Source organism: Akebia trifoliata, chromosome 10 (genome assembly GCF_017979445.1).
Source record: "Akebia trifoliata isolate Shusen 1 chromosome 10, ASM1797944v1, whole genome shotgun sequence".
NCBI lineage: Eukaryota > Viridiplantae > Streptophyta > Magnoliopsida > Ranunculales > Lardizabalaceae > Akebia > Akebia trifoliata.
The window spans coordinates 25,850,685-25,922,773 of NC_141384.1; the positions used below are offsets into that span (position 1 = coordinate 25,850,685).

Consider the following 72,089-nt stretch of genomic DNA (forward strand, 5'->3'; position numbering starts at 1 on the left):
ATTCTTATTAGCTGCTTCGACTGCTCCATTAGTTGAGGGCGGTAAGGAGATGATTTGTGGTGTGAGATTTTGAACTTTGAACACAATTTGATAACCTCAGCTTTGAAGTGCGACCCATTATCAGAGATCAACTCCGAAGGTACCCCGTATCGACTGATGATGTTTGTTTGAATAAACTTTGCAACTCGAGACGCAGTGAGGACAACATAAGAGGCACCTTCGACCCATTTGGTAAAATAATCAATGGCAACTAAAATGTATTCATGCCCGTTCGATGCCTTAGGCGATATTTTACCAATAATGTCAATTTCCCAGACTAAGAATGGCCATGGTGAAGTCAGACCCACTAATTGATATGGTGGCACATGTATAAGATTCGCATGTATTTGGCACTTATGACAGGTTTTGACCATGTGATGACAATCTATTTCCATTGTGGGCCAGTAGTATCCTTGTCTCAGAATTTTCTTAGCTAACATTGTCCCACTCATGTGAGGGCCACATTCTCCTGAATGTAGTTCAACCATTATCTGTTCAGCTTGATCTTCATCAACACACGACAAATGAATCCCATCATAAGACCTTTTGTATAAACTTCCTACACACAGGATGAATTGAGATGCTAATCTTAGTAGGATTTGTCGTTCCTTCCTCGATGCTTCTTCCGGGAATTCTTGTTTTTCCAATACTCTCTTTATATCTGTGTACCATGACTTTCCATCGGGTAGTCGAGTAGTAATGTTGATCTGATGGTAATATGCGGGCTTGTCTTTGACTTCGACAGTGATCGGCCTCAATTCCATGCTAGGGGGCAAATGGATCATTGAAGATAAAGTTACTAAGGAGTGAGCAAATCTGTTATCCTCCCTTAACAAGTGTTGGAACAGGATAGCTTTAAACTTACTAACTAAGTTTAACAAATACTCATGATAAGGTTTCACTTTTTCATCCCTAGTCTTCCATTCTTCCAATGACTGATATATGACCAAGGCCGACTTCAATTTCTGTATTGCCCAGGTTCAAAGTAGCTTCGAGCCCCACGATGCACGCCTCATATTCAGCCATGTTATTAGTATTCGAAAAGGCCAACTTAATAGTAATAGGAATGTGGCATCCTTCCGGAGAAAACAGGACTGCCCCTAATACCCATTTTGATTGGCGGATCCATCAAAGTATAACTGCCATGTTTGATTTTGCGGTTCTTTTTTAACGTGCAGGATGTTCTCATCTGGAAATTGATCGACAGGCCTTATTTCTTCTACTACAGGGTGATTTGCCAAGTATTCTGCTACAGCTCTCCCCTTGATAGATTTCTGTGTAACATGTGTGATCTCAAACTCTGATAGCAACAATAACCATCGCTGTTCTCCCTGTAAACGTCGACTTCTCGAAAAGATAATTGAGAGGATCCATCCAAGATAACAGGATAATTGAATGAGATAGCATATAGTGCCGGAGTCTCTAAGTAGCCCATACCAATGCTAAGCAGGTTTTTTCAAGAGTCGAATATTTTCATTCATATTCTAACATCTTTTTACTAATGTAGTATATAACCCTCTCTTTGCGAGTATCTTTGTCATATTGTGCAAGTATGCATCCCATACCTTCTTCTGTGACTGATAGATAAAGAAAGAGTGGTTCACCTAGTGTAGGTGGAACCAAAATAGGTGGGTTTAAGAGATACTCCTTGACTTGGTCGAAAACCTTTTGACATTGCTTATTCCAAATTGTTGGTTCATTCTTCTTGAGAAGCTTGAAAATAGGTTCACAGACGTTGGTGAGTTGAACAATGAATCTGCTAACATACTGGATTCTGTCTAGAAAATCTCGAATCTGCTTTTCAATCTCAAACGGCGGCATATCTTGGATAGCTTTAATTTTCACAGGGTTTACTTCGATCCCTCTTTGACTGACCACAAATCCCAATAATTTTCCAGAAGTTACTCCAAATACACATTTCTGCGAGTTGAGGCGGAGTTGGTACTTCTGAATCCTTGTGAGAAACTTTTATAACGCAGTAATGTGTCCCAATCGTTCCTTGGATTTGACTATCATATCATCTACATATACTTCGACTTTCTTGTGTATCATGTCATGTAGTAAAGTCGTGGCTGCTCTTTGATAAGTGGCTCCAGTGTTCTTCAAACCAAAAGGCACGACCTTGTAGTAGAAGGTCCCCCACTGTGTAATGAACGACATTTTTTGCATATATCGAGGATCTATTTTTATCTGATTGTACCCCGAAAAACCATCCATGAAGGACAACAAAGCGTGTCCTACTATACTGTCCACTATAACATCTATGTGTGGTAAAGGGAAACTATCTTTTGGGCTTGCTTTGCTTAGGTCTCTAAAATCCACACACATCCTGACTTTTCCATCTTTTTTTGGCACCGGGATGACATTGGCAATCCACTCAGGGTATTCTACTACTTCCAAAAATCCAGTGTTAATCTGCTTCGTAACTTCTTCTTTAATTTTCAAAATCCATTCCGACTTCATACGTCGAAGTTTCTGTTTTATTGGTCGAGCATCAGGATATAACAGAATCCGATGTTGAACAATATCTGTGCTTACCCCCGGCATATCCTCGTAAGACCACGCGAACACGTCTTTGAACTTTCTGAGCAAGTCTATTATCCCTTTGCGTTCATCGGGAGATAAAGTGACCCCTATCCGAATTTCTTGAGGACTTTCTTTTGTTCCGAGGTTAATAATCTCTACTTTCTCTATTAGAGGTTGACCCCGATGTTCCTCTTCTTGTTCAAGTAATTTGATTATTTCAGGGGGAGGTTCTTCATCAGAAGATTCTCCCTCCGAAGCCAGATTATTAGTCAAATTATTATTGCGCTCGGGGTAATAAAAAATTTCTTTCATTTCATTAAGAAGAGATGGGGTAACATGACTCATTGCAAATTTGACAGACTCACTTGACTCAGCAGGAAAAACAGACTCACTAGAAATAACGAACTCAGCAAACACAACTAACTTACTCGACTTAATAGAAATACATGACTCAACTGGCATGCAAATTGAACATGACTAATGGGACCGACAGACCCAGCCTTGATATGCAACACAGGACTAATTACATGATAATTTGAGAGACACCCAACAACGGGTTTGATTATAAATTGAGGATTTGGGATCCCTTTCTCAACTGACAACACTAAGATACTATGATTTTCAATGAATAGCTGATCGATGTTGAGGGAGTCTAGATCGAGTTGTCAGTCTTCAACTTTCTTCTCTTTAACTTCTGTGCCTGCTTCCTTTTCAGGTCATTCCATGTCAAAGAAGATTTCAAATCCCGGCAGACGAGTACCCGTAATGTGATCAATGAATGACTCTAGGAACCCATAGTAACGGAAGTCCTCTCCTTCTTTCACAAAATAACCATTGAGGGTCTTTCGATAGGGCTTCATTTTAATGAGATCCGTGGTGCACCTTTGCCTTTTAGCAATGGCCTTGTCCCGTTTTGTCTTTCAATATTGGGCCCAATCTTCCTTAGTAGGCTTATATCCTAGTCCGAATGTGCCGATGACCTCTTTAATCACTGGTGCCTCTTTAATACCTTGTTGCTTGCGACCTAAGCCCATACTAGGGAAAAATCTCATTTTCTTGAATATATTGGCCATGTAGCAATTAGAGGTATTTTTCATTGGAAAATATTCTTTCATGGCTTGATCCCATTGGACTGAGCATATCTTTTCAAACTCAAACCCACTGAGCTCTACTCCCTATTGTTCTGGTTGAATCTCAAGCAACGGCTCATCCTTAGATTCAGTACTGTTTATAATCCCTACAATTTCAGTATCTCCATGGAGAGTAATAACTAGCCCATTCTTGATAAACTTGATCTTCTGGTGTAGCGTAGAAGGGATGGCTTTGATTTGGTGTAACCATGGTCTCCCTAACAGTAAATTGAAAGAAGACTGAATGTCAATAACCTGAAATTCCACAGGAAATTCAGCTATGCCTGTGGACAATCAAAAGTACAAAATTCCCAGTACATCTCTCTTGGTGTTATCATAGGCCCTAACGCCTTGATTGGTGGGTTTGAGATCTTCAGCCTTAAACCTGAGACAAGTAGTCGTTTTCAGAGGGCAGACGTTCAGTGCACTCCCGTTATCAATCAAAATCAAAGGTACCCTCATCCTGTTACAGTCAACTGTAATGTGCAACGGCTTAGTGTGTCTTGCCCCTTCTTTTGGGAGATTTGAGTTCGAGAAGGATAGGATATTCTCCACGTAAGTTGCCCCTACTATACTGGCCAGCTGATTTGGAGAAGTATCAAGGGAGACTTGGGCTGTGTTTAATGCTTTGAGCACAACCTCCCTACGAGCAGTGGAAGCCATGAGTAAACCCCATACTGAGATATTGGCCCTTGATTTTTTCAACTGCTAGATCACGGAGTTATCTTCTTCGATGTTTTCCTTGGTGGAATCTTTTCCTTCTTTTCTTGCCAGGGCTGCAGGATTATCAACACAGAGTTCTTGTGGCTTAAAAATTCTTCCCCTTCGAGTCATATGTCTAACTTCATCACAGGAAAGGGAGAAAGGCTCATCTTCTTCAGTCAACAAGTATGGATCTTCGTCTGTCGAAAGTACAGGACTTTTCAGATTCATTTGGGCCAACAGGTAACTAGTGAACGCGGGACTATCGTAACGAGGCGGGGATAAATAATAGGTATCATCCGAGGTTAAATCAAATGGTTCATAGTTTGTGGTGAAAACCTCATCAGTGAAGGCTATCCCGGCAAAGGGGTAACTAGGCGGTTTAAATTGGATTGAGTGGATGAGAGAAACATGGTCAAATAGTAATGGGATGTGAGAAACCATGTTCAGGGTTGGTGGAGGTTGATAAATAGGTAGTGGATTAGTGGTAACATTTGCTGGGCTAGGGATTGTGACATTTTTGTTGTCAATAAGGTTTTGAATGGCATGACGCAAGGTGATACATCGATCCGTGTGATGGCCAGGATTTTGATGGAACTCGCAGAACAAGTTAGCATTGTGTCCAGCTGGCAAGGGATTAGGTAAAGGTCGGTGTTGGATAGGGGTAAGAAGCCATTTTTTCATCAATTTGTGAAGTGTTACAGTGAGACTCATCCCTAGATTGGTGAACTAACGCGGAGTTCAAGGTTGACTTGGGTGAACCTGGTTATTAGTCCAGGCTGGGGGTTGAGCTAGGGTAACTGAGGTATTGACGATGTAAGTATGGTTGGGAACATATGATTTTTGAGGCTTGTTATCTGAGGGGTTAGAAAGGATCCCAGAGGTAAATGCATCCTCGAGTTGGCTTCCGGCTTGTAACAAGGATTCAAAAGTAGGGAGGTATTGGGCCATTAGGTGCTGAGCATATCCTTGAGAGAGGTTTTTTAGGATAATTACTACTTGTTCCTTCTCCGAAGGCCTATCCCACATTTGGGTATCCTTGGCCCTCCACCGACCAATCAAAATCAGTGAATGTCTCCCTATTTTTCTGTTTAGTTGCTTCTAAATCCCTTCTTGAGGTCTCAATTTAAGTACTATATTTATATTGATGCCAAAAGTTCTTTGAAACAATAATGTCATCTGTTCGTCGCTGAGCCCCATAATGCGTATGTTGGTAAAATACACCTTAAGATGTGTTTTTGCACACCCTGTCCCACTAAACTTGTCTATTTCAGGCATCACAAACTTCTCTAGCAAATGGATTCTAGGGATGTGGTTCAGAGCTTCAATGTCCGCTGCAATTTCATCAATTTCTTTTATACTCTTCATAACTGACTCCAATTGAGACATTCTATTAGATAATGCTAGATTTTCATCAACATATTCTTCATCTCCGTCGAGTTCGAAGACTTCACGTGGACGTTTCTCTTCTACCTTTTTCCCTTTTGGGTCATCTAGAGGATTACCCGTCGATTCCGAGGTTTGTTCTAACATTTCCACTTTGCCTTTTATATTGTTGATATCATTGGCAAAGGCTGCCAAGATCTTACGGATCTTTGTGAGCTCAGATTCTGAAGTCACCTCTGCTTGTTGACTTGGTATTGTGGTTCGTTCTAACCAACTAGACTTACGAATCCAACTGGGAGGTGGACGCTTGAGTTTGGATGTAATGATAATCCTATATGACCCCCATCAAATGTAGATTTAGTCAATTTCAGTATTACCCCCTTGATAACATTTTTAAAGAATCATTTTATTGAGGTTTGTGCACCAATCCATTAATTAATCCATTCACACAATGAGTATTCGAAAAGGAAATAAATATTCATTAAAAAAGAAAGATAGTTTTATTGAAAATGATTGACAAAGAATATGTTCTTATTAAAAACATCCTTCAACAAATTTGACTTGAACTATTTTTACATGGACGCTTGGCTTTGTCTTGCTGTTCATCAGGATTGCTGTCAGGTTTGACCCTCTTGGTTCTAACAACTGGCTCTTTGAATCGTACTGGTCCATCTGGATACCTTGTTCCAAGCTTTCTCGATGAGGTGCACTAACTTTTCAGTCAAAGGCTCGAGGGGAAAGAAAGCTTTGTGCTGGGGTAAAGATAACTCTATAGGTACGTCGTACTGTTCTGGGATCAGATTAGGATGGTAAAAAGATGTTTCTTCTAAACCAATCAGACAGACATAGTAGGATCCTTTGGTTCCTAGAACAGGGGGATCAGTCATCCACCAAGGGCACCTAAAACTGATATGACGGGCAAGGCGAGAGTCTAACCATTTGCTCCAAGCTTTGACTGAGTTGTGACGCACTAACAGGTTTCTCTTAGAAAAGTGTTCTGGCCCATATTCAAAGTTTGAGGGAACATCTACGATTTTGAGACGATCACAAAGCCACATATAGAGTAAGTAGGAACTTCCTTTGAAGCTTTCTCGCTCACCATTTTTTATGGCATCTAAACCTTAGAAAATTTCAGCTAGGATGAGAGGTACCGGGTTGGCTTTCCTTGAGAGTTGAGAGGCTATATCTATGAAGGACTCAAGGATAGTTTGGCCATCACTATTAGAGGTCAGTATGTATTGGGCTAGGATTCCTAAGCATAATCGGTAATCTCTAGTGGCTCGCCAGGCTTCGGGTTTTACATTGATAGGATGACTGCGGGAGCGATATGGGCCCAATAAACGTACTAAGTTCAATATCCCGTCATGGACTAATGCCTTGGCTTCTTCCTTGGAAATGTTTAGTCTTGTGGTGAGGTCACCAGAATATCCGGTCTTCAATGAGGGCCTAACTAGAGGTCCTGAAGTGGATATCCTCATGATGCCACAATAATCCTCGTGAGTAGGGTACAAATGCATATACCCCATATGGAATATGTGAAGATAGGGGTTCCATCGCTTAGCCATAGCATGTAAGAGGTTCCAGTCTATCTCAAACTCGTGGAAGTAAAGAGCACTCCTCAACATGAATCTCCCAAAATTGATCTTCTCTACAGGGTGCATTCCTATGATGGTTGTTTTGACTAACTGATCGATTGAGTTATTGTCGGCGGCTAACATCCTGGTTTGACATAAAAGGGTATTTTAGTACTCTTCCAAGGTCCATGTAAAAGATTAATTTTTTATTTTCTTTTGGAAAATCTTGTTCTTATGGAAAATATTTTTTCTTGAAAAATATTTTTTCTAGAGAACACTTTTTTTTTGAAAAACTTTCTTTTTTGGAAAATATTTTCTTTTTCTTCTTTGAAAATTCGATTTCCATTTTGATTTAAATGGCCCGGTCCACCATGATTATTGGATCGGGATGGACTGGGTCATTATTGTAAAAGAATGGACTCTTTATTGGGTCGGTGCACCCATTTTAATTTTCAAAAGTAACATATTTGATCCTTGAGGACAATCATACACTCTGATCTCATCATTCACATCATTCACATACATTCATCAATCAAAAGGTTCCATTCAATAAACAACCGGGAACACCCACGATAAGTTCAAGTCGTGACCTACTGGGAAGGTTTTTAGACTCTAAGCTTAGTACATGCAATGCATTTTTATCTGGCCACCCTTGCCCAAGCACACCTATATACCTCTCGATACGTGGTGACTTGGTTTGATATACTGTATAGGTGATAGTCTAAAACTTCAATTCACTTCTCTGAAGCTAAAAACAGCCAGTTTGATCTCCAGTTGAGAGGTGGCGTATAATGCTGAGCAAGGGCCCACTTAAATACTTCTTGTCTAGAATAGACGTAGTCTATCCCCCTCGTACGGTAGGATACAACGGGGCAAGATCTTGCTTAGGTACCGGTTTTGACCAAGAAGTGCAATTGATATACTTAGATTATCTTTTACATACCTATGGGTACGAGTCAAGAGTTGTAGCTTTCGTAAATGGTTTGGCATCCCACGAGGGGACCGACCACGTACTAGTACTACGTTGGCAATCGGGACATGTGACTGTGTGGTTTACAATAGGTCAAAGGCTCAGGTCGCTCCAGCCTGGGTGCATCAATATATCTCTCAGAATTATCTGATCAGACGATATTGATGCCCCAATTTGATATACCCTAAGGTACGTGACTGGAGTTGTGATTTTCATGAATGACGTCGCATCTTCGAGGAGACCGGGTCACACACTAGTGCCACGTTGGCTATATGGGACGTGTAAGTGTGCAAAACAGTAAACGTGCATGTGGTGTGTGCAAAGCAGGGTGGGGTGTGCCCGGGGCCTTATCCAAACACATGGGCCCATGGTCCAATCAAGCTAATCATTATAACATAAATTACATGAATATCGAAATAAAACACTATCCCAATCACATGAATACCTAATCAAGATCAAAACCATTTAAATCACATGATTAAAGATAAGCATATTAAGCATATATCCATGTTAGAAGCAAACATTTAATCCAACATTATTTCTTTATGTGTTCCCATCGAGGGTTATTTTGGGGTGACCTTAGACAAATTGGGATTTCAAAAAGGTATTGAATTGAGAATGAAATGATAATTATCGGGATGAGAAATTGTGATCATCATTTTATTTTTATTTTTATTTAAAAAAAAAACTAGTTAAATTTTCAAAGAAATTAAAAAAAAAAAACTTTTGCTAATTATCACTAAAATGCCTAAGAGCCTAATTTGAAAAGAAAAATAAAAAAAATCCACCACCACATCAGCTTGTACGTTCATGACCAAAGAAATTATTGATCAGTATCATAATGGGGATATGTTCCAAATATGAATTGGTGTGACCATAGCGATTTGAGGAGAAAAAAAAAATGAGTAACCCAATCTGCTTACTAATGAAATAAATAATCCAAATAAATCACCCTAATTCAATTTTATCCCATTCGATAGTTTTGGTCCCAAAAATCCCAACAGCAAATTCCGAATCTCATTAGAATAACGTGCTCCCCAACTGGAGTTAACTTTCATTGTATTACGAATCCGAATCAAGGAATGATTCTTTTGCCAAGAATAATGAACGGCAATCTGGCCTCAAATGAATGTCATTGTCTACTTTAACATAGAATTTCAAATCGAACAATCCATAGGCAGCTTTGAGGACAGCTAACGTTTTATATGGGAGTTTGTTATACTGCTCTTATGAAGTCGTCATATTCTGCAACCTCTTGTCTGAGTTCCTCCATCATAGATTTATCATTGGTCCTTCCGATCACAAACATGGACACCAAACCAGTTGGTTCTTCCAACAATGAATTTTAAAATTGAGTTTTTGTCACAAAATCGGATTTTCAAAAAACACAACATCAATTATTCTCTCTTTTTTTTTTTTGAAAAAAAAAAAATTCCCTTCGATTAAGATTTTGCTTTTTTTTTTTTTCTAACTTGAGTTTTCACCATCGATCGAAGTATCAATCTTGAACCCTTTCTTCAAGAGATGAAAGAAAGGTCGATGAACATCATTCCAGATTGAAGTGATTTCGACGGGAACTGGCAACTATCAATCCCTGATCTTTACACCAAGAGATTGGAGCATCTGTCAAGAACTTTCAACCGATCGGGCTGGTTTAGGATCATGAGGACATAGAGCAGAATCAGTCTTTGCTGTTTGAGAACGATGGAGCAGACTGAAAGAACACCGATTGTTTTTTCAAGAAAATTGATTCGATTTGAGGGATCTACACCTATTGTGTTGATTTTGCATTGAGAGGACCAAGAGATGGAATCGGTCTAGGTTGGAAGATCGATGGAATTGGGTAAAACAAATAATGAAGAAGACGATGTGCGGATTTTAAAGAAGGAATTTTATTTTCGGCACACCACACACAGCCTCATGTATTGGTGGTGTAAACGAAGAAAAAACATCACTTTATTTATGGCACACCACACGCACCAGCACCCATTGACAGAACCTAGAAATTATATTTTTTCTTACTATTTGCTTCTTGCTTGCTGTCAATGGACAGCACAATTATCTTTACTAAAGCAAACTAATCATCAAAAAATAAAAAAAATTAACAAAAAAAACTGTTAACCAAAGGATCGACCACACACCTACAAATAAAAATAAATCAAAAGCTTTTCTCCCTTTTAAAAAAAAATGTCCAAGGATAGATCAAAGTATGCCTAAAAGAAAAAATTTTAAAAATCAGCAATCTCTCTGCTCCAATAACCATTAATTCATTCTTGATAACACCAACTTTTAAAATTTTGTATTATTTCAGGTCACCCTAAACGACCCTCAATTGAACCACAAAGATAATGCTTGATTGATCCACAAAAATAATATGCCAAAATATCAAACATTCAAAGTTCAAACACATAGACAATAATCGAACCAAAAATAATAACAAATAAATAAAATAAACAACTAAAAAAAAATAAAAATTCTAGGTCGCTTTAGCAATGCTAAGTACATAGGGTTTCCCCAACGGAGTCGCCACTGAAAGCGCCCTCGATCCGCGTGGTGCGCGGATCCGCTTTTGACCCTTGAGGTTTGGGAGTCGCCACCTAGTTATTACGGTCTAGGAATCGATCAATGACTCTAAACAGATAAAGGACTAATCTAGAACAAAAAAAAAATTGAATTCGGGGATCATGTTACGGGGTTGGAAGGTGTTAAGCACCAATCCTGCCCGGCCAAAGCCGGTCTCTACTAGTTTTCCAAATAAGTTACATTGCTAAAAAACCTAAATAATAATAAATAAAAAAATAAGAAGTTATACCTTTCCGATAGCAAAGACTTTGTTCCCTCAGATCCAACAAAAATTGCTCTTTGTGTCGTACTCCTTGCTTCATTCTGTCTCAGGATTTGATTTCTGATCTCCGAGGCAAGGTATCTCCCTTTTTTTATCTGGATTCTTCAAGTTTGTTATGGATTTTGGGGTGTTTTTGATGGACTTTTAGGTATTTTTTAGGCTAAAATCGAAGAAGGGATGTTAGGTAAGGAGTTGCGGCTCCAAAACTAGGATTTATGGGAGGTTAGGGGGCTTTTAGACCTATTTCTCTTAGGATTTATGATTTGATACGAAAATAGGGTGTGAGGACCTCTATTTATAGATTTTTTTAAGGGTTGATTTAGATAGAGTTAGTATTTAATTAGAGTTCTTTGAGTTAGAGTTGTGTTTTAGTTAGAATTGTTTTAGGTAGAATTGTGTTTTAATTAGAATTGTTTTAGGTAGAGTTGTGTTTTAGTTAGAACTCTATTAGATAGAGTTATTATTTAATTAGAACTCTATTAGGATTTTGACTTTTGTCTTATTTGATTGACTTTTAATATTTTGACTTTAGTCTTAATTGATTGACTTTAAATATCTTGACTTTATCTTGCTTAATTGACTTTAATTTTGACTTTAGTCTTACTCGATTGACTTTAAATATCTTGAATTTAGTCTTTCTTGATTGACTTTAATTTTTTTGGAGAACCCCCCTCTATTATATTTTTAATTCTTTAGACCCCCAAATGGAGGGGTCCTTAAAGAAATATCTTACGAACCCTCAACAATTTTACTTAAGAGCCCGATTAATCGATTTTTTTAATTCAAAATTTTAAATTAATTTTATTAATGTTTCACTTTAATTATTTAATATTTTATTTATTAATTTTAAAATTTTTAATTATGAAAATTGTGAAATTATCGTTTTGCCACCGAAGAGGATTTTTCACATTTTCGTAAGGAATTCAATGTGAATGTTAGTTTTTGTCATTTATGATGTTTTTTTGTGTGAAATGGTTGTGAACTTTATGAGGGGCATTTTTGTAATTTTGTTAAATTATATTAAAATTGGTGAAATGATTTATTTGGTTTCGATTTATTGTTTTATGTGTTCAAAAGGGTTTTCCTAAGCGTAATGTACGCTCTAGGATTGTTTTAAATTTAGGGGTATTTTGGTAATTTGATCATTTTTTAGTGATTTTTATCGTGAAGCTTCTTTTTGGTCTGCAAGATGATGATTTCTAAGCTTCTGGGGTTATATTTTCATAGCGTATCGTGATTTCTACGATTTTGTCAGTTCGAGATACCTCATCCGGATTTCTGAAACATTTTTGATAACAAAATAAAGTAATGGAATAAACATCCATCATTGGGAACCGTTGCGATCAGGTTGACGAGTTGATTAATCAGGCGGATGCAAAAATGAGGTGTCTACAATCTCACATTTCTACCTTCTTCATGTTAGATCTCCACAAAACCCTAATCCATTTTTCCTTTCTTCTTCATCAACAAACCATTATCGACCTCCTCTTCTTTTTGTTGAGCCGAATCATTAGGGTTGATTCAAGTATGATGCAGAAGGAAATCAGAAGAAACCCTTAATTAGTGTAAATTGCGAAATCTTCAGGTCAAGAAATCCTTAATCGTTGCAAATTCTATCAATCCCTCCTTCAATTCTCCAATTCGAAGGTTGGTTTTATATGAGGAAGATCGATGGATCGAGTTCACAATAGTGTTTGGATCCATAGGGTTTTTGGAGCTTTGATTTTCTTGTACGATATTGATATTTTGGTATTCTTGTTTCATAGTTCTCTTTTATCTCATCTATTTCTACATTTCTCTTCTTCAATATGTATAGATATTGTTCTCGTTGTCTCACAATCTGTCTCTGTTAGGTTTTATTCAAATTTGTTTTTTTTTATTATCTCATTATAGGGTCTTTGTTTTTGCATGTTTATGGTTTTGTAATATTTCAATCATTTACATTTGCTTTCTCTCTTCATTTTTTAATTTTCTCATTCTAGGGTTTCTTTTTGTTTGATTTTTTGTTGATTTATGTGGAGATACATGAAAAAACTTCAGCTATAATATTTTTTTCAATCCTTATTCCATTGCATTTATTGAGAGTTACAACATCAGTGATACAGCCTTGTGGGCACTGGCTTGATACTCAACTATAATATGCCTTATTGATTTATGTATCTGATGAATTTACACATTCATAACACCAATGTTGCTTTAATGCTGTAAACAAACATGACTTGTATTTTTAATATCATTCTTTTTATATTCCCTTAATATTTTTATGCAATAGAATAGTGGGAAAACTTTATGATTGCTCTTTTGTTACACAGATCCTCTGACAGTCAAGTGAATCATTTTGTTTCAAGAATGGGAGGTATTTTTGTTTCCTTTAGTGGGTCAAACTCATGTTATGTTTTTTTTTTCTCTTTATAGAATTACTTAAATTCTAAGTTCTTAAACCATTATGTGGTATGATTTTTGTTGTTGGTTGAGGGCTAGGGGATTGGGGGTGAAGTACATTGGGGTTGAAGCTCTTAACAAAATGCATTGGGTCCATGCATAAGATAAGAGGGGTTGGCGGCATGTTGGATAAAGCATTGTTGAAGTAATGTGCTTTACCAAGCTTAAAACAAAGCTTTAGCAGTGCTTTTTAGTCTAAAATTGCTTCCTCTTGGTTGCATACATCTTATAGGCTATATTGAAAGCCTCATAGTAAGACAAATCATGTTCCTAACTTTTTCTCTTTGTAATCTATTTTGTTCTACAATTACTTAATTTTCATCTTCAGGTTTATATTGGGTGATTTAGACCCATTTGCATCAACTAAGTTATATTAACATCTTTTGAGCCTGGCCTTTAGGCTACTTTTCCAGTCTTGTGAGTTTTTAGCAATAAGTTGCCACCAAAGATGTACCTACTCAAAAACCTACCTGGACTAAAATATGGACTTGCGGAAGATACGGATGATTACTGTTTTCCTTGAAGTTTTGAATTAATTACCCATTAATGGATATTAGTAAATCAGATTTCTTATAAAATCTTATTACTCCTTGTTCAGCCGACCCCAAATATTTTGGGACAAGGCTTTGGTGGTGATGACGATGCATTTTATTACTTTTTGTTTTCTTAAATGTAGAATAACTATATATGCTATTCACTCGCAGTGAAACTGTTCATTACTCAACCTTGTGATTTAATTTTGTTCGATCTTTTCACAATCTGATTATACTGTTTTATTTATTTATTATTGAGTCTGTACATTCAGGCACAAGCACTAGTTGTGAAAAATCAGCGTGACCTTCAAACTCAGAGGGATTAGGCAGAGAGAGATGTAAGTCATGTGAATCATGCAGTGTTATACTGGCATTGTGTGGTATGGGAGTTAATTTAGCACTGGCTTTCTCTAGTATGTATTGGTACTTTCCATCCTTATCCTATTTGTGAGTGTTGGGTTTAAGTTTGATTTTTGGTTACTCCTGGCTACATGATACCTCCTTCAGTGCACTTGAATTAATTGTCACTTCTCTAATTTTGTCCCATACTAATTTCAGAGAATTGCAAAGACGGTAGATGTTGAGATAAGATGGTGAGCCGTTGGAAAAAAGAAGGGAATTTGCGTGCTCAATTATCAATTTTGCAATATGTGGATTTTTTTTTTATCTTTTACCTTTTGTTTATTGCATCCTATCTTATAGCATTTCCTTTGGTTGAAAATCCTTTTGTTTTGTGTCTTATAGATGACTGTTCTTCTAACGATATATATGTAAAGAGATGATCTAATCTCAGGGTGGCATCACATGATTTGAAATAAGGAGAATAGATGGGGCACAATTTCTCTAATATAAGGGCAAATGATACCTCTTTCAATAGCTTTCTCTATGGTGAGGATGTTCATGAGGGATTCTATCCAAATAAAGAATGATATTTCCCAATATAAAGAAGAGATCAAACTTCATCGGGTTTCTTAATGTCTATTTCCCATTGTTGACTTTGAAGTCAATCCATTAACAAGATTGGTTTTAGATACACTACAAGAAAATAGTGAATTTGGAACAACATTGTGAAACGGGTTTGAATCGTTTCTCTGTGATGGACCGTTTCTCAATATCCAATTTTAGATCCATAACCTCCAAAGATGCCTTCCAAATTTCAAATTCGAACAGGAACGAGAGTAAGGGAACTCAATCTTCGTTTTCGATCAACTATTCTTTGATTTCACCATGTTTCTATTACTCTAACGAAGTTCTATCTTCGATTTTCCTATTGTTCTTCAATTTTTCACATCTGATATGTCCTTCTCAGACCCTAACGAAGCTCCTTCTTTGTTTCTTAGATCTAATAAAGCTCCATCTTCTTTTTCGATCAAGTGTTCTTCGATTTGTCAAATCCTCAAATCCTATGAAGCTTTATCTTCATCTCGACCAGTCTCAGACTTTTAATGCATGGGTGAAAAGAGAAAATTTTCTAGGGTTTTGCTTTCTCTTTGAGATTTCAAGTTCTATTTGAGGATTTCTAACAATCTTCAAGGTACGGCTCTTTATTTGTGAAAATATTTTATAGACATTTTGATTTTTTTTTTAATTTTCAATGTTTTTTTATTGAATATCAAGTTCCAGGCTTGTTCATTGGCAAGGAAATGCCAAATCTGAGCAAAATCCAATAAGTTTTTTTAAAAATTCAAGATCTGAGAAGGATTCCTATCGATTTTCGATGTATGATCCTAATTTCAATCATTTTACCCTTTATTCTCTATTTTCTGTGGTTTATGTATAAAAATTTACCAAACTATTTTTTTGGCCTTACTTGCTTTGAGATAAATTTTTCTAAATCTAGGTGTTCTAGCTTCTGATGACTTCTAAAGTTTTGGCATTTGGGTTTTGTGAGTTAGGGTTTTTTCATTTATTAGGTCTGTTTGTGTATATATTTTTTCTTTGGTTTATTAATGGCTTTGAAGTTCTTTACTCTGTTTTATTTTATAAAGATTAAAGCAAGTTACATTTATGTGGGCTTTTAGGTACATAAAGTTAACCTTGAGTTATGGAAAAGTCTGGTTTAGTTGTATTTAACAAAAATTTCTTTGAAAACATACTGAATCAATTAGTTGTTAGTTCACATAAAGAATCCAACAAGGGAGGCTTTTTTTTTTAACAATGGATACTGTAATTGCTTTTCGTTTCAAAAGATAATTGTAAAAGTTTGGTTGTTCTGCCTTCCCATTATCTCACTTGTTCTCATTTTCTTGTTAAGCTTATAGAATAGTTCCAATTATGAATGGGAAACTCTTAAACTATAATTATCTTTGGAATATTGTGAACTAAGAAAACCTATAACAGCTGTTCTAGTATTTTCTTATACAAAAATGTTTAAAAAGAGGATCCTAGGTGTTTGATGTGTGATCTGAGTTGAACACAGGTGCCATTGTGAAATATTCACAGATCACGATCTTTGGTAGTTCAATTTGTTTTTGTTTATTTAGTTTCTGTTGAATTTTTGAGTTTGTTCTTGCGTAACTAATTTGCTCATCGAGTCCTGAACCATACATTGGTATGTTGTTTAAGTACTCGAATCAAATATAATGGTCAGATATTTCAACTCAGTAATCCAGTTTTCATAACGTTAATCAAATTCATATGAGCTTATTCTTTTAGTAGATCATGTTTATGTTGAGAATATAATATCCAACAAAGCCTTCAACTTGTCTCCGTAAATGACATGTATTCAATTTGTACATGTGACATTTTTTTCAGAACACCATTGCTCACTAATCTTTCTATTTCTTTCATTTTAAGTGTGGTTCCACCTTTTATTATATCAGTTGGCATAGACGGTGAATCCCATGTGAATGGGATTGAATGTCAAATTTATTTACACGCAAACTTGTTCATAACTTTTTTGAAAATTTTCCATGTTGTCTCGTTCCCAGGAATCAAGCACATGCCAAGACTCATATTCAAACCAATCTTGATTCATGTATATATTTTCCCTGCATCAATCATTTTATACATTGTTTTTATAGTTTTGACGAATATTAGATAATATAAATTCATCATGGAAGCCTAATCATAATTACAAAAACTTGGGTTTGGCTATTAGATACTATTAACTAAATTCCTAATACATTGCCCATCTCTACTTTGAGGATGTGGGATTTTCTGTGGTAGACTATCAAAAGTTGTAATTTATTTTCTTCTCTTTGTTCTATCAAAAGTTGGAATACAGTTAGATTATCCAAAAAATTGACACACCTGACACTTTTGCTCTATCAGGATGATGTGGAATAGAGGGTTAGGCTCGAGGTTTATAATAATGTCTCAATTTTTGACAAGTTGGATGATGGTAGCTTGGTCCTCGCCTCTCATATTTTTAATACATTTTGTTTATTACTAATAAAGAAATGGTGCTCAAATATGGATGCATACATGGAGACAAGTAAGCATTTCTTGATACGTAGATTGCTCTAGTCCTACCTTGTAACTCTCAAGGTTGAACTTCTTAAAAATAGAGAAACATTTTTTGCATCTTAAGTTCAACCTTAGATCTCACTCTCATGAACCTATGACATGTCTTTATATATAGAGGAGAATTATAGACTATTTTGTTCGACATGGCACTATAATATTTCAATCCTATGTATGATAAACACGCACATTTTAGGGAGATTAAGAGATCAAATTTATAATAATAACATAAACATGAAAGTAAGTAAAAAAGGAGAGTTAGGGAGACAAATAAGGCATTAATTTGATAGTGGTGCCACTCAATGGGTCCACAAGGGCATGATAGAAAACTAGCTTTTGCTCCACAAATTCTCTGCTGTACCCATTATAGCCAATCCTATTGCGTGTGGAAGAGGAGAGAGATCAAAAAGTCCTTTCTTGCCTCTCTTCAAATAGAAAAGTGCCACCTTAACCTTCTCTCAATCGATGGCATGATGGACTTTTTATCAACGTGAATTGTGGGTCAACAATTACGTAACTCACCCCCAACCAACTTTAAGTTGACCAAAGGGACCTAATTGGAAATTTATCAATCCTTGGATAAGTAGGTCCGTCAATTAATGGGTTTTTTTTTTTCAAAAAGATTATAGGGATTAAGATGGATCCAAACTAGCGACAACTTTGTACCAATCTGATAAGCAATTGAATTCTGAAAAGTTGTTACATTTCAAATTCATCAAACAATAATCCCAATCAGGATCTAAGTTATTGAGTCCAAATAAATTGGAATTTCGATTTAATCTCTTTTTACTTACTCTCATGCTAAGTTAGCATTTAGCATTTAGTGGAAGTCATGTTATCAAGTTATTTGTTCATTTGCTACTCTTGATATCTCTTATTGGAAGAACATTAGGAATGTTTCTTGAGGTTGAAAAACTCCAACCCAATTGATGGCTTGAAAATTTCAGTCTAACATTCTTCTTGTTATATAATATTTTGTAAAAAGAAAATTTCAAGTATATACATCTTGTGATCAAACAGACCATCATCAACCACCCAAGGAGCTGATGAGAAGAGAAAAAGTTATCCAAAAATCTACAAGTATTAATGCTTAGGCATAACTAAGTTACAAGTATTGAGGTTTCTATATTAAGAATATGTTAGTTTATGGCTCTTGCCTATTGGACATGTTCTTTTACTTGTTGGCTTGCTGTTGCTGCTAGGTAGGTACATGAATATGGAGAATCTATCAGCTGAAGATGGTAAAGCTGTGGTCTCTTACATCCACGTTGCAAAGATAAAATTGGTTATCTTGTTATGGTAAACTACATCATGTTAACTCTTTATTGGGTTATATGTATTTCTTGATTCAATTGCTATCTTAATTAATTTGCTATTGAAAGTTAAGCGGTGTGGTAGATGCCTTGAATTTAGTTGCTAATTGATCACAAGGGTATCATGTTGATGGCCCAGCCTAACTGCATAAATCTTGATGTGTGTCTAAAATCCCCTTATTCTCCCACGAACAACACCGTGGAAGAAAGGTTTCTTACCTTATAGATATGCAGGCAAGCATAACAGCCCAAGGCCTCCCACATTTATTTTGTTAAGGATTCGTTTGATTTTAGAAAATCATTAATGTTATAGGCTTCAATTTCCTCAACGTCTGGCTTACAATTTTTGTTGTGTCTGTTTTAATGCTCTATTGTAAGAACATTAGCTTGACGACCACCTAATATCATTGGGGCATGGTAAGGAGTCATTGATACGTTATTCTTTCAGAAAGTGATTTTGAAATGACAACTTTTATCATTTTCTTTGGTTAAATTAATTTCTGCTTATTTTTTCATGTTCTGTAATTTTATCTAGCAGGAACACTCTATTGGAGGTATCCCCACAAATTACCATGGAGTGGTAAGACTGAAATGACATCCTATTGGAGGTGATACTAAGGCTTTGTTTCTATTGTTTTGATCCTATTTCGATTTTCAATTGTTGTTATGTCAGCTACACCTTAGGTCGTTCATATCCAAGGGAATGGTCCAGATGCAATTGTTAGATTTATAGGGTTGATCCATCTATGACAAGTAATATATACAATATTTACAGGTTTCTTGAAGGTGATTTCGACACATACGTTACACAGATCAGACATCCTCACATCTGGGGTGGAGAATCTGAGCTGCTGATGTCCTCACATGTACTTCAGTAAGTCTTCATTTTCTAAAGATCTTCAGCCTCAAATACCTACTTGCTAATTCTTATAAAATGCTAGACCTTGGTGTCCATGTCAGACATGGAATATTAGTTGGCATCCTTTCTATAAAAGAAAAGGTGTCTACATTTCATTTTGTACATCTCACCTACCTAGAATTCCAATATGGATGTTTAGTTGGTGAGTAGTTTAAAATTATCATGTAGCAGGAATCATGTAACTGTTTGGTAGCATTCTTGTGATTTTTATTATAACGATAGCATAATGTTTTGGTTTATATGAAATAGGTGTTCAATTTTTTGATGGCTTGGTTCATAGTGTTTAGTTCTTTGGTCGATTAGGAGTACTTGCTTCTCAGACATTCCTTTAAAGGTGTGGAAGTTCATCGTGAGAGTATGCAATGTGCTGACAAGAAATGCTGCTCGATTGGCAGTTGCGGACATTATGGGGATCTTAAAGAAGATAGGGAGGGATGGGAGTGATGGCATTGCTTCCTTGTAAGCACCTGTGCTTGTGTAACGATTGCGAAGGGTTTATCGATGCATTATAATTTTGGATTTGTAAATTATGACTCATTGTTACTTTTTTTTATGTATAAATTAATGTGATAAAAAACCTCGATGTTCTCCATTTAGGTCTATTTTTACCGTGGGTAATAGGTGCGTGGAAAAAAAAATTCAATTTTTAGATATCGGTTTATAAACGATTTCTAAAGTCCGAGACATAGGACATCAGTTTTATAAAATCCAATGTCTAAGATATTTTTTTGCGGTAGTGTGTACAATTATATAAAAGCATATTTGGAACCGTTTTTAGTCGTTCCAAATTCTGATTTCTGGAATGGTTTATAACCGTTCCAAATCCTGAGATCTAAAACATCAGCCGTTTAAATTCATTAACGACGCCTTGATTAGAGACTGTTCATAAACCGTTTTATACTGGATTAGGAACGGTTATAAACCGTTCCTAATTTACACATTTGTTGTAGGGATAAAATTAATTGGGGACCAATTTATAATGACTTTGAAGTCAATCCACTAATTCATTTAAAAAAAATATATATTTTCATAAATAATAAATAATTATTTTTATAAAAAGTAAGGATATTATTATAAATCAAAAATTTCATGTCAAATTTGCTAAGAGTGTCGGATTAAGCTGGTTTTTGGTGAAATTTTCCCACAAAACACAAGGATTTACATGGTGTGCCTACGTCTACGGAATAGAACAAGAACAACCATTGTTTTCTCTATTTACCGTCCTAGAGATCTCTTTTTATATAACTGAGAGTTACCAAAACAAGTAAAACTCCCCAAAATAGAAACTCCTTAAAAAATTTTGAGTACAAAAATACTAGACATTTGCACAACACCATAAGTGTGTTTGAATGTTTTTATTGCATTGCATCTATGCAATTCATAAATCATAAGTACATGAATTATTCATGAATAATATTCTAGTATTGGGGACAAGGTGTAGATCATGATGATGATGAGGAACAAAGAGGATGTAATCTCTATGATTCGTATTCGTTCGAAAGAAAGTTCAATTATAACAAATTATAATAGAACCTGTATTACAAATACAAGTCTTATTACCCAAGTCTTGTACATAACAACATTACCAAGCATCCAGAATACTTAACATCTCAAGTGTGCCTTGAAGGGATCTTTAGAGCCTCTCCTACACCTATTACGTTTATGAAATACAACCCATTCATAGCTACCATATCTACAAACCAACAAAAGAAACTAAGCATTCGGAGACTGAAATTGCAACTGTCTAAGCTTTTAGGTAGAAAACAAGAATGGAATCACCTTTAACATATATAGATGTACTAGTGCACCATTTTTATGATGACTTGAAACTCACCAAAGAGGAAGTATTTTCGGCCGAAGAAGCAGTTGGAACCCTACTCTGTGCTTGGGAACTTTCTTCCCCAGAAGCCTCCTCAGGAACTTCATTCACCACCAGCTTGTCCATGATTGCTTGGAAAAATTCCGGGATGGGAGGAATTCCCACCTCTAAGATTCCCTCCAGAATCTGAACTATGTGTCCCATTGTTGGCCTATCCTTCTCATCTTTTTGAATGCACCAACATGCCACTCTGCAAGCTCTAGTAAGTTCATCAATGTCGGCATTGCCCTCCAACCTAGAATCCAGCAAGTTAATAACTTCTTCTCCATTGTGTACTTTACTCACAACCTGGGCAGGGAAGTAATCGAACATCCCATCCCCAGATATGTCCAGGTTTCTCCGGCCTGATATAAGTTCGAAAAGGGTCATTCCATAGCTGTAAACATCAGCTTTTGGTGTGACAGCTACACCCATAATCCACTCTGGCGCAAGATAGCCTCTTGTTCCTTTCATGCTAGTCAAGACACGGCTGAACTCCCTGCCAAAGAGCTTAGCTACCCCAAAGTCAGCAACCTTAGGAGTAAACCCAGCATCCAATAGTATGTTTTCCGGTTTGATATCACAGTGTATGATGCAATCTCTGCATTTCTCATGGAGATAAACCAATCCTCTAGCCGTCTCGAGTGCAATCTGGTATCTTGTTTTCCAGTCTAAGATGTTTGAATCCTTTTGAAACAACCAAAAATTTAGTGAACCATTTGGCATATAATCATAAACTAGCAACCTTTTACTACCTTCAGCACAAAACCCCCGAAGACGAACCAGATTGGCATGTTGGATAATACCAAGGGTGCTCACTTCCATTCGGAATTGCTTCTCTCCTTTTCCAAGGCATTCAAGTTTTTTCACAGCTATGTCAATTGAGTTGGGCAGTTTTCCTCTGAAAACAGAACCGAAACCTCCTTTCCCCAACTTCTCCGAGAAGTTCTTTGTAGCACTTTTAAGATTCTTGTATGTAAACATCACCAATGCATCCTCAGTGGTGTTCAGTGTACCATTGAATTCTCTTCTATAATTCCAAAAGAGTGCCAGGACAATAGCGAAGAAACTTACAACCCCGGTAATTCCACCAACAACGATCCACATTGTGCTTTTCTTGCTCTTACCTCTAGAGCCTGAATCTGCAATTCTTATGTGGAGAACTGTTCCATTGCCATCACCCATTGATAATTCTTGCAAATCCAACAGATCTTCATGCCAAACTAAACATCCATTTTCATAAGAGTACGCCATACAAGAACAGTTTCTCCAGCAAGCTAATTCACATTCTTTCATGTTCCCAACTTTTAAAGACTCTGAACTTGCCGGCAGTTTCATGTTGGGCATCGTAAAAAATGTGTCTTTTCCTCCAGACCCGCATCGTAATGGGGTTTTCCTCACACAACCACCCCACCAAACACTCAGATTGTTCCAATCTTTCGACGAACGTGGTTCAAAGCCTTGCAAACATGAACAATATGGCAAAGCTTTCTGATTACAGCTACCATAGGACCCACAATAACCGTAGACATCACAGGGCTGTTTTGGTTGAGTATAAATTAAAAGCCATTCTCGAGTATCCTCTGCCCAGACAAAATTCTTCAACTGACCTGAGTAATCTAACACCAATCGAGACAAAATAGAGGTGTTATAAAGAAACACTGTAAAATAGCTTTCCCTCTCGTTTGTAACATAGCTGTAATTGTAGATATAGGTTTTTCTCATTTCAGGAACTGAGCTGAAAGTTTGTCCGTTCCAAGTCCCAGTAGAGTGGTACCTTTTAGATCCTTTCCACTCTAGAAAAAATTGACTACTTCCACTCGGGTCTATCTCGAGAGAGAATATTCCACTCCCGGGATCTTCTGAACTTATCCATGAAGTGATGACTTGTGTTCTGTTAGTGAGTTTATTCAAACCAAGCTTTGCACCAGGCATCCATGTATCGGTTTGGTGATCAAAGCTCTGCCAAATTATATTGGAGGAGTTTAACCCATCTTTCAAAACAAGATTCCCACTGTCAAGAAGCACTGCTATGGTAGGATTATGAAGTTCCGATGTTAAATTTGTCGACCAGATTGGGATTTTTGACTTGTTATTAAAGAGGACTAGATTACCATTTTCTAAGAGTTTTAATTCTGAAGAAGATGAGTCAGGGAGGGGTGTATCTCTGTTTGCCACCCAAACTATAGTTTGAGGTGAAATTTTTTTGTACCAGATGCCTATGTAGTACTTCTTAGAACTGTTACCTGGTGTGAAGAAACCAAGTTCAAAGATGCTACCTTTGGAGAAAATGGTCTGGTTTCCAGAGAGAGATTGGCCAACAGAGATGATGTCAGCTCCAATGGAGAAATGGGTTTTGAAAGAGAAGAAGAAAATCAGTACATGAATGAAGAACCATGGATTGCTTCTGATACCCATCTCTGTAAAAATTTGCACCATAATGCACTCAAGAAAAACTGAAGAAATGAAACAAATTTCTTATGAAGAAAGAATAAAAAAGCAAATCCATGTACTACTGCAGGGAGTTGGGTAGCTAATTAGGTCCAGGTTTCTTGAGTTCACTGATCATAAATGTACAGACCCATATATTTAAACTCATGTGTAGGTCTATGAAAGAGTGGTCTAAACTTAACATTCATGACAGTAGACCAAAAATATTGTATCATGTGGCATGTAATAAAAACCTGGAGTGGGATAGGGATCTAACTACCTAGAGTAGAGGATTGAAGGATGCATTAAGGAATAACTTACCTTGCTTTCCTGACTTTGAGCAAAACATCACCCAAGTCAAGGTCTCTCTTTTGACTTTGTGCCAAACATCACCTGTCACCCAAGTTTGGTTATTTTTTCCTTAGGGTGTGACTCACGGTAGTTAGACCCCTCTCCTAGTGGGAAATAGACTAGGGGTGCAACTCGGTTCGGGTTTGAGCAAAATTAGAACCGAACCAATCAAGGTCGGTTCCATTACATGTGAATCCACTACAAGAAAGCAACAAATTAGGAACAGTAGTATGAGACAGATTTTAGCCATTCATGATTCTAAACAATTTTAAACCGTTTCTCTGTTGAAAGTCATTTCGCCATATACATTAAATCTCTAGATAAACCTCTTAGGTCAATCATTCCACCACCAAGCACGAACAGACGGAACGCACTCATATTCATTTATAAATCGACTTCTGTTGGATTTCTCCAGATGTTCGATTGCAAATTAGCTAGTAAATCAGATCTGTAACGAAACTTCATCCTCATCTCTGTTTTGATTTCTAAAACCCTAACTATATTCTCAATCTCTCAAACCCTAACAAAGCTTGATCTTCATCTCGATTTCGAGAAGGAACTTCTTTTGGGATTTCGTTGCAGAGGTTTTGAGCTTTTCTCGGATCGTAAATCATCTCTAATCTTCGATTTCCCCAAATGTTCAACTATTAATTAATCTCTCATCTTCAATTCCTTCAATTCTTCGATTTTAAACCGAATTTTCCCATCTTCGATTTTAAAGTGCAAGATTTTCTTTTATCGTTGGAGCTTGATGAAGACGAAGAAGGGTTTATAGATTTCTTCAGCTCTTGTTCTTTTTTGGAAGGCAAACCTATTGGTAGTAGAACATTACATAGTGCAATTGCAGGCCTTTTCTTCTACCAATTCGATTTTCAATGACACCAATAAATCCAGTAAGTTTCATCTTTGTCTCTAGTTTCGATTCTTTAAAATCTCTTTCTTTCAATTCTATTTCGTGTTCTTAATTGCTAAAAATCATTTTTCTAAATGATTTGATGTTCTATTTGAAAGTTATTTTCATAGATTTTTGATAATTTCACTTGTTTACAGAGAAATAAGAACCACTAAAAAAGTTACCCAAGATTTTGATTAGAAAGTTATTAATTTGAAGTGAGATGTTTAATTAGGGGCATAGATCAGGAAGACGATTGGAAGAACAAAAAAGAAGGAAAAAAAATTTTAAAAATATCATGTTTTGATGGTTTATTCTGTGCTTATGAAGTAATTTGGAATTTTTTTTTTTTTTTAAATCCAATTAAAAATATCATGTTTTGATCCTCTAGTTGGATCAATTTCGGATGAAATTGCATTTATTGACAATTCGGTACAATGCATTCTATAATCTGTTTCTTGCAATTTGTGCTTTGATCATTGAAAATGGAATTTTTTTTGCCTTTGTTTCACCCCCCATCCTTTGGGTATTCAGGAAGCCTGTTGATGCTGGTGTTTTTTTATGGAAATTAATGAGCTTTAATAGGATAACACATTTGCATTGTACATTCTCTCAATTTATAGATATATTGCTTTGCACTGTCACAATTATTCTGATTTGTTCTTCGGCTCTCTTCATTATGGTGGTAGGCAAGCCTATGGTTGTAACTTTTCAAGCTTACTCTAAAGATCAGATCCTTAGGATTCTTCAACAAAGGCTTATGGTAGGTCCTAGTGCCTTATCTTTTTTGTCTTTAAGCTATTTTTGTATTCCTCTTTAATTTGAACTATAAATTTTCATTTATATTTCATGATTTGTAGGCTTTTACCACTTTCAACAGCACATCAGTGACTGTTATAGGATAATTGTTTTCATCAAGTAATTACATCACCTAGTGTTGTCAAAACAATAAAACGCCTAGGTTAACTCAGGATTTTGACCTTGGTGGGTGAAGTATTGACTTCGATGCCAACAAAACATTACTGTTATAATGGTCCCCTTAAGCCTTAGTTTAAAGTCTACATTTTTAGGTTCTATAACTTTGGAGTCTATCAATAAATATATATTTTTATAGTATTACTTTATTTTATTCTTTTTACTATTTCCAACTCTGCCTATGTAGTTTATTATACGCTATATGGTCGGTCTCAAGCTCAGATATAGCAAACGGGTCAGTTCTATTGTACAACTAAGCACCAGAAGTTCGTGAGGCAACTTATTGTTAATCAGGTTGGATTTCACTTGCCGTTTGATGTTTCATAGATACCTTACCTTTATAAGGACGTTGAAAGTCATGGTTTAACCATTCTATTGTTCTCTTATGCAATGGTTTGATATAATCAGCTCAAGTCTCACTCAGAGAGTTATGAGGGATATGTTCCTATGGGTTATGGTGATTATTTGAAGACGTCCAAGTATTTTTATACTCATTTATCTTCTTCTTTTTTCCTTTTATCATTTTAATCTCTAATGTTTTTGCCCAATATCATGTTAGGTTTTATCTTACCTTAAATGTAAATGAAAACAGGGTGGGTGAATGGGGCGACCATATCACACTACAAGTTGCTGCAGATTCGATATGAAGTAGCAACTACCTTGTCATTTTATTCATGAAATTTGAGTAGATCTTTAGTTTGTTGAGGTTTTGTTTCATATTTTAATGTGATTTTGGTAATAATGGAGATTTTTAACATGCAAGCTAATTTTATGGTGGAAAACATCTGTTATTAAATGGTCTTGTTAGTTATACTTACCGATCTTGATAAGTGGCATTGGCTTCATAGTTACTACAATTTCATGGTGTTTTAGGTTTTCTTCTAACATTGTTGCCGTATTTTCTTTTCTTAAGGTTTCCAAGCCTAAACGTTTCCCAATGAGTAGATCTGGTTATGGGCGTAAGGGACATGCAATTCCATTGCTAACCAATGGTGAAGTACTTAGGAATGGCAGCCCTAGTGGTAGTGGATCTCCAAATGAGGGACAATTGCGATTTGTTTGTAGTATTATGCGACATTTTGTAATTTTGATGGTGAAGTACTTGGCAATTTTGTAAATTATCATTAATTGTAACTCTTTTTGTGTATAAATGAATGTGATAGAGAACCTCAATCTTCTCTATTTGTGTCTATTTTGACTGCGGGTAATAGGTGTGTAACAAAAAAAAATTAAAAATTAATTTTTTTAAAAAAGTTTAGATATCAATTTTTGACCACTTTAATTATCGGTTTGTAATCGATGTCTAAAGTCTCAGACTTAGGGCATCAGTCTTATAGACATCGGATTTTAAATTAATGTCTAAGGTGTTATTATTTTTTTTCTTAGTGCTTTTAGATTTGGAACTGTTTTAAGCTGTTCCAAATTCTGAGTTTTGGAATAGGAGAAGAAGATAAGTATCAGTAATAGCTACTGCTAGGCAGAACTTGGTAAAATCACTTTAGTGTTTGAGAGAAGGGTCAAATGATATAGCAATGGGTCGATTCCTTGAGGAGGTCGAACCTCTTTTAGATAAAAATAGTAAGGAGTCAACTCCTTGAGGAGTCCAAACCTCGTTCGGATGAGAATAGCAAAAGGTTGGTTCCTAGAGAGGTCAAACACTTTCAGATGTAAATACCCAGAGGTTGACTCTTTGAAGATGCAGAACCATCTTATAGTGAAGTGGTTAAAGGGATTGACTCCAATAGATAAGGCGAACCTCTTTGGGGTTGGACGGTTTGAAGGGGTCGATTCCAATAGGGAAGCCTAACCTCTTCGTGGTTTGGATAAGTAAAAAAGGTTGGCTCCAATAAGGAAGCCGAATCTCATTGATGTTCAAAAGAGTGAAAGGGTCAACTCCAATAGGGAGGTCGAACCTCCATGGGATTTAGAAGAGTGAAGGGGTCGGCCAATATACCTCCTTGAGGTTGAGAGGAGGTGAAGGGGTCGATCGACTCTAATTGCGCTACAATTTTAAAAGATTGGACCCCTTTTAACCGAATCAACTGGAGTATGGGTTGGACCTAGTGTATGTTTGTTTAAGTTGAAATGGGTTAAATCGGGTCCGAATGCCTACATTTGGCAATTTTACTAATCCCAACGAGTATGATTTTTTTGGTTCCTACAAGGTTCATCTTGCCGCCTTCAGGTGTTGATAAGGCTTTGCACTGTTTGATATCTTTTTTTCAAATTAAACCAAATATGGCAAAATACAATGTGTCCTAATTAGTACTTTTGTTCATTAACTTTTTTTCTATGAACAAAATGGCAAGTATAAAGTTATATAAAATTTCCCTACATTTTCTATTAAGATGTAGAGTTAATGCATGGGTAAAATTGAAAAATGCTTGAATTTTCTTAAGGAAAAAATAATTAAAAGATGGCTTAAGAAGTAATTTCCTTAACAAATCTAGAGCACTCATTCCAAACTTAAGTGCCTATCGATTGGACCTTATCTGAGTGAAGGCCAGAGTAAATTTGAGTAGGACCTTAAGTGAGTGAAGTTTAAGGCAAATTTTATACCTTGACATTAGGTACGTAAAGGCCAAAGCAATTTTTACCCTGACATTACGTAACCAACGACCAAAGTAAATTTAAGCTTAGTCGTTGGTTACGAAAAGTCAAGCTTAAATAATAAAAAAATAAAAAAGATCTTAGTTCTTTTGAAATGGATCCCATTGGTGAATTTAAAGTCTTTCGATTTGCATCCTTTCTCGCTAGATTTTGATGAGCTATTGGGCTTGGTTAAGGTAAATTGGGGTGTCTACAAAAGGTTTTATATTCCTTTCAATCATATCACAAATTGAGTGGGGGGGATGGTGGTTGGCAATAAGTAATGACTCCAATAATTAGCTAGGGTAAGACGAAGCCTAGGCTATTGTAGTCATTGTAGATTTTCATGTCATTGGGAGCAGTTTGGTCCACTCTATGACAATCTTGAGTACCATAAGGCCAAGTTTCCATGAGGGCTATCCCAAAATATTTGTTCTCTTCCTCCAAATTTAGAACTCTGAAAGATAATAATTAATTTTGAATTTAATCTTTTCTATCTAGGATGATTTCTCCAATTTGAAAATATTTCAGTTAAAAAATATTTATTTTAATAAATTAATTGTAAAAGGCAAGGAATCAATTTCTATCGCTACATTCCGACTGAATAAATTGGCTTTTCATTCAATCACTTAAGCTAAAGGGGTTAGCCCACTAACCTAGGAAACCCCACAAAAGAAAATAAATAAATTGGGTTTGTTCATTTCATATAAATAAAATAAAATAAGTATTTTCACTTCAACTCTTTAAAAATTTTAAATCTAAAATTTTATCCACTTCTCTTATTTAAGTATCCAATTCCAAAAAAAATCTGAATTTTCTTACTAAATTATTATTTTATACTCAGTAAAATATTTTATTCATGAAATCCAAATCCAGGTCTTTACATATTATGATTCCAATTTCAATTCCATTTCTAGCTCTTGTGAACAATCAAATGTTCAAGTTTATTTTAGGAGTTGTTACCAACTAACAATTACTTCAGCTCCTATTCACTCCACCTTTAAACTCGATATTAAAGGTCCAAATTAATACCTCCAAAAGTCTTCTAATTTTCCGTCTACATAGAGAAGAATTTGGGGTGGGAGAGAGTAATAATTCGACCATTTAAGAAGATCTTAGTTACTGGGAGTGTCAATGGGCCGGGTCCCACTCCATTCATGTCATTTAATTCAAATTTAAGCCTGTTGGGGCCCACATTGACACTCCTAAGTAGTTGGTCGAATGGGCTCTTCAATCAAATTAACTGCCACTAATGAGGGCAACAATGTTGATCAATGTTCCAAGAGTGAAATACGTGTCTACCTATAATATTTTATAAAGGAACAACAAATAAATTTTTTCTTTATTTTAACATATTAAGAACTACTAGGACGTGGGACATGGAAAGGCAAATTTATCAAAAAGATTTATTTATAATTTAAAATATTGATTAAAGGGTTTTTGAAGATTACAAAATTAAAAAAGAATACTCTTATAATTTTGAAAATTAATGAAGGGGATTGGAATTTTCTTTTTATTTATTTATTACTAAAATGACCCTTCATTCTTCGATCTCCTCCACCTTTTCCGTGATTTCTAATTTGCCTCTCATTATTAAAAAGAACTACATTGAGGACCTTATGAGTCTGCCTTCAGTTTGAATTGTACACTAAGGGTATGTTTGATTGCATGGAAAGTCACTTTCCATGGAATTTGAAATCCATGAAAAATTAGTTGTGGAAAATAGGTAGGGTTGGAAAATCAAATTTCATTGTTTGATTTCACTTGGATAAAATCATGGAAAAATATATGAGAAAAAAAAAAAAGAAGAGGAGAAGGAGGAAGAAGATGAGAGAGGGAAAGGAATAAAAAGATGACGAGGAAGAGGGAGGGGGGAGGATGTGGCGACGGCGACGGTGGCGACGACGGAGGTAAGTGAGGAAGATGGGGGGAGAACGTGGTAGTGGTGGTGGCGGAGGAGGTGAGGGATGGAGAAGAAGAAAAAGAAGAAGAAAGAGAGAGAAGGTGGTCGGAGACGGAGCCGACGGCGACGGTGATGGTGATGACGACGATGACGACGACGGCAAGGTTAGTGTAATGGTGGTGGTGGTGGTGGTGGTAGGGAAGAATTGATGATGGAAAATATGGGTGGATTTCATTTTCTCACCCATATGGGTGGGAAAGTGAAATCCATGATTTAGTGGACTTTTTGAATGGGGTGGAAAATGAATTTCCATTTCCATGTGCAATCAAACACTTGAAAAATGTCATTTTCCATGAAAATTGATTTTCCACCCTATTTTCCATGTGCAATCAAACATACCCTAAGGGTTCTCCCCTGCTTGTTTCTAGATACAATATTTGCTCATTCAGCGAAAATAAATGAGTCATGTTAGAGTGATCTCAAGGTTGATCTCATTACACACTTTTCTGATGTGGAGGTGTGCATAGAACCATAGACGCTTTTCACTCGTGCCTTGGTGAAAAGCATTTATGGTTCGTACACACCTCCATTTCAACAAAGTGCGAAATGAAGTTAATCTTTGAGGTCATTTTAGCATTATTCAAAATTAAATATAAAAGTGGGGACATTTATCAGTATCCAAAATTTGGTGTTGAAGCACTTCTACTCCACCTTCACACTTTTTTTTTTCCTTAAAAAAGAGTCTCCTTGTTCTTTCTCTCCTATTAAGACTTCTACAACTTAAAATCACAGCCAACAAAGGAATTAAGAGTGATAAAAAAAAAAACAAAAACTAGGGGTGTCACACTACGTGAAAATTGGAAAATTTTACAGAAAAAATTGACGGGCCAAGGCCCATGAATTTTATAAACCGAATTTTGATGGTCTAGGACCGTTGAAATTCTTGATGTTCCCAGATTTGACAGCTTTGAGCTGTTGAATTTCTCTCATCCTTCATTAATTTGACACATCCGACCTGTCAAAAAAAAAAAAACAAAAAAATGACATCAATTCGACCTCTTGATCCATAGAATTTATGAAATTTGACAGCCCAAAGCCGTAAAATTTGGGCTTTTTTCAGATTGTATCAATGGTTCGGTTATTAAGGAACTTAAAACCATAACAATTATATTTTTTTAGTTTCATTCTCGGCTCTAAAATAAGTAGAATTGGAATTGGAACTACCAAAAAATACAAATACCCATCAGATCCAATTCTTAAGAACGAATAAAAAAAATAAATAATTTAAATCATTATAATTATTTTTTCTTTTAAAAATATCAACATATATGTTATGTACAAAGTATCAATTTAATTATAATTTGTTCCGTTAAAGATAAGAGTTAATGTTTTTTTTTTTTTTTTTTTCAAATATTAAAATTCATCTTCTCTACAAGTAATAATCTTTTAAAAAAGATGATACATTTTAAGCTCCACTGCATAGTTTGTATGAAAAATTGAAGAAATCTATATAATACACATAAATGTTTAAATATAAGAAAAGCTTAAATCATGTATAATATATAAAAGGACAAAATAAATCGATTCTGGTACTTGCAGGTATCCATTGGATAAAACCTCACAATTATTATTTTTATGCGTTTGGTTCCATTTTAGACCAAATTCTTATGGGTTCCAATAAAAAGAGAATCAGAACTGGAGTACATTGTCAACAGGCTAGGTAGGACTACAAATGACCCACTATTGAATAAGTGTTTTTGCTTTTGAATTTTTGAATATTTTCTGTTGAATCTGATTTTTTCCATGAAATCTAAAAGTTTGTGTTGTTGGATTGCTAATTTGATAATCCATGTGGGCCAACAAACCTTAGTAAGGTTTTAATTCTTATTAAGTTAGTCATGATAATCTAATTCATGAAGTAAGGTTTATTAGTATCAAACTTGATAAAATAAGGGAGTTTTTGTAATAAAATTGCAACAGATAGGTCTGCCGGTACATTTGATAAAATTTCAGTTTGGATTTGATTCAATCTAGAATTGGATCCAAACATTAACAATGGATTAGGATCCAACCAAAAAAGATCCAGTGGTCCAATAAGCATTGGATTGGTTTTGGATCTTATCCAATCTTTACTGCGTGGGTTCCGAGTTATCCCGATCCATTAAATCAAATAATGGCCTTGTTTCTTTAATGTAGACCTCTTCTTCAACCGAAATCAAAATTAAACCTACAACAACCAGACAGACTACAACATATCGCCTTGCCATCCTAATTCCTGACAACGACAGTTGAAAGAATGATTTTCAAAGTCGATTTGACTCAATGACTCAAGTTAAACAGAGCCCTTTTAACTCAGTTGGTTGATGAGCCAAGTACCACAGCCGTAGAGACCACGGCGCTGATTCAAACGAGAACTATTTGACTTTTCCAAGACACGAGTCGACCCTTTTAGTCAATCCATGATCCGAATCCCGATCTGTCTCGGGACCGAGTCTTGTCGTGCGGTCGCTCCAAGCCGACACAATAACAAAAACCCAAAAAATCTATGGATGGGGACCACACAATGTCATGGGCTTGGGCGGCCCATTTCCACGTCCCAACTACATCTTTGTCTGTTGCACATGGGCTTTGAACCACGTGGCACTCATTCCGCCACGGACGGTAAAGGCCAAACCTCATGTTCCTTGGCTAAGGTCCAAACCTGCAAAGGAGGGAGATTGGCCATGCATCCCTGCCTTCCCTACTCACGTTTGTGTCCCCACTCCCACAAAACTCTATGGGCCCCATATTAGTATAATTAGAATTTTCTTAAATATTTAACGTACCCTTTGTTTTCAAACTCACGATGATACATCCACCCCCTTGACATTCTTGTTTTATGAGACATTAATAAAATGATTAAAATACCATCTTCTTTCAACTTGTTGCCCCATTCCAAGAACTGTCTTCAACCTCTCAATCTTTTAAGGGTAAAATTTCAATTTTTTTGAGAATCTTTGTTCTTTTAAACCCTTCACTTATTCGAAAATAATGTAGAAAATTTAAAGAAGTACAAAACAGTAGAGATAATCAAACAGAGATCAAGCTAGTAATGAACTTAATTATCATCAAAAGCAAAGGTTTAGACTTTAGTGATGATTAATTATATATATATATATATATATATAGATTAGGATCCGTATACACATAAAGCTACAATGTGTTTTGTCTTATATGGGCAAAAATGTTTGGAATGGGCTGATTTTTTGTGAGAATGATATTTATGGTGAGAAGATCATCCTTGCCAAAAACCAGCCCATTATGAAACTTCTAGCCCCATGTTTACAAGTTGAAAAATTTTAGACCGTCCAATTTTTGTAAATCAATTTTGATGGGGTTAGAAGTTTTGGAATGGAATGATTTTTTGCAAGGATGATCCCCTCACCACAGAGATCATATTTACAAAAAATCAGCCCATTCCGAACCTTTTTAACCATATGAAGCAAAAATATTGTAACTTTATGTGTCTACGGAACCCCATCCTATATGTATATAAATTATTTTTTGAGGGTTGGGTAGCAATGGTTATTTGGAAAGAGCCAGGTTGAAGAGTTGAGTATTTCCATTGTTTTCTGTTAGTTTTTCCTAGAAGACCATAATCAAGGAATAAATTATCATTTAGAAATGCAAGGGTATCTTAGATATTCATTACAATCCCGAGGGGTATGCCTAAATTACTCACAAAAATATCCTTTCCTGCACGTGCATAAATGAAAAAGAAGTGAAGCTTGAATCCTACAATCTACATTCTCCAATTAAACATAGGAAAAGGCCTTATTACTAAGGTTGATGGTTTGGATATATATGGCCAATGAAGCCCAAATTTTTTTTTAATTAAAAGGTATATTCAAACTGAAAGTTCTAAAAGAAAATCTCAAATATTCGATATAATATGGATGGAGATAATAAAAATAGGTATGAATGTTATTATTTATCTTAGAAATTACCTGTTATCTTGTGCGTGTGAGAGGAGAGGACTATACATGTCTCAAGGATTAGTTGAGTGCTCTAAGAGACTCTAATACCATGGGTAAAAAAACATTATTGTTATATTTTATTTTATTTTTTGAAAGGTGAACACTAAATATTCAATAAAAAGTCCTAGATATTGATGAAAGAGAATGGAGGAACATGATTCTTTGGCTAACCCCAAATGTTTGGGATAGTTAAGGCTTTCGGGACAAGGATAATCATGTATTTGTATCAAATATTAATCGAGTCAATAACATAAATCAGCTACTTTTCTTAAATTCTTCATATCTATATCTTTAGTTAGGTCACATGCCATCACGATATATATCACTTGACACTACATATATGCCATTTTCATCCTTATATTGTTACTTTTCATAATCTTTGACTTTCGCTAGTGTCCTCAACAAATTCCTCTCCATGAAAAACAAAATGGACTGACTTAACAACTCTAGCTAAAATTACTAACTATTAACCAATTACTAATTTATAGCCACATTTTATTAGAGCATTAATATGATCCATTGTAATAAGGTGTACTTACATAGACCATATGATTAGATAGGCTTGTGATTCTTATGTTCTCTATTTAGACCCATTAGGATTTTGTAATCATCAATTGAAAATGAATATATATATTCATTTTCAATTGATGCTATTACATTACCTCCAAATATAATAAATAGAAGCAAAAAATTATATAAAAAAAAAGGATGCCTCATATAAAGCATTTTTAAACTGCTTTCCTAAAGTAAGAATTCTAGAAACAATTGGGAACACCATTGTACATTGGTTTTTCTCGACTTAGTGAAGAAGAAAGCTTTGTTGTGATGCCCCATGGATGTAAGCTATTTTTGGAGGTGATATCACTCTTTTCAATCATTGTAATGCTTCCAAAGACAAGTTGTAAGGAGGCATACCCCCATTGTTACAATAATCTTACCAATGGGAGGCCCATCCCATCACCCTTGAAAGCTAAGTGAATTGGATTCTTTCATAACCTTTTTGCCCGATGAAGAATCAAATTAAGCTAAACCCTGATTAAAGTACCTATTATGGTACGTGGAGTCTGATGGTACTATTTAAGAAGGAGTATTATTCATCATTTAACACAGTGGAAATGATGATCAAGCTCGATGCTAAGCTTGCTGGGGGGGGGGGGGGTCCAAGGGTGGAGCACCTGGAAGAAATTTTCCAATGGTATGTTTCTAGTTTCACTAATATTATGTCAAACCTAGTTAGGTTTTTTTTTTTTTTTGTTGTTTGGAGGGGGGAGGGGGGGGGGGTGGTTATATATATATATATATAGGGGGGGGGGGTGGTTATATATATATATATATATATAATTTCGGTGAAAGGGTGTAATATGCAACTTTGAATTTTCTCTTCATAGTGGAATATGTGTGATCCGTGGACTTACCTAGGAACCGCGTAAAAATCTCTGTGTTTTGTGTATATGATTACATCTTGCCTTACTTTTATTTGTTTATTGTCCTTAGATTGATTTCTCTATAGTGCCTTGAATTCTATCACATAGTTTAAGGCATCCGGTTATACACACTGCTTGATGGACTACAAATCTTGTTGTTAGAGAAAGAAATTTGATTGTGGGTGCATTAGCAAAGAAAGTGCATCAATACAAACTTCGTCGTCTTTTAGCAATTCATCCCAGTTACCTCTTCTGTAAGGAAGGCTTTATTTGGTGATCTTGAAGGCCTTTCTTTGTTTTGTTACTTGTAATTGAGGGGAAGTTTTAGTTGATTTGAGATATTTAAATTAAGTTGTAATAATTTTACATCTTGCTTCATTTGAAAAAACTAACAATAAAATTCTGTGGTAATTTTCTTTATCAAATGTCTTATTTAGATGTAAGTCCATATTTTTGAGTTCCTTCCAAGGGCAAAGGACTTGTGAGTCATTTACCTCAATTACAAGGGCAACTAGATCTTTACATCATCCATGAGTGTTTCCAATTTTCTAGATTTCTACGATTCTACCAAATTACAATAATCTATACTAAAGAATGTTCTTAAAAAAACTAAGGCGGTGGCAAGAGCAACAAACAAGGAACTACAAGCCATGCAGTAGTAATTATCTAACACAAAGACAAGAAAGTTCGGATCCTCGATAGAAACAAATGGGTCCCCCTTCATTGTTTTTCTATGTTAAACCTCTCTCTTGGCATATCTTAATTTCTTCCTTCTTATATTCACTAACAGTGTCTCCGTTGTTATTCTCTTTACATTGTGGCGTGTCTATGTTTTGGGTGCCAATTTGATTGAAAAAGTTGGAGAGAGAAAAGAGAGAGAGGAGACAAGAGAGAGCTTTAAGGGTACCCATATCTACGTTTTCTTTCTTACATACCTCATTACCCACACATCTGCATGTTCTCTTGGAGAACCTCTTGCTTCTCATACAAAACCAGCATTTAATGCTCTTTATTTCTTCTAGTAGAAATACTACTAGTACTACCCCTATATAACCTACACACATACAAACCTCGCTAGTTCCATATATCTTTACCTCTAGTATCCTTAAGATCCCTCTCTTCTCTCTCTCTAACAATGTCAACTGTGTCTTCCCTTCTTCTTCTTCTCCTTATATGTCTTTCTATGCATGCCTGCAACAGTCGCCATCTGCGCGTCATGGGTAAGGTGTCAAGTAGACAAGGTCACCTTCGTAGAAAGGTTGGTGGAAAATGTTAAATTACTTAATATTTGTAAGGGATATTTACGAAAAAGTGATCAACTTATGATGAATTTATGATTCTGGTTCACTGTTCATTTTAATTACCAAAACATGAACAAAACGAATTCCGAGGTTTAAAGTAATTAACTGGAAATAGTCACTTTAAACCTGTGAAATTGTCACTTTAAAACTACTGAATTCGTTGCCCTTCTGAAATGTTTTTTTAACTAAAATGTGATCATTCACGTTTTGGTAATTAAAATGAACAGTAAGCCGGATTAGTAAATAACTCATTTTCAGCTCACAAAATGGTAATTCACCCTATTTTTAACATAATTTCAAAAAAAAAAAACATTTGATATATATATATATATATATAAACAGAACCAATTTAATCTTCTGGAATCTGGTGCAGGATGTAGAGAAGGCGATAATCGCAAAGGGTAATGTTCCATCAAAGGTGAAGGCTTCCTTAGTGTCAAATGAACTCCCAACAAGAACAAAACAAGCAGAAAAAAAGGAAAGCGAGATCAATGGAAGTCAGGGTGGTCCAAGTGCAAGTACTCAAAAGCCTATTAATTCTCATGCTCTCCAGAATGAAGTTGAAGAAAAGAAAAGAGATATTTCGGTTTCTTGGCATTTATCTCACAAGAAACATGATGAACATCCTGTGTTTAACTTAGATTATGCTCCACCCAAGACACACCCTCCCTCTCACAACTGAACCACCATTCTTCTTCTTCCTCTCTCTTTCTCTCATCTAGAGACTCTAAAACATGCACAAGAATGAAGAACTAGTAGAGCCTTAAACTCATATTTAAAGTTACCAAAATAGATAGCTATAAAAATCTTCAACTAACCTTATAACATGGGCTGTTGTACCCTATATGTTGCCATGCTTTGGCTGTTCTGTTTACCGTACATCAGATAATGTTTTGACCCTAGAAATATCACCACTTTGGCTATCAAATTTTGATTATATTATCATTCTTATTGCATTTTCTTCTTCTATCATATTTAAGTTTTTTTTTTGATAAGTAGCAATATATTCATAAGAAAAGAAAATAATACTAGGCCAGTCGAGGTGACCAACCTAGCAAGACCTTACAAACAGACGCTACTCACCAGAAATACAAAGCATCCCATCCCAGTTATAAATAAAATCCTCGAAGAATATCCCCCTAAATTCTCTAAAAATTTTGGACCAACAAAACAAAAGGCCCAAAATGGAGATAATTGTTTCTGTGCCATCTTTTTTATTCCCCTAAAAGATACGGCCATTTCTCTCCCGCCACACCCCCCAACAAATTGCGAATGGTGTAATACTCCAAAGTAACCTCTATCATATTTGAAGTTAATATGTAAATATGGTATATACATAATATAATATATTTATTATCTTTGATAGTACGAGACGTGAAGGAAGTGAAATTATATTGAAACTAAATTTGTTTCAAAATTGAGGTAAATTACAACATGCTTTTCTATCATACAATGGCGTGGGGTAGAGCAGTAATTAGGGAGTTAATGTGTAGGGAGTAATGGTATGTATCCAATATTCATTGCCCATCTTCTCCAGCACGTTATCAGTAAGAGAAACAAAGTGCAAAAGGTATGTATGCATGCATGCAAGCATGTGCAAGTATAAGTCATTATCTGAACCATGTGCTTTTACATGTGAGTGATAAAAGAGAATTTTAATGATACAATAGTGTAATGGGTATCATATGGTACTTGTGTAGGAATCGGCCAGTGCCGAATTTATTAGGATCTGTATCCCATGTTTCCGAAGGAATTATAGATTTTACGGAAAATATGATGTCGTCGAAGATGTAGTAGTTCTGGATTATGAGGAACCCCACTGAAACCACGTGTCCATCCACGATTCAATTTTCCTTCTCAACAGTTCATACTATCTTCTATTATTTATTTATTTAATTTATCAAAATTATAAATTCATACAACAGTTGTGGCTTGTTAGAACATGGTGAGTTGAAGGATAAATGGTTATGGTCCCTTATGTTGCTTTTGTCTCTTCTATCCTCTCATTAATATAAGTGTGGGCTTTGTTGCCTGACATATATGTGGGGTTGGTTTTCTTTCTTAAATGAGAAAAGCAGTTATGAGTTAGTTTCTACACTTTCAGTTGTAGTTCACAGTTCTTCCCTACCTGGGGTCTGTGTTTGAGTGACTTATCATCGATATTAAGCTCTACTGACTTTTTGGTTGCAACAAATTCTTTTTTCAGTTGTGAGAATCTTATTTCTTAGGAAGCTCTACTTTTAAGTCATATTAAGGCCTAAAGGCCTCTGTATTATCGGTAATTAAACTTGTTTAACTAAGTATTACTAGGAAGTTTATGGTCATAACTTTGAAAATTTATCAAGATTTCGTTATATAGAAGTTCATAATAGAGTCAATAATACATACTGATTTGAATAAATCCATCCAACGAGTTTAAAGTTTGTAGCTTTAACTGATCTTCCATCAAGAGAACTACTTTGGTAGGGTCAATAGTTTAAGCTTGGTTAGCTAGTTGGTTGTAAGGAGGTTCTATTTTTGTAGTTTTTCCATAGAATCACTCTAAGGCCAAATGACCATATTATTATCATAATTAAGTAAGCTTAGTTTTCTATTCACCTTCCCTTCTCGAAATCATAACATTACGTTTCCCATACAACCAATAAAGACTTAGAACAAGAAACAAATAGAAAAAATGGTGTGCGGGCACATAGAGGTCATGGTACTCAGGTAGTACCACTATCCTTATATGTTGTCTCTCCAACTCTTTAATCATAACCGTGCAGTTGGTGGACTGCCTAATCGATTGATGTGCATCATAATCACAATGTTGATCATGATCCTATTCTCAAAAATATAAACTTTGACCCTCCCTGTTAACAATATTTCTATTTCTCCACTTCCAATCTGAACATCCCATAATTTTTCAAGTAGTTTATAAATTCCTGTTTGTATAAGACTTGCATTGAATCTATTATAAGGACACATGGTATGTTTTTTTTTCTTGGGAATTTTATTAATACCCTCATATGAAATTGGCGATATTAGGTTTACCCCTTTGAAAATGCAATATTCGACTCATCCTTGGACTGAAATTCAACCACCCAAGTTTTTTTTTCAAATCAAAATTCCACTCTTAATTCATACCAAAAAAAAAAACTAATAATAAATAACCAAATGTTGACTTTTGATCAAGGGATGTAAACCTAATCTTGCATTTTATACGGCTAAACCTAATATGACCAATTTCACAGGGGGCTTACGAAAATCCCATTAATTTTTTCTTCCTATGGAATCAACATTAGGTACTTCTACCTTGAGTAGGTTGTATGTTGACCTTAACAAGATAAATAATGAACCCTTGTTTTTTTTTTTTTAATCAATTTTCTTATGCGAGGGACTACACATTGTACTCGGCCACTCATTAATCTTGTATTTAAATATTGTTCTTATAGATTCAATTTATTTATTTTTTAAATCACATGAGCTGAACAGATGCAAAACCAATGGACTTGACTACAAAGGTATCTTAAGCTCCAGATACAAAACCTAACCATAGACAGTGGTTGCAACCATTTCGAGAATGTCTCCCAAATAAATTGAAAACATTATATCTTAAGCAAATTTCAACATCATCATAAACAACAATTGAACTTCGAAAGACCAAAATGCCTGCTCTAATGAAACATATATACCAATCCCGAATCCCCAACATAATCGATAACCCCGTAAAACGAAAATTCCCCACTAAACAGTTTGGTTAAATTTTGCTTACTTATAAGTTGACTCCATACTTACGAGTTTTTAAGGTAATCAAGTTGAAGAATTTTGAGGTCCTGATCCCCAAGCAACATATGATCAGATCTTTCTGCACCTTCCAACCAAAGTTAACCTGAAATGGAACCACTTTTAGATCAAATTAACTATACCATAATCCCCAAAGTATTTGTAGGTAATCATCCATCCGGGCTTCTGCATTTTGAAAAATGAGATTGTTTCCTTTTATTATTTTCAGTTGTAATTTATTCTGGATTTTGCAAGAATTTGTGCTTGAGATTGTCATGCACTATGTTCTCTGTTGCTCCTTAACATGGCCATCTTAAGCACTATTTTCTATTTAAACTCATGCATACTTTGATTTAATCATTTAATGTTTTTAATTTTATTCAAAATACCTTTCAAAAACTAAATCAAATTAATTCATATGCATTGCCTTTTGTAAGGGGTAAACCTAGTAATGCCAATTTCTCAGAGGGTATTACTACAATTTCAAAATAAATTTTGAAGGCCAAACTTAAAGGACTGACTATCACAAAGAACATTAAATGATTAAATCAAAGTATGCATGAGTTTAAATAGAAAATAGTGCTTAAGATGGCCATGTTAAGGGGTAACTGAGAACATAGTACATGACAACCTCAACCACAAATTTCTGCAAAATCCAAAATAAATAGAAATATATGTAGATGGTTTTGATTTTAAACCCATTTGGATATCAAAATACCCATTACCAAAACCTCAATAATATTATGATCATGATGATGAAAACACGACAAAACAACCTTGAATAATGGCACTTTTTACATTATATGAAAGTTGGGTGGTAAGGGAATCATGAAAGTATACATCAACTTATTGGATTGGTTTTCTTTCTTAAATGAGGAAGGCAGCTGTGAGTTAGTTTCTACCCTTTCAGATGTGGTTTCAGAGTTCTTCCCTACCTGGGGTCATAGTGTTTGTTGAAGTAGATACTAAACTCGACTGACCAGTTTGTTTTTCCAAGGAAATTTTCTGGTTCAAATTTTGCAGTTTTCCATCCTAGAAGTTCATTACACAAACAACAATGCAAAATGATTCGGATACCTCGTCGGTTGCAAGGCAGTTTAATATGTAGCTTTAACTAACTATATATGGTGTTCAATAAGAAAATAAAAGTAATATGAAATCACAATATTAGGTTTCCCATACAACCAATTAAGACTTAAAAAAAGAACAAATAGAAAAAATGGTGTGTGGGTACATAGAGGTCAGGGTACTCAGATAGTACCACTATCCTTATATGTGATCCCTCCAACTCTTTATTCACAACTGTCCAGTCGGTGGACGATGCTAATAGACTGTTTGATTCAATTCTCAACATCCCATATATATTTGATGGATGTCATGGTGCGAAAAACCTAATACATCAAACAACCCTTGATCCATGAACCGTACAATGAACATTGCTCAAGCATTTTATACTTTTATTTTTATTTTTTATGGGTATTAATAGTTTATACATTATTGCATTAGGGTCATATATGATATTCTTTTCTTGGGAATTTTAGTGACACCCCATATGATATCGAGGATAGTAGGTTTACCCCCTCTGCAAAAAATATGAGATTCGATTATCCTTTAACCGAAAGTCAACATCCTCATTTTTTGATGATTAAAACTGAAAATTTGATTTAATTAAAAATAACCTTCAAAAACCTCAATTTCAATATTAAAATTTGAATAAAATCAGAATTTTGGCTATTAAATCTTCAATAAAAAGGATAGTTGTCTTTCGATCAAGCGGTTATTTTATAGGGTGTCATACTAATATCACCAATTTCACAGGTGGCATTATTAAAATTCCCTCTCTTTTTTTTCCCCTAGAGTATCAACATTAAGCACTTCTACCTTGAGGAGGTGGTTGACCTTAACAAGATAAATAATGAACCCTTAAGTTTTATCAATTCTTCCTGTGTGAGGGACGAGGGGCTAGGCAACGTTCTCGGCCGCCACGCATTATTGTATTTAAATATTGTACCTATAAATTCATTTTATTTTATTTTAGAGTTGTGATACAAAGCCTTCGTAGGACACTATTTTCAACACTACGCTGACATGGAAGTGTACAAATAATCATTAATTTCTTTCCTTGAGATACAAGTTAAAAAAATCAACGGTTCTCTGTACACTACCACATCAGCACAGTGTTGAACACAATGTCCAGCTAAGGCAGTCCATTATTTTTCTTTTATTTCTTATTTTTTACATCACATGGGCTGAGCAGATGCACATAGACTCAACTATGATGGTTTGTTAAGCACCAAATTCAAAGCCTAACCAGAGACAGTGGTAGCAGCACTTTCGAGAATGTCTCCCAAATATCACAAAAACAATTGAACTTTGGAATATCAAAATGCCTGCTCTAGTGAAAATATATAATATATACGTACCAAACTCGAATCCCCAACATAATTGATAAGCCCTAAATGAAAAATGAAATTGTTTCCTTTTTATATTTTCATATATAATTTATTATATATGCATGCTTTAAGAATTTGTGGTTGAGCAAATAAAAATTTAGAACTTTCAAGAAACTTTTTTGGGCATGCCATATGACCCTTGAATCCTAGTATATTCTTTGTTCCTCCTTAACATGACCATATTAAGCACTATTTCTATTTAAATGTATGCATACTTAACATTTAGCGTTCTTTGTCATAGATTTTCTTCGGCCATTCAAAATTTGTTGGGAATTTTTGTAATATCCTCCCTACAAAATGGGATCGATGGCCCCCCCAAAGAATGTTACATTGTATAATATTTGAGCCACAATGCAATGGCTCAAATATTGTTCATTGATTGAGCCTCAAATCAAACAAAAGAATTAAATTAATTCTCAAAACATTGTAATGTATAAGGGCAAACTTGACGTGCACTTTATTATAATTAAGAGTACCAAATTACATATAATCACTTTATTAAATTTTAGATCAGTACCACATTACGTAGAACGGAGATTATAAGTTGCGATAGAGATAGATCAAGGCACTCTATTATAATTGGAGGAGCTCTTAATTATAATTTAGATTAGAGTGCTACATTACGTAGAACAAAATTTATCATCACTTGCAATAAAGATAGATCCAGGAACTTTATTATAATTTAGAGTACCACCTTAAGTAGAATAGACCTTATTGAATTTTTGAACAGTACCACATTACATAGAGAGAAACGTTTAAGTTGTGATAGAGATAAATCGAGACACCACCCACCATAGTAATTTCCTGCTTATGGAGTTAAAGAAGAAGAATGATGAGGACACACGCTATCGCAAACTGCTTTGTCAAGCCAACAGGGATTACCACTCAAGGTAAAACAACACCAACAATCATCATCACAATCTCCGCGGTAGCATGGATCTATATGCAGCTTTTCACCTGAGACATCAATTTTGCTTGATTTCGCAAGATTCGCTTCCGTGTTCAGAACATCTCTCCCTATTCAAAGTAAATTAAGATGTAATTAATTGTGTTACTTAAAAAGAATGATAGTTTATCGACTTTGAAACTATATGTATATCATGCATGTTTACAAATGGCTCCAACTCCACATTCCTAACTATATAATAACTTTTTTATATGTGTGTAGGTGTGGTTGTATCATAAGAAAATGTGGATGGTGTGCAAATTTTACACCAATTTGTGGTCAACAAGAAATTTTGATGATTTTCGTTAGTTAGGGAAACCAAGAACAAGAAAACAACTATTTCATTAATTTATTATGACTTGTATCCTATATTGCCTTAATATTCGATGCCTATAGCATGTTTTCAAACTAGGCTTGATATAGAGTCTCGTACATGGATGAGACTGAGTTGTCTCAGACGAGTCAACTCATCTAGGACTAGATAAATATTTAACTGAGTTTATACTTATTTATTCATAATATATTTATATGAAAGTAATTATATATTTTTTTAGAAAATGAGGTGGATTAGAGGATGTTTAATCATAAAATCAAATTTTATATTAGACAATAAATATTTAAAATTTAAAAAAATTAATCATTTTAATTAAAATATACAAAATTCCAATTGACTTGAACAAGTTTTACAAAATCACTAAGATTTTCAAAATATCATCCGACTCATCTCGTTTGTCTCGTGAGATTTTGCACATGTGAGATGCCTTGTCTATCCATCTCGTTGATGCATGATATCAAGGCATTTAGATCTTGGACAAGATTTAAAACCATGATCTATAGTGAATAAGGGTCTGTTCTATTTGGAAGTAGTGGTTTTTTATTATTTATTTATTTATTTTTGCAGGGTTTCCACACCCATTTTGGGATGGGAGTAGTCCTTACGGTGGCACACCCCGACCCTGCATAAACTCAACTATAATCTCTGCTAAGTATCTTTTATTCCTCAAATAATAATTAATTGGAGAAATTAGAATAATGGACCATTGATCTGCACCAATTAATCTAGTGGGTCATAAAAACCTAATGAACAAGGTATATATATTTGAAGTTCTTACAAGTTTAGGAAGAATTCTCCCAAACAACCAATTTACTTTTAATTTTAAAAAATTGAAATTCAGAGAGTTGAACTTCAAACATCCAACTATCAAGAGAATTTTAGTGTATAGGTGTACCTTGATGAAGCGCGAAGAGAGTTGCAAGGATAGAGAGGAGAAGAACTAAGCGAATGGGGTTGAATCTGGCCATGGATTGATCAAGTTTGTCGATATTTGTTGCCAGTGATATTGTGTATGAAACGTCGTATGACCTCTTTTTATAATAAAATTTTAAAGAATATATTAAGAAAGAAAAATAATGAAAATCTTTCTAATTAAAATTTTCTAAATTTGATAGTCTTACTAACATTACCGTATATAAATTTTCTTTTTTGGAAGGAATATATGGGAGTTCAAATCACCCGGGACGGATTTAAGTGACAAATATTAAGAAAGAAATAAAATCAAAATCTCACTAATTAAAATTTTCTAAACTTGATAGATAATCATATCTATACATATATTTTGGGAGGTATACATGGCAGTTCATATCACTCGGGACAGATTTAAGTGACAAACTTTCTTAATAAAATGCAGCGTCAAAAGATCAAATAAAATAGAAATATATGCTTCTTAATTGTTATTGTGGTTTCTGGTATTTTTGTTTTATAAATTCAAAATTTGCATCGTTGGCTTCTAATTTGGGCCTGATCCAATAGGTATATATAGATGGTTTTGATTTTAAACCCATTCCGATGTCAAAATATGCATTACCAAAACCCACAATCACTACCTCAAAAAAGCTAAAATTCGCTACTAATATAGCTTTAAATTCGGCGGCCCAAGTCTCACGTCAATTTTTCGTGGCCCAAAATCCACGTTTAAGCCCAACAAAATAATTCGACGGGCTAAGCCCAACGAACCACCTAAATTTTCTTTTTAACAAAAAAGAAAAAAAAAAAAAAAAAACCTTAAAACTCATTCTTCTTTCTCACGACTCTTCCATCGAAAACTCACAACTCTTCTTCCCAATCTCTCGTTTCGATCGAAAACTCACAAAACCAGCTAAAAAGTAAAAACTATATTTGTCTTCTCTCCCTTACCTTTCTCATCTCTTTCAATCCCGAATTTTTTTCTAGAGGAATCAAAAATAGTTTTTTCTTTCTCCCTTATCTCTTTCAAACCCTGATATTCTCAATCTCTTTTTCATCTCCCTTGTCGAGATTGGAGATCAAATCGAAGAACTAAGCTCAAATCCTTGGATTGAAGAAGACCACAATAAGTTCCTCGAAGCTTGCAACTGTAAGTTCTTTCAATCTCTCACAAGAAATTTCCTATTTTGTTGAATTATGATCTTCAATAGTTAACATTTGAGTGTTGTTTTTATCATTGTTTATTGAAATATCCAAGAATCTTGATTAGTCACTTTGCATTGTTGTTTGCTTTCTTAAATGGAGTCGAAGATCTATTTTTGGGTTAGATGCTGAAATGGAGAGATTTTAAGATCTCATCTACCATTAATATGATTTCAATTCAGATGCTCTAGGACGGATTTGCATTTTTATGATATATGCATTTTTATGATTTATATATCCGATGTTAAATGAGACTTCTCTTGCGTGGAATTCATACCTGAATCTGGAACTTAGCATCTTGTTCTAACGTAGGTTTGATCGTGATTGGAAGAAAATTGAGGATTATGTTTTTTAGATTTTTTATTTTTTCCCCTGATTTGTCTATCTCAAATCTTACAGTTGGTTGCCCCACCCTACCTCTATTGAATTAATTTTTTTAATAGCTTTTGTTGTAATTTCTCTCTCTAATGTGTACAATCTCCCCTCAGACATTCTTTGAGCTCCAAGCAGCACATACAGAGGAGTTTGGATCTTGATTTGATTTGGTGAGTTTCAACTTTATCTCCCATTATTTAGATTTATCTCATTGTGTTGAGTGTCATAGATTCAACTGGATTTGAATTGGATTCATCAATTTAACTGGAAAATGGGGATTGCATCTATATTTTGAATATGGAAGAGAGGGAGAGAGTTCTCTTGATTTTTAAGAGAGTTGCACTTGTTCTGTGACATTAGGAGTTGCACTACTTGTTTAAGAAATAAATATTTTTAACCTTCACTATCTGAATCTCAGACTGCAATTGCCAGACCTGCACTGACTTCACAAAGAACGCCGAAACTTAGTCCCTTGACCCCCGCCCCCCCAACATCCATCCCTTGAACAAGGTATTTCCTTGTTCTTTTACTTGGTAATTCCCATTTTTTCGCCTTTTAGGCCACCAACCCCATTTACAGAAAAGCTTTAAGCATTTTCTTTTCAATGTCAACTTGAAAATTCACCACAATTAGTAAATAATGAGAGAGGATTGATGTTATTCTTTCTTATAAGATGTATATATAATAAAGAATACGTGGAAGGTATATCCATTCGAGAGCCAATAAGGTTTTATGGTCATCCTTAGCTTTCACTAACCTGCATAATTTAATGGAAATGTCCAGAAAATATCATTAATAATTGCATCTGGATTTGAATAATCTTATTGTTCTCTATTTTATCACTTAAAACAAGTATGCTATCAATGCATGGTTTTGTTTGGTTTAGCTAGTTTAACATTAGAGAGCTGGTTTTGGATTGGAAAACCTACAATTAGATAAGTTAAGGTTCTAATTTTTAAAAATTAACTTAAACAATATTTTTAAGTTTTTTAAATTGCAAAAGTAAAAAATGTTGCTTTTTTAAGTGTATCCATGAAATGTTTTATCTTTGTTATGTCGAGTGATTAGAAGTGGGGGACTGTACTTAAGTTGAAATATTGGCCTTACACACAAGTGTATTGTTTTGTCTTCTAAGCAGAAACCAGATTTCTATATACGCAAAGAAGATTCTTCGCCCTGTGTTTTCAATCCAATAGCTAAACAGAGGTGGTCTTATGCCTGTGCAAACCAACTGATTGAAAGGCTAATATTTGGTAAGCTAGTTCTCATAAAATATGTACTTCTATTATAATAAGGTTATTCCAATGAGATGTTTGATCTTAAATGCCTTAAAAAAACCTGCTTAGGAGAGGTTGCTGAGAGTGGCCTTGAGTTCACTATTGTAAGACCATTCAACTGGATTGGCCCAAACATGGTTCTCATTCCTTGAGTTCACTATTGTAAGACCGTTCATCTGGATTTGATTTATTGATTTCATTTTTAATATTATTGCTTTCTATTGAATTGCATAAGAGAGTTTGGGCTTGGGGGATGAGTGGTTTATTTTCAATCTACTCTCTATTGAATTGCATCTTTCAACTTCTCAAGCCTTTTTTGCAAGGCTGCATGATTTTTGCTGTTCCAAAACTTCCACTAAGGTGCCTTTTTTCCCTGTTGTGAAAGTGTTACTAGAGGCTTTGTGTGGGGTTCCAAAATTTGCACTAAGGCGCATCTTTGACCATATACGTGGCATTCCCCTGCAAGAGGAGATTGCTGTGTGCGACTATCTCTAGCTCTAAATAAAAAATCAAATTAAACGTAAATAATACATGAACGATGTTCCATGACAGCACCACACTTCGTTATTAGATTACACTTGGCTATTTGATCTTGTGAAGGTTCTCTATATTCTTTTATTTTGATGCACGACCATGTCAGAAGCTTTAATCATCATCACTGTTTAGAACATATTTTCCTATTATCCATTAATGTTTATGCTAGTTTAGATCAATCACAATCTTTGCTTCTGCTATAGGATCTATTGAAATGGATTATTATTCTAAGATGTTGATTTATTATCAACTGCTAAATTCTTTTAGCCCAATTTAGGTGTCTTGATTTTATGAGATTGAAAGTTTGACTTCATAATTCAGGGATTTTATTGTTAATGTGTTGATAGTTTCAAGCTTACTTTATGACTTTGCTTTGTTTATATTGGTGAGAAAAAGATGGAAGATCATTCATCTTTTGTGCTTAAAGGTTTTAAATTTTACTTCTTGGCTATGTTTTAGTCTTATTGTGGTTGGTTCAGTCATACCCAATTCTGATATGAATGTTATCAGCAAACTTTGTATGAGCTCTTCTAACATTAGCTAGAAATCTCCATAATCTGTTGGTATAACCTCAAAAGGAAAGCAACCTTTCTGATTTTGGATTCTTAGATACTATTTAAGCACCTTAGGCTCACACGCATCTTCAAGATGTTGTTCTACACTATCTCTAGCGATAAGTCTTCCCTTTGAGGGACAAGTGATAAATGAACCCACTTGGGTTTTGGTCTTTAATGATAATTCTTTTTTAATTAACTTTTTTATAATTTTTTCCTTTTATGCCAAGAATTCAGTCATGACTCCATGGCCCAATGGATAAGGCGCTGGTCTACGAAACCAGAGATTCTGGGTTCGATCCCCAGTGGAGTCGGTGATTTGTTATAGAGGGAAATTATTTACATGTTTTTAACATATTTCTAAAAAAATATTTAGGCTGATTGTTACTATTTATCAAAATATTCTGCCGCAAACTTGCATTTTATGCTGTCCATGAAGCACAAGGACCAGCCTTAGCAGTGCACAATTGAAGTTCTTGTGTGGTTGATTATCTTCCCCTTTTCTCCTTTATTGCTGCCATTGTTATTAATAATGTGGATATACCTATAGTACTTTGTTATTGTTCTGCTGCATAGGTACTCTGTACCAACAACTTGCATTTTAGTAACTAAGTTGGGTATTAGAAGTCCAACACCATTAGATTAAGTACATTCAAAGTTTTCTATCTAAATGTTGATCACCACTCATTAGATTAAGCACAAGGACTCTATTAGAAGTCAACAGAGTTTCCCACACAAGTGGAAGTGGAGAGTGGATTGGGGATTCAGGAATGGATGCCCAGAAAAGTCTAAATTTCACAGTTGTAAATTATCTTGTGTCTTCACTCCTCAGCAGCAGCAACAGAAGAAGAAAAGCACCAATCAACAAATTATATTTCTTTTGGATTCTCATAATGTTTCCAAATATTTCAGTTGAGTAGTTTTGAAGAATTAAAGATAAATTATTCTTCTACATCCTAACAACTTTTAGGCCAACTAATCTTTCAGGATTATTTATATATATTGCAGAAAAGAGGCTTCGATGACAAATTGCTTCTATTTATGTAAATTATTAAATACCATTTACATCACTCACAATCAATTATGGGGAGCTGATAATCGACCAATCGATCTCATAATGGAGTATGAGATTTATTACAAGATGGTCCCCAAATATTTGATAGTTAAGACATAGAAATGTTTCTATTACAAGATGGCAATAAAAGTTCTTTTAATTGTTAAAGCTGTATGGTGTATATTTTTTTATTATTGGGAGACTTGTGATGCACTTGTTCTAAGAAAGTGGTGTGTTCTTGCTATTCTCAACTTAGAAGTTCGGATTTAAAGCTTAAGGTGATACCTATTTGTTTTTAATCTTGTATTGCAGGCATGTATTTGTTTGTAAGTTCGTGGTGAGACGGGACTATAAAGAAGATTGTGGGAGAGGAACCGATTAGGAAAAAGAACATCGAGACTATAAAGATCAATCCTTGGGGTGGCAAAGCATGTAAGCATTCACATATGTATTCTTTTTTACATGCAATCAATATGTTCTCTGCATGTTTGGGTGAACTGCTGTAACTGGTCTTTAAAAGCCAAGGTCAAGGTTAGGTTCGTGAAGGATATTGAAACCCTTGATGTGGATGTTAGATTATATGATTTTATCATAAAATTAAATACCATTATTGTTCATTATCCTCTTGAAATGAAAATTACTTTGAATTGTTTTACAATTTCCTTTAGTGTCCTCTTAACCGATTTAATACTCTCTTTTTGATTAATCTACAATGGCATATTTGTCACAGAACATATTATATTTTTTCCGTTAAAATTTATGTTCATTGAAGTGCCAACTTAGCCAAGTTGGTAGAGACATGTGGAGTGTTGTTCAGCAAAGAGAAACAATCTAGAGTGAAACTAGGCAAGAGGAATCTGCAATCAGGCAGAAATCTAGAGTGCTCTGGCTTGAATCTTCTGTAATAGTGAGCTTTTTATTTATCAAATGTGTTCATCAACGATGAAAAATGTTTCTTTTTTTAGAATTTTATGCTTTTACATCCACGTGGCACCTTATCATTTTGTAGAGTTCTCAGAATTTTGTGATCCACATATCAATGAGGCCCCCGATTATGTTTTTAGGTTCCTTGTGAGCGTGTGGTGCGGTCCATCAGATTGGTGTTCCTTTGGTCCATGCCAACCCAATCTCGTTGTTTCACTAGTGATTGATAGAATCAATTTTTAATTTTGTTGATTGCTAAAAACATGTTCACATTAACCCATTTATGTCATCAAACAAACATAAGTATTTCATGGAAAATCATTGTTTTTATACAGGTATAATATATAGGGATTTGAAACGTGAAAATATATTTCTCCAACGAGTTCCAGATTGGGCGAGTTCTAGTTGGGGACCTAATAAATTTTTTTTTAAATAATACCCTATAGCGACGGTCGGAGACCGTAGCTAAAGGCTACAGAGGCTGTCGCTATAAGTCCATATCCATGGCTGTTGCAACGGGATTTTCCTCTATAGCGACGGTCTCCAACCGTCGCTATATCTCTAAATTCTATGGTTTTTAACTGCCGAATAATTTTTCGACAAGACCAAATTCGACGGCCCAATTCGACGGTCGAGACTGTCGAATTGTCCCATAATTCGACGGTTTTGGACCGTCGAATTTTGAAAATTTTCACGTAGTGAATAATGATGATAAACGATGAACGAACAAAACAATTTTTTTTTCCATTACATGAAAGTTGGGTAGTAAGGGTATCATGAAATAAGAATACATCTCCTTCTTATTGCCTTCAAATCGTAGAGAATTCTCGAATATAAATTTTCCTATCTATTTAATAAATGTCGTATTTAGTAGTTCGATTAAAAAATTCGTCAGATTGTGCAAATCACTCAATCACAAAATGACAAGTGTAGGATCCTGATTCATGAAAGAGAATTTGCTAGGCCAAGAATGCAAGGAATTCGGGACATCACATTGCACATGGATTGTGAGTTTGTGATCTAGTTGCCTAAGAGCTTCAATGGCACTACAATCGAGCAAGAAGACTAGGAGATGGAGACTAGTGATATAGCTTGGTTCTAATCTTCATGAGATGGCTTTTAACAAAGCTGTGAAAACAGCCCAATGTCTTTGAACTCCAATAAAAATGTGCTACACACGTGTTGTTATAGGAACGAGACTGTTTTGGATTGTAACACTACTCTCCTTTTTTTATGACGGGAGTATCCGAACTTAAGTTTGACTAGTGGGACAGAAAAAACAAGAGCCAGAGGCTGGGCCAAGACGTGTGGGTCCCATCCCCTAGGCGGTCCACACATTGTTGGGCACATGCAACACCCGCACATCACACACACTGGATAAGTGAGGGTGCGCCCTCGTGGGTGGCCTCGAGGAATTATTGCTCATACTGGGTATCGAACTCACAACCTACCTTGGTGTTATAGCGACTCTACTCTTAATAGTCTAACCTGGCCCATTAACAACCTTAAATCCTAACATACGGGTGTCAACAAGTGATTATCCGACCTGGCCCTAAACATTAACCAAGCCTAGAACTTAGTCTGACTTAATAACTAAATGGGCCTACTAACACTACCTAAATCCAATCCTGGACAAGCCAGGTTAGGCTGAAGCTCAGTCGGTTGACAACCCCACCTTAGGCTTGTACAAGTCTTAGTTACATATATAATCTCAAATATCTTATCCAAATAGCAAGGAAAGGTCATGGAATCAAGCTGAAAATTATACTTAATTTCAAAATTACACCAACAAAACATCATTCACATGCCTTTTATTTTTCTTTTTTATCCAGAAGAATGCCAATATCTTTATGTTTATAGGTCTGTTGATAATAAATTTCACAAATCTACCTCAATATTCGTGAAATAAGATCGCAAATAATTTTATATTGATTTAATAAAAAGAATATATAGATCTCAATGTTTTCCTCTGATTAATAGTCAAATACAAAAACAAAAATGGTGATGTGTGTGTAGCTTTCTTTTCTCTAGGCTTCACCTGTGATCGACTAAGAAGGTTGCCATGATGATGGATTTATTTGTGCTTGATCTTCTGTAGATGCTTCTATAGATTTTCTTCCCTTTGACTTCGTGCTTTATCGATCGAGAAAGATTTATTGACATTAGAAGAAGGGCTTTAGGTTCGATCTTCTCTTTAATCAGAGTCTGAATCTCTTGAAAAACTTTACTTCGTCTTTCTGGATGAGGACTTGAGAGCTTCTTTTTCTTTAGATGGAGGGCTTTTGTCTTCTGAGAGAAAGTGATCCCAGTTCCCTCCAATTGAAGGAGGCTTTGGTATTTATAGACTTAAAGATAATTTAGTTTTCCAATTATGCTCCAACTTCAAGAGCTTTGATTGGTTTGTTTAAAGGTTAAATTTGTTCAAATCCAATTTCAAGGATTCTATGGATTGTTATTGGGTCAAATTCATTTTTTGTGTGTAAGGCCTAATACTTAATATGTGGATTATTTGATTTTGTTTAGATCACATCTTTATCTACGAAAGTCCAAATTCAAATCATATGAGGTCCGTCTCGATCAATGGGTCCTAATTGAAATATGTAGGCCCAAATTAGATTTTAGAGATTTTTTGATAATTTAGAGAGTTGCAATGTCTTTTTAAATTTTGATGCCTAAAGATGCCCCCTCAAGGATCTAATGTCAAAAGGTAGCTGGAGATAGTGCGCCCTTGACCATGTTGATAGGTTTATAAAAGCTTTTTCCCTTCAAAAGTTAAACCTAAAAGAGCATAGAGTAATTATACCACATGTTGGAGATATCAAGTACCCGAAGCAACGAAGAGTTTCAGTTCGTCCCAAACACAATTATGAGTTCAAGGACTCTTCCCTTTTTTCCTTATAAATACAACACATGACTATGTAAGCTTTGTTTTCTTTTTCTGGAGAGGAATTGCAGTTGCACATCAATCCCTGGGAAGGAGTAGTTGCAGATCGCAAGTGAGTTCTTTTGTTCTTTTTCTTCTTATGTAGCTCTTCTTCCCCACTTTTATGTTATTTGATCTTCTCTTCATTTTTTTCTCTTTGTTAGAGACTTTAGAAGTTGTGCATAAGGTTGTTAAATCATTGAGAAGTTGTTGCTCAAACTTTCTTCTTCTTTTAGCACAAACTCAGAACATCCTTGTTGTAGGTATGTCTTATGTCCTTTGTTCTTTTTTTTTTCTTAAGTATAAACATATGTTATTGTTATAGATAAAAGAATAACTGAATAATGAGAACATTCATTAAGTTAGCATAACTTATCTATTATTCATGAACTTGCTAAAAATCTTAATAACACATATCCCTACAATTTTGAAGAATTATTTGCATGGCATGGAAGCTTGTACTTCCCACTTTCATGGTGTCTTGGTCTTTGGTAGGGAAGGAAGCAAGCAATTGATAACAAGAGATCAATGAGTTGACTAACCCAAAGCCTCATGTTACACAGGGAATGACTTTCTTAGGTGCTAGTTGAAGCAACCCAATTGCAACGACCAAATCTATACCAACTTTTACAAGAGTCAAGGTCCTATCATTTGATTTTTTGAGATTATTGCAGTATTGCTCATTTTGATATTTATCAGTGTTCTTGTGATCCTTCTCCAAGTTCTTCATTGATGTTGAAAGCCTTCCAAGTTTCGCAATCTCAACCAAGGTGGTACAAGTCAAGGAGCCCATCCAACAAAAAAGAGATATCCTACCAATTAGCTCTACATGTTCTTTGTTCTTATAGATGCCAGTTCTCCCAAATCGGACGATTTGATCCAAAAATAAGAAAGTTGATAGTAATGCATTTTTGAATTTTCCAAGTAAAATGATTAGAAGAGGAGTTCCTTGAGGAGTTGGACTGATAAGAGCATGCAAATCATTAACAAACTGAAAGAGACAAAATAGTTTTCGAGCCAAGCTAGTTGATTTATCAACATTTTGAGTTATACCAGGTTCTCCATTACATAATAATTTTGAGTCATATTGTATTGCTTTGCATATCTTATCCCTAGCTTTAGCTTTGTTAAAAAACAAGACCACAAGATCAAGCTCTGCTCTAGTTGCTTCTAACATACTTCTTGTAGGCTGAATGTACCAACGTTTCTCATCTCTCCTAGAAGTAACAAACACCACGATTTCAGAATTCAGATAAAACCAACTATGACATTAACTTAAAACGATCTCCTTTAATAAACAAATAAAAACCAATGCATGTGCTTTTGTTGAACTTTTTTTCTTTGGTGGCTCGATTCTCTATGATCAGATCAGATCAACACTAGTTGCAAATCACATAATCAGGCCCACTTACAAGTTTAGTGGGCCCACAATTGGAGGTCTACAAATCAAAAAGGAAATGTAGCAATCTAAATCAATTAGATATTGTGTAATTGCAGCACATTCAACAGAGAACTTCCATTCTTTCCCCATTTTTTTTTAAATTTTGTAGATATTTTGCTCTGCCTCTGTAAATTTCACCACACTGCATGGTTTAATTATTATTTTTACATTATCTGATAAGCTCTTTGATACTTTGGTACTCAAGAAGTGTAGCAACTTTGATTTTGGCAATTAATAACTTTGGTCTTCTTTATCGCATCTCAACAACTAACATTTTCGATCCTTGCTATTACAAAAACAAAAGGTACTTTCTCAAACTTGATCCTCCTAGTTCATTTCTTTTAATCCATGACAAATTATGGCAAGAAGAATAGATGGAGTATTTAAAACCTTATATTGTTAACCAGTCTCTAGAGCAATTATTTGTTAGTCGTGTTCAGGGGCAGACAACGCTAACTTGTTTAAAGATATTGTGAGACGAGAGATGTATATCTACACACCAATTGGCCAGTCTCCAAAACATTTGTATACTAGTGATTCTCATGGGCGGACAATGCCAACTGGCTAGAGGAGACACGTAACGAGAGATATATATAAGTCGATTGGCCAATCTTCAAAGTAGTTGTTTATTAGTGGTATTTGGGGTTGGACATTGCCAACTGACTAGAGATGTTATGTGACTAAAGATATGTACACGTCGGTTGGTTAGTCTTCAAAATTAGTTATTTATCAGTGGTGTTCGGGGCCGGACAATGCCAACTAGCTAGAGAAACTATACAATGAGAGATATGTACACACCGTTTAGCCAGTCTTCAAAGTAATTGTTTATCAGTGATGCTCAGGGGTAGATAACAGCAATTGGTGTTGAAGCACTATTGAACATGATGCCTTTTGATTCATACTTGCATATCATATTTGCATGTACATTTAGCCAATATGACACTAATAAGTACTTGGTGAGACATGACATATTGTTGTAAATAAATATGTTGACCTTTATTTTTTTTATATTCCACAAGAATGACTAATGATACTCTTCCCAAGAGTTCGAGGAATAAGAATTGTTCTTAAAAGGGTGAGTATATGACCTTGTAGATCCCTCTCAAAAGGAAAAGTGGTTTTGTTTTCCTAATGTTATGATAACTGGTCATTCAAGAGGAGGACACAGTCTGTTTGTAGAATTGAAGATTGTTGTGCATGAATCAATGACTAATTCTTTGAAGGCATATAATATAGAAAGGGACACATCACTAGATATATAGTTTTAAGTGAATATCCTTCAACAATTGACGTGTTTCAAAGAGACGAGATTGATATAGAATGTCAACCATATTTATGTCATCCGCCTCACCTAACCATGATCAAGTTTGAAACTGTCCATAGCCTGTTTTTATGTAGAAAATTATGCAATGTTTTACTTGGTAGGGTTTAGATATAAAATCTTGAGGCGACATTCGATATCTCAACGATTTTTTATATTGGAACTTAGACGTGAATCGTAAGTTGTAGAGCAAAAAGACGATATATTTTCTTGGTGAGGTTGTATTTATAGCCAACAAAGAATATATGTATCAAGTTTTATGCGAGATTTGGTATCTTGAGACCAATACTTTTGTGACGGGTAATGGGAAAGTTGGTATTTCTTTATGAAAAATGCAGAAAATTTTTTAGACTTTCTACCATATGTGAGTATTATGAAGAAGTGGTTCTCAGTTTTGATAAACTTATCAGTTGAAACGGTATTTCAGGGCTTCTTATTTCTTGTCAATAGCTATTCAAAGCATATGCTTTATTGGCTTTTGATAGGGGAAGTGATTAAGTTAGGCATAGTGAGTAGCTTTATTTTTAATACACCATAGTTGAACAGATTTCTAATTTTCATTTAACAATGAAGTACAAAGAAAGGACAAAATCATTTTACTTCTATTGTAATGACAATCAACATCCTAGAACAAAATTATGAAGACCACTTTTCTTCTCGAATCACTTTGACTACAAAGAGTCGTAAAGAGGGGAAAAATTTATTTATCAAACATGGCTTTCCTACAAATCAGAATGTTGAAGATGAGGTTATGATGACTATATATCTTGCCTTGTGGTTATGTTGCTTTGTTTCCTTATGAAGGTGGTGATGTTCTTCGTTCAGGCACCTTTAAAGTAGAAGTATTGATGGCCTGAGATAATGCATTCAGCTTGGTACCTCTCCTTCTGTATTGTTTGTATAAATGTATAACTTATACCTATTGGAGTATGACAATGCATATAGTTGTGAGTGCTTCATCGACTTATTGCCCCCTTCATTATTTATTTCGATGGATTGGATTTTATTTTCTTTAAAAAGTATTTGGTAACCTTAATGTTAATTATGGACCTCTATATTTGGTCCAACTCGTATTTTAATTAGGAAGAAAATGCTAAGTATGCGAGAGATTTAGTTCTCAACATGGGTTCCAATGATTTTAAATGGTATCTTAAAGAGGTTTGACTACCAAAAGGTGATAAAAGAATACGAACTGATAATGATGATGACCCTTCTAAGATTCAACCTTTCATGATAACTTGTTGCCCTAGGTTTGTTGTAATTTGTAGTGGAAATATTTGTGAGGTGGAAATGTATAATCATCATAGGTTTGCTTGTCAACAAGGCTTCCATCAACGTAATTTTGGAACTCTGATTCCTTTTGTAAGACTCATAAATATGTTAGAGTTATACAGTTTGTGACTATTTTTTACCCAAATAAAGAGTTGGGTCAAACTTTTTATTCCTTAGAAAATTAAAAACATGATTCGACAATTTGATAAGAGTTATAGAGATTGCTAAGCTCAAGACGTAGTATCCTACTTGGATGCACTTGACTTTCATCTTTTTGAAGATAACGTCTTTATTCCAAACTTTAATTTTGATGGAAAAAAAGGGTTGAAGACTGAGCAATCGTAATACACGTCGTGCATTCTTTACCGTGTAAAAACCTTCTTAGAAGTAAAGGATTGAGCAGGCGTATATTGAAGAAATGCAAAAGGTTGTTACTAAGCCTAGATTGAAATTATGTTTTGAAAAATACTATCACTTTCAACAACTAATTGAATAGAACAAGATGATCATCTTGAGCAGGATCCTATAGAACAAATTGTTCATGAATCAAACCTTGCATGTCCATTGAAGTCTATTGTTTAGACTAAGTCTAATAATACAAAACAACTTTGGGTAGGCAAGAAATTGAAGATGAAAATGATGTGTCTCCTAGGAGAGAAAACTTTGCATACTTTCATTTTGTCGAATAATTTCACACTTGTTGAAATGTTTTTATCCATTCTTGTAATTTGATCATTCTTACAGGATCATCAATTGATTTGTATTGCGTCGTCGATTTGTTTTACCCGAAAACTTTTATGGCAATCTTGACTTTTTTAGGTATGGGAGATGTTTGAAATGTTAGTCCTTTTAGTAGAGGGATTTTGAATTTTACAGATGGTATTGACAACCTTTTAAGGAGTGATAGGCATGAGGTTTCTTTCTACTCTCACCAAAATTCACATGGTACTCCACCAATCATTCACATGGATCATGTTCAACTAACATTGCTTACTTCCAATGAGTCAGTTGGTTACATAAAGTTTCCTCAAAGTCACGTGGGATGTTGATTGTTACTACCCAGACTTGACAAACTTTCTTATATGGTAGTGATATAGACTTGTGTGTATGACAAGCACTTCAGAGAGCTCGTGATAAATTTATTTGATTTAGGGTTGAATTGATGCTTAATATTGAATTTACCAATATGAGAGAATAACAATCTCTCCATATTCCTACGATCATCTCTTTTCTTAAGGATGCTTTCAAGACTGATCCCATACCCTTTGTGAATTTCTTCTAGTCATTTATACTTGAAGTAAATACATATATTTCGAGATGAGGAAATATTTTATCATCTTTGTCAACAAATGATAGGGATCTTCAATTATCTATTATTGATAAGGAAGCTCAACTAAAACGACAGTTACTATAGAGCTTACGCACATAACTGACTGAAACTAAAGAAAAGCTAAGTCAACTCAAGTCAAAGAAATGTTATTACAAGCCATTACTTCAGAAGAGTTGCTTGTCGCCCAAGTTCAAGAAGAGGGGGATGCTCTACTTACTATTGAGACTGAGTGTATTCACCTATTTAGTGCTCAAATCCTTAATAATGACAAAGTAGTGCTTGCAAAGGGAATAAAGTCATTGAAAAAGAAGTTTTAAACATTTGCTTATTTGTATTGAGTTTAGTATTTCATTTTTATTATTGTATAGGACATAAGAAATTATGACATTGTTTATTTCGTTTGAAATTAACAAAATTCTCTTCATTCCTTATACATTTTTTTTATTAACGTTGTTAAACCTGAAGGAATTGTATATGATGTCTATGTACCCAAAATAAGATCAAATCATAACGTAGTTCAAATGGATAACGCTATAAATTTTGCCTAGATCGCCCTATCAGGTTTTCAATCTGGTGAATTCTTTTTTTTTTTTTTTTTTTGAACCATTCACATTTTTAACTCATGGTTTAGACTTGTGTGATTAGGAAATTTGTTGAACAGTTTAAGCTCGTGCTAAGGAGCATCGCCAACAATTTAAGCTCGTATCAAGGAACATCAACAATAATTAGGTTCGTATCAACGAGTGTTCTTCTTTTAAGCATAATATCATTTGAGGAACTTTCCATTGATTGGACCAAAACATAATCCTTCTAGTGTTATGAGAAGGTATGTGTCATTGGTGTATACATTATTTACTATATGAGGCCTATATTACTTTGGATCAAACTTTTTTCTAGAACAATATGAGAGAATGATTGGTCACTGCACAATGAACATTAAATCACTAATTTGGAAGGAGCGTGGTTGAACTTTCTTTCTTATTGAAAGCCTGTGACAAACGGGCTTGGTAACATTCTAATTGTTGTTGTACTTCCAATCTCTTCTCATCTAGCACTTCAAGCTTGGCTAAATGCAACTTGGCATTTTCATCATTGGTTAATCATTTTTGGATTGTGATCCTCAATGATGATATCTAACGTTCTAGAGGAATGAGGATTTCAACATCTTAGACTAAGGAGTAAGACATTGGTTGCGTAGGGGTACAGTATGAGGTTTTGTATGCCCATAATACTTCTCCAAGGGATCTCCCTAGTCTACTCTTTCCAAGGTCTCCCCTGCAGGGAGCTCAGCTAGAAGTGGAGGGATCACATGCCCTCACAGGAAAAGAAAGAAGAAGAACAAAAATAACCCTAATGCAAATAGATTTCAGATCTTAGGTGATGCCAATTCTAAAGATGAGATAGATAGTGTCCAACTTTCTGAGCTAACTGGAAGCTATAGGGCCAAGGGGAAATCCAACCACTCTACTTCGAAGCATTTCACCAACAAAACATTCCCTTGCCACAAGGAAGATTTTATCTTTGTTGGACAGGAAAGGATTGCAGGTGTGCTATCATCAATCTTCTTGTTGGAATTAGTACAGAGAGTGCTTGTGGGGGAAAGGGGGACACTTTACCTGGTTCCCAATGATCTTAGCAACTTATAATGTAAGGGGTCTCAATGACCCGGCAAAACATTGTGAGGTTATGAACCTCATTAGGGAGAACAAGTTGGCTATCATTGGTCTTATTGAAACTAAAGTTAGTACCCATAATGTTGAGAAGATTATGAGGAAGATCTACCCCTCTTGGTATAGGATCAACAACTATGATAAGGCATTTAATGGTAGGATTTGGATCTGTTGGGACCCAACCATTGTTAATATTCTACTAATGTCTAATCAGGGGATCCATATCGTTGTCAACTATATGGATAGCAAGGACTTCTTCTTATTAGTTATCTATGGAGATAATAAAAGGATTGGGAGGAAAAAGGCTTTGGAAGGAAATCTATGCTACTTGTTAAGTTATGCGAATGCCATAGATTCTAATAAGAGATTTCAATTGTGTTTTGAACCAATCGGAGAAGGTGGGAGGGAGGAAGATTAACTTGACAACTTCGGGTGAGTTTGTTGAATGCCTCAATAATAGTTGCATCATGGAAATCAAATCCCTTGGAGCTAAGCTTACTTGGAACAACAAGTAAGAATTTGGATGAATTTGGTCTAAACTAAATAGGATTTGGTCAATACTGAATGGGTAGATTAACTTAATGAGTTTGACGACGTGTTTTTCCCTAGTGACTTCTCTGACCATAGCCATTGCGTTGTGAATACTTCCAAACTTATGGCTAGGGGCAAGAAGCCTTTCAGGTTCTTCAATTACAGAGCTAAATACAGAGATTTTCTCAAGATAGTCAATGTTGGGACATGAAAGTATTGGGAAATCATCTTTACAAGTTCATTATCAAGCTTAAAGTAGTCAAAGATCATTTGAAAGCTTGGAACAAGGATAAGAGTAAAGATAGACACAAAGATAAAAAAAAAAGCTTGTTCGAGCTGTAGATGATGATAAAAAAGGAAAAACCTTGGCAAGCAAGAGTTGAACCATAGAAACAACACTAATCTATAAATCTTTCTACTTTAAATCCAATCAAAGTTTAACAAATGATTTAAAAACAGATTTCGAGATGGAATTATCTAAAATAAACTATTAAAGGAAAAATGGTTTAAAATACTATGAAGATGTATATATCAGCTAGATCCACCTTCACAAGTTTTATCAATAATTTTATAGTGTTTTATTTATCTTGATCTACTAAACAAAGCTAATGTTGTGGATCAGAAAATCAAACAGTTATAATATAAACAAGATTGAAAGTATACGATAAATTAAGTCATGATTATGGGATAAGTATTAATTGTTCTTTGTAAAGCATGGTTCATCTTGAATTTATCAAAGAATGAACCGTCAAAACTTTGAGAAACAATCAATACTTAATCCGATAATACCTACTTAACAATTATCACAATAAAATTATGAAGCAATTATCATGAGAACAATGAAACATTGATAAATGTTGTTCCGACTTCCTTAACCGATCTAACGGAGAAGTTAGCCAATAGTCATTACAAAAAAAATAAAGTAGAAATAAAATAAAAAAATATGAAAGAGAGAGTAGAGATGAGAGAAAATTAATTCTTTACTACTTGATTCTGAAATCGATAGAGTTTCATTACAAACTTCAAACTAAGAAAGAAACCCAAAGCAGGTTATCTGTAGTGCAAGTTACTTCGCAAGCCAACCTTTTATGACCACTCTTGTTCAAGAAGAAAGAAGACTTTCGAGAGCTTATGCACATGCTCTTATGGTCCATAAATCTGAGTTGTAGCAGAAATCTAGAGTTAACTAGTTAAAGCTTGGTGACTCCAATAGCGTCTTCTTTCATTAGTCTTTAAAAGTCAGGATAGCTAAAAATAAAATCTCTACTATTGTTGGTAGGGATGACAATCTTATCACTGAGGAGGATGAGCTTGAAGTGGAAGTTGTCAACCACTTTAAATCATTCATGGAGCTACCAATTTGATTAGTAGCCATGCTCTTAGGGAGAGCCTTGCTTTCCTAAATCTTTTCTACCAAGATGACCAAGATTTTCTAACAGCTAAGGTTCAAGACACAAAGATTCATAGGGCCCTCTTCAACATGGATGGCTTCAAGGCTCTTGGTCCTGATGGATTTAATGCTTGCTTTTACCAAAAAGCTTGGTACATCATTAAATCCCACCTATTTAAGACAATCAAGAGTTTCTTCAAAAGTAGGAACATGCTTAAGGAGACTTATGTAACTTCCATATCCTTAATTCCTAAAATTGATTCGCCTAGATTACTTTTCGATTATAGATATATTTTCTTGTTGAAATGTCTTGTATAAAATTATTTTGATATGTGCCATTTACATGCTATTATTGAGTCTGCTATTGAGTGGCATAGTGGGTGGTTGAGTCAGTTATTGAGTCTGCTTTTGAGTGGCATAGTGGGTGGTTGAGTCAGTTATTGAGTAAGCATGAGTGGTATAGTGGGTGGTTGAGTCTGCTTTGAGTGGCATAGTGGGTGCCATTCTTTTTCCTATTCTTCAGCATTTCCTGTTCCTTGTTGTTACTAGTGTATGGCTATATATAGCCTAAATGAGTTCACTAAATTTATTTTGTTTATTCATCAATCAATCCTCTCTTTCTCCTATTCCCTTTCTTTATTTAAAATTCCTTCTTAGCAGGTTCGATCATGGACACTTGTGGCAAAACGAATGCAGAATTCCGCAACGATGTCAATCAAATCTTGGCACAACACGAGAGCAGTTTCGATCAGGTGAACACAGCCTTACAAGCGGTGTTAACTGAGCTTCAAGCTCTTCGAGCCTCCCGTAGCCAAAACAATAGCCCTCTCGAAACCAACCCATTTGCACGTGACGAATCCTCACACCCACATACTTCTCGTTCTAACACTATCAATGACCAACCCCATCAACACCTCAAGTTGTCCTTCTCAAAGTTTAACGGAAACGACCCAACTGGATGGATTTACAAGGCAGAACAATACTTTGAGTTCAAGAACATTGCATCAGACCAACAACTTCAGTTGGCCTCCTTCCATTTAGAAGGCATCACCCTACAATGGCATAGGTGGTTGACGAAATTTCGCAGACCACTCACATGGGATGAGTTCACCAAGGCTGTACAACTTCGATTTGGTCCAACCGACTACGAGGACCCGTCAGAAGCTCTAACTCGTCTTAAACAAACCACAACTGTAGCAGCCTATCAAGAAGCTTTTGAAAAGCTTTCCCACCGAGTTGATGGCCTGCCCGAAAATTTCCTAATTGGTTGTTTTATTGCAGAACTCCGAGACGACATTCGCATAGACGTAAAAATTAAACAACCTAGAACCCTGGCAGATACAATAGGAGTGGCTCGGCTAATCGAGGAACACAACCAACTGCAAAGGAGACCAAACCAGCAACTCCGTTCCCAACCAGCCTTTTTGACACCAAAGGCCTCACCCAACCCAATAGCTGGTGTGTTAGGACCTCCACCAACCCAGCACATGAACCAAAGTTCTAATACTCAACCAGCAACCTTCCGTTGAATTACCAATCAAGAGGCACGAGAACGTCGAGAGAAGGGGTTATGTTATTATTGTGATGAGAAGTGCCGAACACCCACAAACCATACGCGTCTTTGGCAAGTTGAAAAACAAGAATGTAATAGTGCTAATAGACGGTGGTAGCACTCACAACTTCATTGATCAGGCTATCATCTCTAAGTTCGGGTTACCAGTAATCCATGATAAGAAATTATAAGTTATGGTTGCTAATCGGGAGAAGATAGAATGTGCTGGACAATGTCGGGCGCTCACCCTCACCATTCAAGGACTTTCCGTCACCGCCGACTACTACATTCTTCCTGTCGCAGCATGCCAGTTTGTATTGGGAGTGCAATGGCTTGCAACTCTCGGACCCATCGAGATTGACTACAAGCAGCTAACCATGAACTTCAACGTGGCAGGAACTTCCCACACCTTCCAGGGATTGGGACGAACTGGCATCGAAGCCTTAACCGACAAAGAATTCAAAGGAATACAAGGCACTAGGTTATTTTTTCAAATAATTCCTACCAACAGCAACAGCCAACCAAATTCCTACCCACCTGAGATGGGCCAATTCCTAGCTAAATTCTTTCAAGTATTTGAATCAACTACCTGCTTGCCTCCGAGACGGTCACATGACCATCGCATTCCATTGCAGCCAACCGTGGAACCAGTAAGTGTGAGGCCATACAGATACCTTTATTACCAAAAAACTAAGATAGAGAAAATGGTAAAAGTGCTTTTGCAATCTAGTTTGATACGGCCAAGCCACAGCGCGTTCTCGTCTCCAGTTCTGTTAGTAAAGAAGGCAGATGGAGCTTGGTGATTTTGTGTGGATTACCGAGCTCTAAATGACATCACAGTTAAAGATAAGTATCCAATTCCTATTATCGATGAACTATTAAATGAACTCCACGACGCCAAATTTTACTCCAAATTGGATTTACGGCCTGGATACCATCAAATCCGCGTGCAAGAAGATGACATTCCTAAAACCGCATTCCGGACGCACGAAGGGCATTACGAGTTTATTGTGATGCCATTTGGCCTCACTAAGGCACCAGCAACTTTCCAAAGTCTCATGAACGATCTCTTCCGTCCCTATCTTCAAAAATTTATTTTGATTTTTTTTTATGACATTCTAGTGTATTCAAAATCATGGCAAGACCATCTCACACATTTGCAAATTGTTCTACAAATCCTATCAACTAACAGTTTATTTGCAAAAGAGTCGAAATGTCGATTCGGCGTTTCACAGGTTGACTACTTGGGTCACATAATTTCGGAGCAAGGGGTATCGGTTGATCCAACAAAAATACAAGCTGTTATCGAGTGGCCAACACCAACATCAGCAAAAGGGGTTCGTGGGTTCCTCGATTTAGCAGGCTACTACCGAAAATTTATCTGTCATTTCAGATGTATAGTAGCTCCTCTGACCCGTTTCTTGAGCAAGGATGGATTTTAATGGAATGAGGCAGTAGAGATGGCCTTCAAACAATTAAAAGAGGCATTGACATCACCACCAATTTTATGCCTTCCCGATTTTACTCAACGATTTGTGATTGAATGCGATGCTAGCGGAATCGGACTCGGTGCAATTCTTACCCAACAAAATCGACCAGTGGCGTATTTTAGCGAAGCATTGAAAGGTTCGGCCTTGGCATTGTCCACCTATGAGAAAGAAATGTTGGCTATCGTCAAAGCAATCAAGAAATGGCGTCCTTACTTGCTTGGGAAACCATTTATAGTTCGCACTGATCAAAAAAGTCTCAAGTACCTACTGGAGCAATGAATTACTACACCAGCACAAACACGATGGCTACCAAAAATACTTGGTTATGATTATGAAATAGAGTATAAGCGTGGGCCTGAAAATCAAGGTGCAGTCTCTTTATCACGTGTAGTTGAATTCCAATTTTTATCCATCTCTCAACCACGTGCAGATTGGTGGCCAATGCTTCAAAGGGAAGTCCAACAAGACTCATTTTATGAAGAATTATTACAAAAAAAATCCCTCTCAAGCCGCCCACAAGCTGCTCCAACGTGATGGAGTATGGTTCAAAAGAGACAGTTTATTTGAGCCCCGCCTCACCCTTGATTCTGAAAATAATGGCTGACTGCCATTTGTCGCCAATAGGTGGGTACTTTGGATTTCATAAACCCACTCCCGTATCAAACAGAGTTTTTTTTGGTCTAATATGCGCCAGATGGTGAAGGAATTTTTGCAGCAATGTGATGTCTGTCAGCAGTTCAAAACCGATTGTATGAAGCCGACGGGGTTGCTTTAGCCGCTACCCGTCCCTACTCAAATGTGGACTGATGTCTCAATGGATTTTATTGAGGGGTTACCATCTTCTAATGGATATACTGCCATCATGGTAGTCGTCGACCGATTAACAAAATATGCTCACTTTGTAGCCTTGAAACACCCGTTTACCGTTGTAATTATCGTTAAGGCATTTGTTGCCAACGTGGTTCGCTTGCACGGTATTCCGACATCAATCGTTAGCGATCGGGACAAGGTGTGTATCGGCTCTTTTTGGCGAACATTGTTTCAGCTGCAAGGAACCAAGTTGTGTATGAGCTCAAGTTATCATCCCCAATCTGACGGTCAAACTGAAGTTGTCAATCGAACTTTGGAGTAATATTTACGATGTTTTGCAGGTGACCCACCAGGGAAATGGCTCGAATGGATTCCCTGGGCTGAGTTCAGCTACAACACTTCAGCTCACTCCTCCATCAAGATGACACCCTTCGAAGCTGTCTACGGTATTCCGCCTCCAAGTTTACTGGCTTATGTACCATGTACTTCCCGAGTCCAAGCAGTGGATGAGTACCTACGTGACCGAGATGCCATCCTATGTGAGCTACGACATAACCTTCTACTAGCTCAGGATCGGATGAAATGTCAGGCGGACCAACACCGGCATGAGGCCTCATTCTTTGTGGGGGATTATGTGTATGTGAAACTCCAGCCATATAGACAGACTTCTGTGGCTTTTCGAGCCTCCATGAAACTCGCCCTACGTTTCTTTGGCCCGTACAAAGTCATTGAGAAAGTTGGTCCGGTGGCTTATAGACTGGCTTTGCCTCTTGGTTCTCAAATTCATGATGTGTTTCATGTCAGTTTGTTAAGGAAGCATTTGGGAGTAGTCACTCCAACGTCTACCCAACTTCCCCCTATCTCAGATACTTCGACTATCCTTCCACAACCCGAAGTTGTCTTAGATAGACGTGTGATCCGCAAGGATAAATACCTCCCAAAATCTGAAATCCTGGTGAAATGGGTCGGTGTACCAGCAGAAGAATCAACCTGGGAGAATGTGTGGCGTTTCACCAAGTCATATCCTGATTTCATCCTTGTGGACAATGATCCTTAAGCGGCGGGGAATGATATGTGCCACTTTACATGCTGTTATTGAGTCTGCTATTGAGTGGCATAGTGGGTGGTTGAGTCAGTTATTGAGTAAGCATGAGTGGCATAGTGGGTGGTTGAGTCTGTTTTGAGTGGCATAGTGGGTGCCATTCTTTTTCCTATTCTTCAGCATTTCTTGTTCCTTGTTGTTACTAGTGTATGGCTATATATAGCCTGAATGAGTTCACTAAATTTATGTTGTTTATTCATCAATCAATCTTCTCTTTCTCCTATTCCCTTTCTTTATTTAAAATTCCTTCTTATCATATTTCTAAACTTCTAACCAACATGATCAATAAGGTGACTCACAACCTTGTGGGGTTGAACCAATTTACCTTCATCAAAGGCCAAAACATCATAAACAACGTCATTCTTGCTCATAAGTTGATTTGTAATTACCATAGGCAAAAGACTAAGTCTAGAGGATCAATCAAAATCGATCTGAAGAAAGCTTATGATACTTTGACTTGGAAGCCATCAGAGCCACACTTAGAGATTTCTACTTCCTTATTCTTTTTACTGACTGGCGATCAGGGTCTAGAAAGTCGTTTCTAGAGCCTTTATTACATGAACTTTACGGATAAATTGTATACTAAATCCCCTCATTAGACATAATGCACGGTTAGTTTATATTTATCATCTTTTTTAGTTTAATGATGTAATTCGGAACTAATTACTATTATTTACGTGTAACATGAATTATTCGAAAAGTTTCAAGACGAATCAGGAAAATCTGAAGTTACCACTGTGATCCAAGATCCAAAACAACACCGTGAACCTAAATTCAAATCAATTAACCAAAACTTTATTGTGGCACCATGGTCAACAACGACGGCATGACCAACAAAGAAATTCAAACCTCGAAATTTGTACTAAAGCTTGGCAGCTGAAAGACATTCGTATTGAAGTAGAACTTTGGTATTTTTGTAATCATGGAATACTTTCGAAGCTCTAATTACCTAAGAAATCCTAATTTGATTTCTCTATAAATAGGAGACTAATTTAAAGGACATCTCGTCTCCAAAAATCTCTAATCTCCCTTGGAAATCAACTTTTATTATTTTAGTAGGTTTTTATGTTTTGTTTCTTAATTTTATGAAAGTTGTAAAGAAGCTATACTGATTTCAAGTCAAGCAATAAAGATATTTTCTTTCTCTCAGCTTTATTTTTTTTTCATGTTTTCTTTATTTTGTACTTTATTGTTCTTACAATAACTATTGGTTAAATCTCTGTTAAATCGATTGAGGAAGCTGGAGTAAGATTTGTCAGTATTTTGATTGTTCTCGAAATTACTTCATATTTTATTATGATAATATTAGGTTTGTATTATTAGGTTAACCATTGAATGTTTCTCAAAGTTCTGATGATTATTTCTTTGATATGTTCAAGAAGAATCATGTTTTACAGAGAATAATCAATGTTTATCTAATAATCTTAATTTGAGTTATTGATATAGCGTAGGTATTTATTATTAAGTTCAATATTAAATGTTTCTCATAGTTTTGATAGTTTCTTTCTTTGATAAGTTCAAGAAGAACCATGATTCACATAGAACAGTTAATGTTTATCTAACAATCTTTATCTAAATTATTACATACTTTTGATCTTGTTTATATTGTAACTGTTTGATTTTCCAATCCACAAACATTAATTTTGTTTAGTGGATCGAGATAAAAAGAGAATCAGAATTCATTAACAAAGCTTGTGAAGGTGGATTTAATTGATTTACACTTCTTTATCGTATTTTTAAGTTTCTTTTATTTTAGTAATTTATTTAAGATAAATCTCTCTCGTAACTATTTCTAAAGCGCTTGTTAAAATCGAATTCGATTGGAAGTAAAAAATACTTTTGATTAATAGTATCTTTGTGGCTCGACCCTTACTTGCCAAGATTTTCTTTTGTTCTTTATTTTATCATCATCTACAACTTGAACAAATTGATGATGAAATATATCTCGAATGTCTCTTACACTATCTCTTTCAATGACTCATTTATAGCATGGTTTGAAGGAAAAAAAGGCTAGAGGCAAGAGGAACCCATATCTCCTTATTTGTGTTAGTTAATAGAAATTCTTAACCCCTTATTCCAAAAGAGGGTCAAAGATAAGCAATTCAAGTACCATCCTAGATGCAAGAAGCTAGAAATCACCCGCCTCTATTTTGCTAATAACCTCCTCATCTTCTTTAAGGGCAACATAAAGAGTGTCGAGGCTATCCATTCCACTATTTTGAATTTAGTGGCATCACTAGTCTTGAGATCAATCTCAATAAGAGTACCTTGTTCTTAGCAGGAAACCATAGAAGTTTAGTTACTGATATAGCTAGAGATCTTAAGGTTAAGAAAGGTTCCTCTCAGCTAGATGCCTAGGTCTTCCTCTGTTCTATTCTAGACTGACCCTTAGAGATTTCCATCCTTTGATTCAGAAGTTTTCCTTGAGAATTAATTCCTGGAACAGTAGATTCTTCTTTTATGCAGGTAAGTTGGAGCTTGTTAGATTTGTCCTTCTCAACATCAAAGTATTTTGGTACAACTACTTCATCCTCACGGCCAAGGTCATCAAAGATATGGAAAAAAATTGTGTTAGGTTCTTTTTGTCAGGGCCAGATAGATAGAGAGGTAGTAGTGTTGTGTGTTGGAGTGATGTTTGCAAACCTTTAACCGAAAGTAAGCTTGGTATTGTTAGTATTGCAGCTTGGAATAAGACAACCATTTCTCGATATGTTTGGATGATTAGTTAGAACCAGGATTCCCTTTGGCTTAGATGGACTAGGTACCATCCTCTTAAAGGCAAGAAGTTCTAGACTTTGAAAATTCCCAAAAAAGCCTCTTAGAGTTGGAAGAAGATTCTTAAGGCTAGGGAGCTTGCCTTAAATAATATTTTGCATCTTATAGGTAATGGCATATCTACCAAACTTTAGGAAGACCCTTGGCACCCCCTCGGCATTCTGAATTCTTATTTCAACGAGGAACTAGCATTCGGCTCTAGAGTTGAGCCAAGGGATAAAGTCTCGTCTATTATCCGAAATGGGAAGTGGTACATCCCAACTGGTAGAGAAAATCACCTCCTCGAGATCTCATAATTGGTTGATCAGGTTCCTATCCACATTAGTGAGTTGGAAAGGGTGGCTTAAAAAGGCAATGTAAATGGGAAATTCTCAGTTAGCTTAGCAGTGCAAGCATCTTTTCTCCCTTTTGCCAAATCTAGTTGGGCTCATTTGACTTGGAACAAGGCCATGATTCCTAAACATAGTTTCATTGCTTAGCTTGTCTTGAAAGGTAGGCTCAACACCCTTAAGAAGCTTAAGGAATGAGGGATAAGGGATGATGCTACTTATGTAGAAAGCATGTAAAGGAT

General features: G+C 35.5%; 3 protein-coding genes, 2 long non-coding RNA genes, 1 other non-coding gene and 2 pseudogenes across 25 annotated transcripts; 6 read left to right on the forward strand and 2 right to left on the reverse strand.

Annotated features, from left to right (window-relative positions):
- The first annotated feature begins 12,572 nt into the window (after positions 1-12,572).
- LOC147393447 (hexokinase-3-like) lies at positions 12,573-20,436 on the forward strand. 19 transcript variants are annotated; one of them, XM_086455631.1, is made up of 7 exons: positions 14,811-15,325; positions 15,488-15,681; positions 17,078-17,583; positions 18,815-18,911; positions 19,461-19,505; positions 19,701-19,799; positions 20,148-20,436. In XM_086455631.1, the coding sequence occupies exons 3-7, from the start codon at positions 17,562-17,564 to the stop codon at positions 20,305-20,307; spliced, it is 423 nt and encodes a 140-aa protein (XP_086311757.1). In that variant the 5' UTR covers positions 14,811-15,325; positions 15,488-15,681; positions 17,078-17,561; the 3' UTR covers positions 20,308-20,436. The 19 variants fall into 19 exon arrangements, 10 of the variants coding, with proteins under 10 accessions (XP_086311759.1, XP_086311758.1, XP_086311761.1 ...); XM_086455633.1 differs by lacking the exons at positions 14,811-15,325; positions 15,488-15,681 and adding an exon at positions 12,573-13,866 and having other exon boundaries at positions 17,421-17,583; XM_086455632.1 differs by having other exon boundaries at positions 14,808-15,681; positions 17,421-17,583.
- An 868-nt stretch (positions 20,437-21,304) lies between these two features.
- Positions 21,305-24,120, reverse strand: LOC147393448 (G-type lectin S-receptor-like serine/threonine-protein kinase At2g19130 pseudogene; annotated as a pseudogene).
- Positions 24,121-24,677: 557 nt separating this feature from the next.
- On the forward strand, positions 24,678-27,535 carry LOC147393449 (uncharacterized). Of its 2 annotated transcripts, XR_015182194.1 has the most exons (4): positions 24,678-25,376; positions 26,065-26,138; positions 26,538-26,644; positions 26,759-27,535. It is a non-coding gene; the product is annotated as an uncharacterized LOC147393449 (long non-coding RNA). The 2 variants fall into 2 exon arrangements; XR_015182193.1 differs by lacking the exon at positions 24,678-25,376 and having other exon boundaries at positions 25,392-26,138; positions 26,759-27,534.
- A 9,367-nt stretch (positions 27,536-36,902) lies between these two features.
- LOC147393450 (uncharacterized) lies at positions 36,903-38,491 on the forward strand. The gene is made up of 2 exons (XM_086456736.1): positions 36,903-37,540; positions 37,957-38,491. Exons 1-2 carry the CDS (start codon positions 37,418-37,420, stop codon positions 38,263-38,265), a joined length of 432 nt encoding a protein of 143 aa, XP_086312862.1. The 5' UTR covers positions 36,903-37,417; the 3' UTR covers positions 38,266-38,491.
- An 8,958-nt stretch (positions 38,492-47,449) lies between these two features.
- On the forward strand, positions 47,450-51,670 carry LOC147393451 (uncharacterized). The gene is made up of 3 exons (XR_015182195.1): positions 47,450-47,738; positions 48,707-48,821; positions 51,300-51,670. It is a non-coding gene; the product is annotated as an uncharacterized LOC147393451 (long non-coding RNA).
- Positions 50,175-50,247, forward strand: TRNAR-ACG (transfer RNA arginine (anticodon ACG)). The gene has a single exon. It is a non-coding gene; the product is annotated as a tRNA-Arg (tRNA).
- A 3,635-nt stretch (positions 51,671-55,305) lies between the features above and the next one.
- On the reverse strand, positions 55,306-56,365 carry LOC147393453 (peroxisomal membrane protein 11C pseudogene; annotated as a pseudogene).
- Positions 56,366-65,535: 9,170 nt separating this feature from the next.
- LOC147393454 (uncharacterized) lies at positions 65,536-66,144 on the forward strand. Its single transcript, XM_086455124.1, has one exon. It carries the CDS (start codon positions 65,536-65,538, stop codon positions 66,142-66,144), a length of 609 nt encoding a protein of 202 aa, XP_086311250.1.
- The last annotated feature ends 5,945 nt before the right edge of the window (positions 66,145-72,089 follow it).

Bases quoted from the DNA above. Each gene is read 5' to 3' on its own strand.
- LOC147393454 (XM_086455124.1), top strand. From the start codon at position 65,536: ATGGTTGCTAATCGGGAGAAGATAGAATGTGCTGGACAATGTCGGGCG.
- LOC147393447 (XM_086455633.1), top strand. From the start codon at position 17,562: ATGGATGCATACATGGAGACAA. The intron at 17,584-18,814 runs GTAAGCATTTCT...TGTTGCTGCTAG, and splicing joins GGATGCATACATGGAGACAA to GTAGGTACATGAATATGGAG. The intron at 19,506-19,700 runs GTAAGACTGAAA...CAATATTTACAG, and splicing joins CCACAAATTACCATGGAGTG to GTTTCTTGAAGGTGATTTCG.
- LOC147393450 (XM_086456736.1), top strand. From the start codon at position 37,418: ATGTCAACTGTGTCTTCCCTTCTTCTTCTTCTCCTTATATGTCTTTCT. The intron at 37,541-37,956 runs GTTGGTGGAAAA...AATCTGGTGCAG, and splicing joins AAGGTCACCTTCGTAGAAAG to GATGTAGAGAAGGCGATAAT.